The sequence below is a fragment of the Lampetra fluviatilis genome, chromosome 3, assembly GCF_964198595.1.
Source record: "Lampetra fluviatilis chromosome 3, kcLamFluv1.1, whole genome shotgun sequence".
NCBI lineage: Eukaryota > Metazoa > Chordata > Hyperoartia > Petromyzontiformes > Petromyzontidae > Lampetra > Lampetra fluviatilis.
Genome location: NC_136277.1, coordinates 1,319,060 through 1,391,148, shown reverse-complemented (window position 1 = coordinate 1,391,148; position 72,089 = coordinate 1,319,060). Strand labels below are relative to the sequence as shown.

General features: G+C 49.9%; 3 protein-coding genes across 4 annotated transcripts in view; 1 reads left to right on the top strand and 2 right to left on the bottom strand.

Annotated features, from left to right (window-relative positions):
• Positions 1-2,481, bottom strand: part of SMIM7 (small integral membrane protein 7) — an 8,116-nt gene extending 5,635 nt beyond the window's left edge. Inside the window, exons 1-2 of the mRNA XM_078881265.1 lie at positions 2,376-2,481; positions 2,221-2,262 (exon numbers count right to left, since the gene is read on the bottom strand). Coding sequence (XP_078737391.1) covers positions 2,221-2,262; positions 2,376-2,401 — 68 coding nt within the window. The 5' untranslated portion in view covers positions 2,402-2,481. The remainder of the gene's footprint in view (positions 1-2,220; positions 2,263-2,375) is intronic.
• A 28,494-nt stretch (positions 2,482-30,975) lies between these two features.
• Positions 30,976-52,151, bottom strand: GSR (glutathione-disulfide reductase). Of its 2 annotated transcripts, XM_078881246.1 has the most exons (11): positions 50,870-52,151; positions 45,621-45,647; positions 44,953-45,041; positions 44,186-44,255; positions 42,533-42,683; positions 41,281-41,335; positions 37,058-37,157; positions 35,531-35,617; positions 35,070-35,234; positions 32,256-32,633; positions 30,976-31,339 (listed from the first exon to the last, which is right to left on the bottom strand). In XM_078881246.1, exons 1-11 carry the CDS (start codon positions 51,143-51,145, stop codon positions 31,190-31,192), a joined length of 1,548 nt encoding a protein of 515 aa, XP_078737372.1. In that variant the 5' UTR covers positions 51,146-52,151; the 3' UTR covers positions 30,976-31,189. The 2 variants fall into 2 exon arrangements, with proteins under 2 accessions (XP_078737372.1, XP_078737377.1); XM_078881251.1 differs by lacking the exon at positions 41,281-41,335 and having other exon boundaries at positions 44,953-45,046; positions 45,622-45,647.
• Positions 51,672-62,801, top strand: LOC144947952 (HORMA domain-containing protein 1-like; the record flags this gene model as incomplete). The annotated part of the gene is made up of 10 exons (XM_078877391.1): positions 51,672-51,705; positions 52,631-52,647; positions 55,909-56,047; positions 57,388-57,451; positions 58,508-58,544; positions 58,715-58,735; positions 58,848-58,874; positions 59,676-59,743; positions 61,926-62,071; positions 62,611-62,801. Coding segments are annotated over exons 1-10 (744 nt in total), but the record flags the coding sequence as incomplete, so codon positions are not given.
• Positions 62,802-72,089: the final 9,288 nt, after the last annotated feature.

Here is a 72,089-nt window from a genome sequence, read left to right as displayed (position 1 = left end):
CTGTCATAGCGAGTAGCAGCTGTTATAGCGAGTAGCTGCAGCAGCACCTATGAAGGCCGGCACTGAGGCCCACGAGGGGGTGGGTGGCCAGCACCACGCCCGGCCGCCTTCGCCTCCCCTCGTGGTGGATGTTTTTCCACACCACACCACGTGCTCATTTGGGGCTGAGTCGACCTAGGGGAGGCACAGGATCATCACCGGCGTTGGTGGCCGTGAGCGGGAATCGAACTCGGGTCGCCCGGGGTTCGTAGCGCTAACCGCTGCGCCACCGCTCCCCACTCATCAACAACATCAATAACAGCACAAGAGGCTTTGTTTGTTAGATCGCGTTCATAAATGTGTCGTTAAACAGCCAACTAGTGAGGGGTGTCACTTACACAGAATGGGGCCAATTCGTCACTAGTACAGTACCAGTATGTAGTGTATAGTGTAGTGTATAGTGTAGTGTACTAGTACAGCACTAGTATGTAGTGTAGTGTATAGTGTAGTGTACTAGTACAGCACTAGTATGTAGTGTATAGTGTAGTGTATAGTGTAGTGTATAGTGTAGTGTATAGTGTAGTATACTAGTACAGCACTAGTATGTAGTGTATAGTGTAGTGTATAGTGTAGTGTATAGTGTAGTGTATAGTGTAGTGTACAGTGTAATGTATAGTGTAGTGTACTAGTACAGCACTAGTGTATAGTATAGTGTATAGTGTAGTGTATAATGTAGTGTATAGTGTAGTGTACAGTGTAGTGTATAGTGTAGTGTATAGTGTAGTATACTAGTACAGCACCAGTATGTAGTGTATAGTGTAGTGTACTAGTATGTAGTGTGTAGTGTAGTGTGTAGTGTAGTGTGTAGTGTAGTGTATAGTGTAGTATATAGTGTAGTGTATAGTGTAGTGTATAGTGTAGTGTATAGTGTAGTGTATAGTGTAGTATACTAGTACAGCACCACACCGGTGTGTTGGAGAGCCAAGCCACGACATTTACAATCTAAGTCCGACGTTTCGCCAGTAATCACAACCACCTTCACCAGGCGACAGCCAGACGCGTTACTAATCGGCCGTGTCGGGTGGTGACGGGATTAACGACACATTCGAAAATTTACGCGACCTAACCCCCCAACAACATAGAAAAAAAAACATTACGGATAATGTCGCTCGCGAAAGCCTGACTACGTGTTAAGCCAACAGCATCAACAACAACAACAACAGCCTCAACAACATCAACAACAACAACAACAGCATCAACAACAACAACAGCATCAACAACAACAACAGCATCAACAACAACAACAACAGCATCAACAACAACAACAACAGCCTCAACAACATCAACAACAACAACAACAGCATCAACAACAACAGCATCAACAACAACAGCATCAACAACAACAACAACAGCATCAACAACAACAACAACAGCATCAACAACAACAGCATCAACAACAACAACAGCATCAACAACAACAACAACAGCATCAACAACAACAACAACAGCATCAACAACAACAGCAACAACAACAACAGCATCAACAACAACAACAGCATCAACAACATCAACAACAACAACAGCATCAACAACAACAACAGCATCAACAACAACAACAACAGCATCAACAACAACAGCATCAACAACAACAACAGCATCAACAACAACAACAGCATCAACAACAACAACAACAGCATCAACAACAACAACAACAGCATCAACAACAACAACAACAGCATCAACAACAACAACAACAGCATCAACAACAACAGCATCAACAACAACAACAGCATCAACAACAACAACAGCATCAACAACAACAACAACAGCATCAACAACAACAACAACAGCATCAACAACATCAACAACAACAGCATCAACAGCAACAACAACAGCATCAACAGCAACAACAACAGCAGCATCAACAACAACAGCATCAACAACAACAGCATCAACAACAACAACAACAGCATCAACAGCAACAACAACAGCATCAACAACAACAGCATCAACAACAACAGCATCAACAACAACAGCATCAACAACAACAGCATCAACAACAACAACAACAGCATCAACAACAACAACAGCATCAACAGCAACAACAACAGCATCAACAACAACAGCATCAACAACAACAGCAGCATCAACAACAACAGCATCAACAACAACAGCATCAACAACAACAACAGCATCAACAACAACAACAACAAAATCGAGGCCTCCCCGTAGACGACTCACAGCTTGAAGTTGAGCACCGCTCCCGCGTTCACCAGCAGGGTCCTGGGGCAAACGAGAGAGGGGGGAGGGGGTGCGATTAGACGAGGTGGTGCGAGAAGATGGTGATGATGATGATGATGAGGGGGAGGAGGAAGAGTAGGCAGAGGGTTGTTTACCCAAAGAGGAGGAAGTCGGATATCATCGCGGAGCGAAACAGCGAGCCGAGCGAGCGAAACGGAAGTGGACGAGCGAGACCACGCCCACAGTGGCATAGACCACGCCCACAGTGGCATAGACCACGCCCACAGTGGCATAGACCACGCCCACAGTGGCATAGACCACGCCCACAGTGGCATAGACCACGCCCACAGTGGCATAGACCACGCCCACAGTGGCATAGACCACGCCCACAGTGGCATAGACCACGCCCACAGTGGCATAGACCACGCCCACGGTGGCATAGACCACGCCCACGGTGGCAGTGACCACGCCCACAGTGGCAGTGACCACGCCCACAGTGGCATAGTCCGCGCCCACGGTGGCATAGACCACGCCCACGGTGGCATAGAGCACGCCCACGGTGGCATAGACCACGCCCACGGTGGCATAGACCACGCCCACAGTGGCATAGAGCACGCCCACGGTGGCATAGACCACGCCCACGGTGGCAGTGACCACGCCCACAGTGGCATAGTCCACGCCCACGGTGGCATAGACCACGCCCACAGTGGCATAGAGCACGCCCACAGTGGCATAGACCACGCCCACGGTGGCATAGACCACGCCCACAGTGGCATAGACCACGCCCACGGTGGCATAGACCACGCCCACGGTGGCAGTGGCCACGCCCGCAGTGGCAGTGACCACGCCCACGAAGACAGCGACCACGTGGCATCTGCTTACGTTCTAACACTGAAAAACTCACGGATTTACATCGTTTAATAATATCAACAACAACAGCAATAAAACGTCTACAACGACTAGATTATCCCGCAGGTGAGGCCTCTGGAGAGCAGGAGAGAAGTCTCGTGGCTGGCTGAGATGGCGGGCAGAGTGGTTAGATTATTGAGTTGAGATTATGAGAAACTTCCACGTGCTGGATTATTTTGTGTTTAAGCCACGCGTGAGATAACGGCGGAGACACTGGGGTAGGAGGCTAATTCGCAAGAGTTGAGTCGGTTGACTTGAGTGAGATGGGTGGGTGAGTGAAGATGGTGAGGTGGGTGGGTGAATCAGACGGTGGGTGGGTGAATTAGTGAGTGGGTGAGCGAGAGGGTGAGTGGATGATTGAGACGGTGGGTGGATTAATGAGTGGGTGAGCGAGAGGGTGAGTGGATGATTGAGACGGTGGGTGGGTGAATTAATGAGTGGGTGAGCGAGAGGGTGAGTGGATGATTGAGACGGTGGGTGGGTGAATTAATGAGTGGGTGAGCGAGAGAGTGAGGGAATGATTGAGACAGTGGGTGGATTAATGAGTGGGTGAGCGAGAGGGTGAGTGGATGATTGAGACGGTGGGTGAATTAATGAGTGGGTGAGCGAGAGGGTGAGTGGATGATTGAGACGGTGGGTGGATTAATGAGTGGGTGAGCGAGAGGGTGAGTGGATGATTGAGACGGTGGGTGGGTGAATTAATGAGTGGGTGAGCGAGAGAGTGAGGGAATGATTGAGACGGTGGGTGGATTAATGAGTGGGTGAGCGAGAGGGTGAGTGGATGATTGAGACGGTGGGTGGGTGAATTAATGAGTGGGTGAGCGAGAGGGTGAGTGGATGATTGAGACGGTGGGTGGGTGAATTAATGAGTGGGTGAGCGAGAGGGTGAGTGGATGATTGAGACGGTGGGTGGGTGAATTAATGAGTGGTCGAGTGAAGATGGGTGAGCGAGTCGGTGGGTGGTGGATCGTGTAAAGATGGCGAATTTTAGAGGCACGTGGCGCAGACATTCTCCACAAGGTTTCGAGGGGGGGGGGGGGTTCAGGAGGAGGGGGGGAGGAGGCCATCATGAAAGGCCCTCAGCTGCCTGTGTGGCGGTGTCCAGGAGGTGGAATTAATTTGCGTCGACTGGATTGTTGAATGTTATCTGGTGGGGAACCTATCATGCACGCGATGGCTTCGTGGACGTCCTGGGAGTGCGTTTTGTCCATCTGTTCGCCACTCGTACGGCGGCACTTATTGAACCCCATGGACTAATCGGTGCCCTCTAAAACATTAATCGATGCCACCAAAGGGTAACGCGCAAACATAGAAAGGGAAGGACATTTCACGTGCGACGTTTCGGGCAATGGCCCTTGCGGCATTTGTGTGCGACCCAATTCTAGATTTGAAGTTTTCGTGACTGCAAGGATCCATACTCTGTTTTTTTCGGTAAAGTCACGAAAGGTAAAAAATAAATTAAAATGAAAACAAACACATTAAATCACGCATTATATATTTTTTTACACGAGAGGGCGCTAACACCGCACAGATGGATGCAATATCCACGGGCCCCAACTGCTGCCGAACGGCAAAAATCGCTGCAGCAGCGACAGAGTTGGATAATCAATTTACTTTAACGCAGAAGAGGAAGCCGGTAAAAGCGTGAAGAAGACGGCCTCCCCCGCCATCCACAACTCGTCTCTTTAGATCCGGAAATCACGTGGCAGGAATCACTTGGAACGTGCTCGAACGGGGGCCCCGTTTCATCGAGCTCGTTAAAAAAACACGCAGATTCCCGTCCCAGTATATTCCTTATATGGGCAAAGCCACGCTCAATTACACCATATATGGGCCTAAAACAACACAATTTAACACATTCCTGCGGAGGGAGCTGGTAGGAACGTTGGGTTGCTCGGTCAATGGCCAGGGTCAACGGCGGCGTGGTGTATTCCGCAAATATGCCCGACTGTGAGGGCGGGCACAAGCCGGCGTGAGTAGGTTAAACGTTGAGTTTTATAAGGGCACCACGGGGTGACCAGCCCCACCCCTCCCAGCCCCACCCCTCCCACTCCCCACCCAGCCCCTCCCCACCCAGCCCCACTCACATTTTTTGATGCACGACGGACGGACACAATAATCCCCTGTGGGCTGGTGTAACCAGGAGGTTCCTACCAGTTTCATTCAATCTGTCGCAGATTAATTTTATCCTGATAGGCGGTGGCGATATCACAGCCGTCAACCCAAACGGTTTAGCCGTATTCTTGTACAGGGAAATTGAGATTCCGGGTCCATACGGCGTACAGCCGTTTCAATCGGGCAAACAAAGTTGAGTTTTTGTCTATTTGTGTTTCTACCTTGTGATGGGACTTGTTAGGATGAACGTTGAGATTTAGAAGGGCACGGGGGTGACCAATGAGCTCTGAATTGGTCTGTCACATTTCGACTTGAAGCTTTCGTGACTGCAGAGATTCATTTTCTTGGTTCTTTCGGTAAAGTCATCGTAGAAGAGAAACAGTAAAATAATAAAAATAAAACAATACAATTCTCACGACGTTTCGATTGGTGGGGTGGCACGTGCCCCCCCCCCCCCAATGATCCGATCGAAATCCCTCATTTCGATCGGATCATTGGGGTTTATTAGTAATAAATCGACATTTTGCGACTGCCACTGTGTAGCATATTGGTACGTGCCAGGTACTCTATGAGATGATAGGACAAGTCCATAATTGGCAATAAGTAACGGCAAAGTGGTTATAAGTGACTCAGAATTGCGTATAAAGCCCACGACTTCCCTGAAGGCATTAGCAGCTCCAGCGAGCGCGATGCCGATCACACGACGCGGTTCGAATTTCACCCTCGATCGATGGCTGCGCCATCGCCGCACACGCGTCGAATGAAAATCAAGGGACAAGTCGTCACTTACTAACAACTTCTCCATCATTCCTCATTGCTGGAGGGGCTGTCCCCCCCCCTCTACCTGAAAATCCTGGCTCCGCTATTGCTGACGCCTGCTGTTTATTTTGAGTGAATCTCTCTGTGGTGATTTTTTCTCCAGGCTCCTCCGGTTTTTTCCCTGCACCTTTGGAATCAACATCACGAGTTTAGAGTATTGGGCTGTTATACGTTTCCGCGTGACGATAAGCCACTTCGTTGGGCTATCATTCGTGACAGCTTCTGAAAAAAATCACCGTCGAGCTCAGTGAGGCTTTACCTGGAAAAATGAAACGGGTAAAAATGTGTGGCTCTCTCTTTGTGGTGTAATGTGTCCCCCGGGGATGGGTCGATGGCGTTGGTGATTGCCACGGTGTGTGCTTGGCGTCAGGTGGTCTGTGCCTTGGGTGTGAATGGATCGGTGCACGGCGTGTTGTACGCGTGTTTAGACCATGCCATTGTGCTCCCACTCATGCCCTGATGTGTGTGTGTGTGTGGCTGATGTGGTGTGTCGGGTGGCTAAAGCACAGCAAGTTGGCACAGTAGGGGGCACAGGTGGTGCATCAGCCAGTCATCTCGGTCATCTCGGTCAGTCGACCCGTGGCACCTGGGTCTGCCCCGTGACCTCCTGCCAGCGGGCGTTCGACACTTCACGTGGCCTCAAGGTGCACATGGCCTGGCACAAGCGTCGTGGTGACATCACCGCCACTTAGTGGCGAATGGCGGTTGTTGTTGATGTGGTGTGGGGAGCGGTGGTGTTGCGGTTAACACGCACGCCACGAACCCGGCGACCCGAGTTCGATTCCCGCTCGCCGCCCACACCGCAGTGACGATTATCTGCACCGGTACTGGGGCTTCCCTAGGTCGACTCGGCCTCAAATGAGTGCCTGGTGCGGTGCGTCAAAATCATAACTTCCCACGGGCGTCTTCGAACGATCCGGAGAATACGGTGGTGGAAAAAAAAAAAGATTTACATTTTTTCTTGTTGCGTTGGCAAAATAACGCTGGCGGTGATTGCCGGAAATAATTGTTTCCCGGTAAAAATGACCACGAACACATTGCAGTTGTAAAGGGTGGCACTCGGTTACATTGCAAAGTTTGGTTTGACGTTTCCCCCCCCACCCCACGCCTACTCGGGAAAACGGCGTGTTTGCCGCAAATCGCTTTTGATTAAAGAAGCGTGCGGTGTGGTTTGCCGGGTTATTCTTTCGGTCGAGTTCCAATCTGACCCCCCTCCCTTCCTTGCCGCGCTGCCGCCATCGTCGTTGCGTTCCGGGCGCTCGTTCCGCTCCATGCGCCGCGACTCGCCATCTTTTGGCCGTCCGTGTTTTTACTTAGTAGGGATTTCGCGACCAATAGAGTTTTTTTTTTGTTGTTGGGTTAGATCCCGTAAATATCAATGTGTCGTTAAACCCGCCACCGCCCGACACGGCCAATTAGTAAGGGGATTGTCACGTTACTCAAAACGTGCCAATTGGTTACTAGTTCAGTAAAGCCACTGGAATGGTGTTAGTGCGTCACTTCACACATCCTGCAGATTGTATGGGGGCACTATTAACCCTTCCCTCCCCCCCGTAATTTCAAGCAAAAGTTGGGGATGCATCACATAATTAGAGTTTGATTCCCGCTCACGACCAACAGCAAAACCTGAACTGGTCCTGGGCATCCGCTAGGTCGACTCAGCCTAAAATGAGTGGTGTGTAAAACATCGGCACTGGGGGAGAATGGTAATGTGGTGGATTCACTCTCCCAACACTCGACCGGTGAGTGCTGAACTGGTCACTAATTGGCACGTCTTGTTTACGTTACAGACCCTTCCTAGTTGGCTGTGTCGGGTGGTGGCGGGGTTTAACGACACATTTATATCGACGAGTTCTAACCCAACAAAAAAACAAACCTCCATTACGTCTCCGCTTGCATCGGGCCGTTTGTTTCTTCCTGGGAACCTGCGTGGTTTTTTTGGGGTTGATGTTTCCCCTGCGAAGATTTTTACCGAGAAATGTTTTGAAATTCTAGATTTGAAGCTTTGGCGACTGCAAGGATTCATACTCTTCAGTTTTTTCGGTAAAGTCACGTAGGTAAAAATAATAATAAACTAATAATAAATGAAAATAACTCAATTAAATCACGATGTTTAGGAGGCAACACAAGTCTCCGTCTTCAGGTGGGACCGTCACAGCTAAATCTACTTGGGTTTCTCTTCACTTGATACAGTAAATTTAGCTGTGACGGTCCCACCTGATGACGGAAACTTGTGTTGCCTCCGAAACGTCGTGATTTAATTGAGTTTTTATTTATTTGACATACGTGACTTTACCGAACAAACCTAGGAGTTTTGAAATGCCTTGCGTTGGGGTTTTTTGTGTGGGGTGGGGGTTGTAGGGGAGACACAGGTGGGGAAAAAACATTGTCGATATCCCAACGATGGGAGTTTTTGTGTTGAAAAAAACCACGTTTGTGAAACAGGCTTGTTCGTTGGCTAATGCGTCACCCCGAGTGTGTTTGCGTCACTTAACGCACCCTGCGGATTGTATGGGGCGCTATTACCGCCACCCCATATTTTCTAAGCGAAAGTTTCGGGGTTACGTCAAATAACCCAAAGTTCCATTCCCAACACCGGTCCTGGGCCGACCCAGCGTCAAATGAGCGGCGTGTGAAAACATCGGCACCGGGGAGACAAAGGCGGCCGGCCGTGGTGCTGGCCACCCACCCCCCTCGTGTGCCGTGTCGGCCTTCGCAAGTTGCGTCCTCAGCACTTGCCCCAGCAGTCTGCTTGAGGCTACACGGGACATGTTTTGGGTGACCGGTTGGGTTTTGGTCCATGGATCCCAGGCCAGGGTTTCTTAATCGGTTTTTTTTGGGGGGTTTTACCCAGAGGTGGATTAATTTTCACGGTTCCCATTTATGTAAATTGGAATTAGATTAGATTTACGTGGCCGCTGCCAGCGAAGTGTGCCGAAATCTGTGTGAATCGCCTGTCATATCGTGGCAACTATTCTAGCAATAAGGACAATGAATGATTACGGTTGAAGGCCATTCATAAAAATTACAGTCGGGGTCAAATTTAATCTGACTTACAAATATTTCCATGAATGGGAATGGTTAAATGATTGAGGTGCTACCCGACCCGACGTGGCTTATTCACCTGGTAAGATAAAACAAATAATAGTTCGGTTTCATTTGTCGATATTTATTTTTAAATAATTCAACTTGGCTATAATTTGCACTCCTATCAGTTTTTTATTGTATTTTGTGTTGTAAGGATTTGACCCCGTGCCGCCTTACTGAACATCTGTGTGGGGGGGTGGAAAAAAAGAGCTTTATATCTCGTGGGTTAGTCTCCAGTATAAATAATAAAAGATTATTAACTTCTGCCGGGGCCTAGTTGCCCGGGTCAGCGCCTCTCGCTCGCCTGGCGGTCTCCATGGCGACGCCGGGCATCGTCACGCGGTGAGCGCGTGGCAGGCGGGGGGGGGAGGGGCGCGGGGGGTGTGGGGGGGGGCACCCGTGGACTTTGAGCCCCATTCGGATGACCGCTTCCATCGCCACAACCACCACAACCACCACAACATCCATTAACAACAATTATAAACATTTACAACGGTACCTTTAAAGAAAAAATCGCACCTATCAACTGCAATGGTTCTAACGATGAAAATAACCACACGCAAAAAAATATCAACCCACCATCGCCACAACAGAAATCGCAACAAACATGAATTTACTTTAAAAAAATATTATTTTTAGATTTTACCAGGTAAGTGCCACTGGACTACGGGCGTCTCTTTTCTCAGAAGCGATCTGCCCATCACAAGCGATAGCTCCAACCACGTGGGCTAATCACGTGGAAATTCAGATCGGACAAATTCAGGCATCGTCAGGGTTGGGATGGAACCCACGACCTGTACACCTGGCGAGGTAGTCAACATCTCCTAGCCACCGTGATGATGATGTTGATGATTGGAGACCCTGACTCATATACAGCAGCAGGCATCGTCAGGGTTGGGATGGAACCCACGACCTCCTGTAGACTAGGCGAGGTAGTCAACATCTCCGAGCCACCGTGATGATGATGTTGATGATTGGAGACCCTGACTCATATACAGCATCAGGCATCGTCAGGGTTGGGATGGAACCCACGACCTCCTGTAGACTAGGCGAGGTAGTCAACATCTCCGAGCCACCGTGATGATGATGTTGATGATTGGAGACCCTGACTCATATACAGCATCAGGCATCGTCAGGGTTGGGATGGAACCCACGACCTCCTGTAGACTAGGCGAGGTAGTCAACATCTCCGAGCCACCGTGATGATGATGTTGATGATTGGAGACCCTGACTCATATACAGCATCAGGCATCGTCAGGGTTGGGATGGAACCCACGACCTCCTGTAGACTAGGCGAGGTAGTCAACATCTCCGAGCCACCGTGATGATGATGTTGATGATTGGAGACCCTGACTCATATACAGCATCAGGCATCGTCAGGGTTGGGATGGAACCCACGACCTCCTGTAGACTAGGCGAGGTAGTCAACATCTCCGAGCCACCGTGATGATGATGTTGATGATTGGAGACCCTGACTCATATACAGCAGCAGGCATCGTCAGGGTTGGGATGGAACCCACGACCTCCTGTAGACTAGGCGAGGTAGTCAACATCTCCGAGCCACCGTGATGATGATGTTGATGATTGGAGACCCTGACTCATATACAGCAGCAGGCATCGTCAGGGTTGGGATGGAACCCACGACCTCCTGTAGACCAGGCGAGGTAGTCAACATCTCCGAGCCACCGTGATGATGATGTTGATGATTGGAGACCCTGACTCATATACAGCAGCAGGCATCGTCAGGGTTCGGGATGGAACCCACGACCTCCTGTAGACTAGGCGAGGTAGTCAACATCTCCGAGCCACCGTGATGATGATGTTGATGATTGGAGACCCTGACTCATATACAGCAGCAGGCATCGTCAGGGTTGGGATGGAACCCACGACCTCCTGTAGACCAGGCGAGGTAGTCAACATCTCCGAGCCACCGTGATGATGATGTTGATGATTGGAGACCCTGACTCATATACAGCATCAGGCATCGTCAGGGTTGGGATGGAACCCACGACCTCCTGTAGACCTGGCGAGGTAGTCAACATCTCCTAGCCACCGTGATGATGTTGATGAGAGATCCTGACTCATATACAGCAGCAGGCATCGTCAGGGTCGGGATGGAACCCACGACCTCCTGTAGACCTGGCGAGGTAGTCAACATCTCCTAGCCACCGTGATGATGTTGATGAGAGATCCTGACTCATATACAGCATCAGGCATCGTCAGGGTTGGGATGGAACCCACGACCTCCTGTAGACTAGGCGAGGTAGTCAACATCTCCGAGCCACCGTGATGATGATGTTGATGATTGGAGACCCTGACTCATATACAGCAGCAGGCATCGTCAGGGTTGGGATGGAACCCACGACCTCCTGTAGACTAGGCGAGGTAGTCAACATCTCCGAGCCACCGTGATGATGATGTTGATGATTGGAGACCCTGACTCATATACAGCAGCAGGCATCGTCAGGGTTGGGATGGAACCCACGACCTCCTGTAGACCAGGCGAGGTAGTCAACATCTCCGAGCCACCGTGATGATGATGTTGATGATTGGAGACCCTGACTCATATACAGCAGCAGGCATCGTCAGGGTTCGGGATGGAACCCACGACCTCCTGTAGACTAGGCGAGGTAGTCAACATCTCCGAGCCACCGTGATGATGATGTTGATGATTGGAGACCCTGACTCATATACAGCAGCAGGCATCGTCAGGGTTGGGATGGAACCCACGACCTCCTGTAGACCAGGCGAGGTAGTCAACATCTCCGAGCCACCGTGATGATGATGTTGATGATTGGAGACCCTGACTCATATACAGCATCAGGCATCGTCAGGGTTGGGATGGAACCCACGACCTCCTGTAGACCTGGCGAGGTAGTCAACATCTCCTAGCCACCGTGATGATGTTGATGAGAGATCCTGACTCATATACAGCAGCAGGCATCGTCAGGGTCGGGATGGAACCCACGACCTCCTGTAGACCTGGCGAGGTAGTCAACATCTCCTAGCCACCGTGATGATGTTGATGAGAGATCCTGACTCATATACAGCATCAGGCATCGTCAGGGTTGGGATGGAACCCACGACCTCCTGTAGACTAGGCGAGGTAGTCAACATCTCCGAGCCACCATGATGATGATGTTGATGATTGGAGACCCTGACTCATATACAGCAGCAGGCATCGTCAGGGTTGGGATGGAACCCACGACCTCCTGTAGACTAGGCGAGGTAGTCAACATCTCCGAGCCACCGTGATGATGATGTTGATGATTGGAGACCCTGACTCATATACAGCAGCAGGCATCGTCAGGGTTGGGATGGAACCCACGACCTCCTGTAGACCAGGCGAGGTAGTCAACATCTCCGAGCCACCGTGATGATGATGTTGATGATTGGAGACCCTGACTCATATACAGCAGCAGGCATCGTCAGGGTTCGGGATGGAACCCACGACCTCCTGTAGACTAGGCGAGGTAGTCAACATCTCCGAGCCACCGTGATGATGATGTTGATGATTGGAGACCCTGACTCATATACAGCAGCAGACATCGTCAGGGTTGGGATGGAACCCACGACCTCCTGTAGACCAGGCGAGGTAGTCAACATCTCCGAGCCACCGTGATGATGATGTTGATGATTGGAGACCCTGACTCATATACAGCATCAGGCATCGTCAGGGTTGGGATGGAACCCACGACCTCCTGTAGACCTGGCGAGGTAGTCAACATCTCCTAGCCACCGTGATGATGTTGATGAGAGATCCTGACTCATATACAGCAGCAGGCATCGTCAGGGTCGGGATGGAACCCACGACCTCCTGTAGACCTGGCGAGGTAGTCAACATCTCCTAGCCACCGTGATGATGTTGATGAGAGATCCTGACTCATATACAGCAGCAGGCATCGTCAGGGTTGGGATGGAACCCACGACCTCCTGTAGACCTGGCGAGGTAGTCAACATCTAGCCACCGTGATGATGTTGATGAGAGATCCTGACTCATATACAGCAGCAGGCATCGTCAGGGTTGGGATGGAACCCACGACCTCCTGTAGACCTGGCGAGGTAGTCAACATCTCCTAGCCACCGTGATGATGTTGATGAGAGATCCTGACTCATATACAGCAGCAGGCATCGTCAGGGTTGGGATGGAACCCACGACCTCCTGTACACCTGGCGAGGTAGTCAACATCTCCTAGCCACCGTGATGATGTTGATGAGAGATCCTGACTCATATACAGCAGCAGGCATCGTCAGGGTTGGGATGGAACCCACGACCTCCTGTAGACCTGGCGAGGTAGTCAACATCTCCTAGCCACCGTGATTATGTTGATGAGAGATCCTGACTCATATACAGCAGCAGGCATCGTCAGGGTTGGGATGGAACCCACGACCTCCTGTAGACCTGGCGAGGTAGTCAACATCTCCTAGCCACCGTGATGATGTTGATGAGAGATCCTGACTCATATACAGCAGCAGGCATCGTCAGGGTTGGGATGGAACCCACGACCTCCTGTACACCTGGCGAGGTAGTCAACATCTCTTAGCCACCGTGATGATGATGCTGATGGGAGACCCTGACTCATATACAGCAGCAGGCATCGTCAGGGTTGGGATGGAACCCACGACCTCCTGTACACCTGGCGAGGTAGTCAACATCTCCTAGCCACAGTGATGATGATGAGAGAGACACAGACTCCAAATATACAGCAGCAGCAGGCATTGTCAGGGTTGGGATGGAACCCAGGACCTCCTGTACACCAGGCGAGGTAGTTAACATCTCCTAGCCACCGTGATGATGATGCTGGTGGGAGACCCTGACTCATATACAGCAGCAGGCATCGTCAGGGTTGGGGATGGAACCCACGACCTCCTGTACACCAGGCGAGGTAGTCAACATCGGGTCAGCCTCAACACCTTACAACGACCCATCCCAACAACCAACATCCACCCCAAAGCTACCCACAGACACCCTCAACCACCCCTCCAAAACAACCACAACAACCACACCGTACACCCATCACGCAAGCGTCAACTCTGTGTTGTCTCTTGTACCTGAGCGTACACACACACATTTCAGTTTCATCCTGGAAAAAACAGCAAAGTCTTCCAGAAAAAGCCACCGTGGGATGCAAGTCAAACAATAAGAACCGTAAGACAATTTAGATTAAAGTTATCAGGCTAACTCTGTACTACAACAAACACACATGGCTACACCAAAACGTTTTAAAAATCACCAAAATAAAGGGATAGAAACAATGTAACGCTACGAACCCGGCGACCCGAGTTTGGTTTCAGCTCACGGCGAGTGTCTGCACCGGTTATGGGCCTCCCCTAGGTCGACTCGGCCCCAAATTAGAACCTAGTGCGGTGTGTGTGTAAAACATCGACCACTGGGGAGACAAAGCCGGCCGGGCGTGGTGCTGGCCACCCACCCCCTCGTGTGCCGTGCCGGCCTTCATAGGTGCTCGCTAACAGCACTTGTCCCAACAGTCTGTTAAGGCTACACTGGGGATCTTTGTTGTTGTTTGTAGTATACACACACATCCATAACATCCCCTGACCGCCCTAGAGATCTTGTCAGCTGCTCACACAGAGAGAGATAGCTGCACAGAGATATGGCTGCAATAGTAAAACTAAAATTTTAAAAAAAAGTCCTTTCTTTGCAGTCACCCAAGGTGTTTCATCGACAAGGAAACTAAACTTTTAATTGTACCACGTAAGGCCGCACTGAGCCACTTAATTTTTATTTATCAGAAGCGACCTGGAACATCGCAAATGATGTCTCAAACGAGTGGAATAATCATCAAGTGGAAAATTGACAGCAGCAGCAGCAAAATACTCGAAACGCGCGTGACGTTTAATTCTAAATGTGACAATGTGCTTTCGCCCGGTTAACATAAAGGCAACATCACGATCAACAACAGCAACAACAACAACCACAGCCACTATCACCAGGAGGTGTAGCAAGTTTAAAGTTGCATTGATTAGGTCTCGCCCTGTGACCAATGTGGCAACAACAAAATATGAACACAGGACATCCTAAAGCGACGACGCATAACAGAAACATCCTGGAATAAGCCAGCAAATATTCCGCTCAGCACTGGGGGATTGGATGGGCTCAGAGTGAGAGAGAGAAAGGGGTCATGGAGAGGGAGGGGAGAGGGGTCAGGGAAGGGAGGGATCCTCATGGAACAGCGAGAGAGTGAAGTGGAGGTTTGGCAGCTGGGAGCTGAGCCCATTCCGCCTCTGCTGCCCAGCCGAGCACCCAACCCTGGCCTGCCCTTCCCCGTCGCTGCCCCGTGGGAGAGATAATGGCTCAGCTGCTGCCCTTCCTCGTTGCCCTGTTCTTCAGGACGTGTGTGGCCGAACTTCAGAGGGGTAAGCAAGCGACAGCGTTCCGCACCTGCGAATGCCTCCCCCCCCCAAAAAAAAAAACTTACCGTACGTGGCCTTAATAGGTGCTCGCTAACATTCCCCCCACCTACACGCTACACTACTATACACTACACTATACACTACTATACACTACACTATACACTACTATACACTACACTATACACTACTATACACTACTATACACTACACTATACACTACTATACACTACACTATACACTACTATACACTACTATACACTACATTATACACTACTATACACTACACTATACACTACACTATACACTACTATATATTACACTATACACTACTATACACTACACTACTATACACTACACTATACACTACTATACACTAAATTTCGATTTAAAGCTTTCGTGACTGCAGGGATTCATCTTCTTGGTTCTTTCGGTAAAGTCACGTAGAAAGGAAATAATAAAATAATAAAAATTAAACATTAAATTGTATTTTATTATGTTTTACTTCTATTATTTTATTTATTATTATTATGTTTTATTTATATTATTTCATTATGTCCTTTCTACGTGACTTTACTATACACTACACTATACACTACTATACACTACTATACACTACACTATAACACTACACTATACACCAGAGGTGGGACAAAGTCATTGTTATGCAAGTCCAAGTCGAGTCGCAAGTCATCAAATTCATGACTCGAGTCTGACTCGAGTCCAAGTCACATGACTCGAGTCCACACCTCTGCTATACACTACACTATACACTACACACCACTACACTATACACTACACTATACACTACACCGCACCTCCGATTAGCGCGGTTGTCTACGTAGGGTGCGAAATAAATTAAAACAGACACACACACTTACGTCTTTGTTTTGTCCATTTGTGTTCATTGTTCTTCCTCCGTATGTCAAAGCAACATGTGTGGTGTGTGTGGGGGAGGGAGACGGTGCGTCTTATAATCCGGCATGTGCGCGTACTTGTGTGCGTGGCCAGATTTGCATTCAGTTATGATTCCAAACTCGATTCGGAGCTTTCGTGAACGCAGGAATTACTCTTTGGTTCCATTGGAACCTCATGCGCTGTCTTTGAGTTGTGCGCCTTTTGGCGTCATCTGGTCCAACACCGCGTGAGACTGGGCTCTAAGAAAAGCTGTCTCGGGTGTAGACCAATCAAGTTCAAGGACAGTGCATACATCATCAGAGTTATGTTTTTTGTTTGCATTATGACTGCAGGTATTGTGGTCTATGCAAACATGACTCCTTGTAAAAAAAGGTGTCAGTTTTGTTGCCAGATAAAAGGGTAAAACACCAATTATCATACTATTTGGTTCTTTCGGTTAAAGTCACGTAAAATAGTAAAATCAAATAATAATAGAGCACGACGTTTCGGTTGCAACACAAGCAGCCATCATCAGGTAAGGATGAATGATGAAACGCAGACACGGGGACAGCAAAGGCAGACGCATGTGCACAGAGAGACACACACAAAGACAAACACATCGAGACAATCGTGTTGGTTGGTGTGTGTCATGGGACCTCCTTTGCCAGTACCAAAATATACTAATAGGATTCATATTATTCGGTTTTTTCGGTAAAGTCACGTAGGTAAAAAACATAAAAAAGTAAAATTAAATGAAATAAAAAAAAATCACGACGTTTCGGAGGCAACACAAGCTTCCGTCTTCAGGTGGTACCGTCACAGCCACGAAAGCTGTATCAAGTAAATGAGAGATTGCAGCAGCTACCACTCCGTTCATATAATGGTTGGAGAAGGTGGTGGGGCAAGGGCCGCATACTTTTTATTAATATGGTAAGGTGAGGCTTACGACTAAGAATAGGCTGCATAACAAACGGAGCCTTTGTTTGGAGAGGCACGGCTTGTGACTCAACCTGTGACAGGGAGACACCACTAAACATGGTAAAACTGTAATAGTTGTCTGTTAAATAAGATTGGCAAATAAGTGTAGTTACATCTTTTTTGCATGGTTAATCACATCTTTCCAATGATTACTAAGTTTGTAACCGTCATCACGGTTGAAATTATGTCTGTGTTTGTATATTTGTATGGCTTCGTGTACAAACCTTTGATGGTAGCCAGGAGGTTTGCAGAGAACCTTGGTCTCGGAAAAGACAATTTCATGAGAGCCCACCGAGTTGTAGCAATGATCGGCCACGGCAGAAGAATCAGTTCTGCCGTGTTTCAGATGTGACTTGTGCTCGCGGACACGATCAGAAACATGACGTTTCGTTTCTCCAATGTAGCAATCACCACAAATGCAACTCAATTTGTAGACTCCAGGATACTGTAAGTCAGGAACGACATCCTTCACAGATGGAATCAAATTTCGATTTAAAGCTTTCGTGACTGCAGGGATTCATCTTCTTGGTTCTTTCGGTAAAGTCACGTAGAAGGGAAGTAATAAAATAATAAAAAAATAAAACATAATAACTTCCCTTCTACGTGACTTTACCGAAAGAACCAAGAAGATGGAATCAAATCACGGATTTTATGCACTGTACTGAATCGGACTTGGATCTTATGCTTGTTTAGAATTTTGGAGATCTTTTTGGTCACGCCTGCTACGTATGGCAACGTGATAGTTTTGGTCGGAGTTTCATGTGGCTGTTTCTGCAGTCACGAAAGCTTCAAATCTAGAATTATACTAATAGGGTTTTCCCCTTTTTTCTGGCAACAAACTGACACTTTTAGCAAGGAATCATGCTTACTACATTAACCACAATACTTGCAGTCAAATGCAAACAAAAGAAATACTCTGATAATTTATGCCTTTTGGCGTCATCTGGTCGAACACCATATGAGACTAGGCTCTAAAGAAAGCTGTCTCTGGTGTGGACCAATCAGTTTCAAGGACAATGCATAAATCATCAGAGTATTGTGTTTTTGTTTGCATTTGACTGCAAGTATTGTGGTTAATGTAGTAAGCATGATTCCTTGCTAAAGGTGTCAGTTTTGTTGCCAGATAAAAGGGGGAAACCCCTATTAGTGTTGGTGCGTGTCTCGCTCGTCTTTGTGTGTGTGTCTCCCTCTCTCTGCACGTGTCTCTGCTGTTCCACGCGTCTGTGTTTCATCATTCATTCTTACCTGATGATGGTTGCTTGTGTTGCCTCCGAAACGTCGTAATTTTTTTCATTCATTTATTTTTCACCTACGTTAATTTAGTTTTTTTTTCATTTATTTTTGTTTCACCTACGCGACTTTACCGATAAAACCAAAGAGGATGAATCCTTGCAGTCACGAAAACTTCAAATCTAGAATCGTCTAATTATGATTCGGAAAACGTGTTCACAAGCTACACACCTCGTGCAAATGGCCAAGCGATGATCCCCACGCTCCTTCTCTGACCACGATCGCAGTTTAGCAAACACGGGGAGAAGTTTAGCGAGGGGGTGTGATCTCAATCGAGTGCCGGGGAGCACACACAGAGCGAGCGAGCTGGGGGTAAACACTCTCCACTCAGCGCTGCAGCTGAAGCGTCGTGCACTCTGCGGATTTCATAGAAGCCCTTATAAAGGTGGCATAGCAATACACTTTGTAACACAGTTTTTTATTTGCTTATGCTTCAAAAGTACATCGAATGGATGTTATTCCCCACAAACTTTGCTTTTGTGACCAGGACTTTATGTGAACGAAAGACACGAATTCGCCCGTTTTCTCAGTGAAAATAAGTACATTTCAAAATGTCAATGTTCTGGTCACAAAAGCAAAGTTTGTGGGAAATAAGAGCCACTTTATGTACTTTTGAGGCAGAACCAATTAGGAAATAACACTTACTACCCAGGAACAAATCTATATTTTTTGTAACACAGTGTTATATAACCCAAAAGTATGGAGTCGGGCTGAATGATTAATCGATTTCAAATCGAAATCGCAATTTGAAACAAAGCGATTAGCAAATTGCAAAGGCTGTGATTCTTTTGCGATTTGAAAAGTCCTATTACTTTTTTATTGGAATTGTTTTATTTCTTTGCAATTATAACGTTATTTATTTAACTTAACAATCGTTATGCTTGATTGTTCTATTTCAATAAATAATTTTAATAAATACATGTTGGAAGCAATTCATGTATTTTAAGTTCTCATCCTTGCATTAGAATATATAGAGCAGTTCATATATTTGATGTTATCACGTGGTAATGCTCCATCAAATGTTCTAATTCTATTACACAGTGAATATTAAACTTAAGCTCGACTTAAACACATTTAATCGCGAATCAAACCGCTATCACAATATCTGTCAGAAAAATCGCAATTCGATATTTTCCCCAAATCGTTCAGCCCGAGTGGAGAGGCGTCAACAGCAGCAGCAGTAGAGAGGGTTGGTGAAGCACTTCACACACATGTTGTTGTGAAACTCCCATCCCGTGGGCGCCAAGAAGGAGCCGTGCCCTGGCTAGGAGATGTTAACTACCTCGCCTGGTGTACAGGAGGTCGTGGGTTCGATCCCGACCCTGACGCCTGCTGCTGCTGTATATTTGGAGTTTGCGTGTCTCTCTCATCATCATCATCACGGTGGCTAGGAGATGTTAACTACCTCGCCTGGTGCACAGGAGGTCGTGGGTTCGATCCCGACCCTGACGCCTGCTGCTGTATATTTGGAGTCTGCGTGTCTCTCTCATCATCATCACGGTGGCTAGGAGATGTTAACTACCTCGCCTGGTGCACAGGAGGTCGTGGGTTCGATCCCGACCCTGACGCCTGCTGCTGTATTTTTGGAGTCTGCGTGTCTCTCTCATCATCATCATCACGGTGGCTATGAGATGTTAACTACCTCGCCTGGTGTACAGGAGGTTCGTGGTTTCGATCCCGACCCTGACGCCTGCTGCTGTATTTTTGGAGTCTGCGTGTCTCTCTCATCATCATCATCACGGTGGCTATGAGATGTTAACTACCTCGCCTGGTGCACAGGAGGTCGTGGGTTCGATCCCGACCCTGACGCCTGCTGCTGTATTTTTGGAGTCTGCGTGTCTCTCTCATCATCATCATCACGGTGGCTATGATATGTTAACTACCTCGCCTGGTGTACAGGAGGTCGTGGGTTCGATCCCGACCCTGACGCCTGCTGCTGTATTTTTGGAGTCTGCGTGTCTCTCTCATCATCATCATCACGGTGGCTATGAGATGTTAACTACCTCGCCTGGTGTACAGGAGGTTCGTGGTTTCGATCCCGACCCTGACGCCTGCTGCTGTATTTTTGGAGTCTGCGTGTCTCTCTCATCATCATCATCACGGTGGCTAGGAGATGTTAACTACCTCGCCTGGTGCACAGGAGGTCGTGGGTTCGATCCCGACCCTGACGCCTGCTGCTGTATTTTTGGAGTCTGCGTGTCTCTCTCATCATCATCATCACGGTGGCTATGAGATGTTAACTACCTCGCCTGGTGTACAGGAGGTTCGTGGTTTCGATCCCGACCCTGACGCCTGCTGCTGTATATTTGGAGTCTGCGTGTCTCTCTCATCATCATCACGGTGGCTAGGAGATGTTAACTACCTCGCCTGGTGTACAGGAGGTTCGTGGTTTCGATCCCGACCCTGATACATGTTGTATATTTAGAATCAACTGTGCATTTGGTTACTGTTATAAATGTCCACGCAATGAGCTGTCGTTTGTGATGCTTCTGCAAAAAAAAAAGCTACATCGCTCAGTGGGCCTTCACCTGGTTAAAACATTTGTGTGTGTGTAGATATAGCTAGGCCGTAGCCATGAAGTCAACATCGGGGGGATCAAATCTTCCAAAAAAAAATCTGAATTTGAAAAACGAATTTCCTGACTAAAATATTTAAAAATTAACTAACACACGGGATGGACTTCTTATTTATTTTTTACAATAATGTCTAATAGTGGATTGTATTACATTGCTCTGTTTTTTCTTTTTTTACTTTGTCTTGCTTCATTGTAATGTAATGACAGAGATTAGGGATTAATAAAGTACAACCATAACCACAATCTCGATTTAAAGCTTTCGTGACTGCAGGGATTCATCTTCTTGGTTCTTTCGGTAAAGTCACGTAGAAGGGAAATAATAAAATAATAAAAATAAAACATAAAATAATTCTCACGACGTTTCGGCCACAACGCAAGCAGCCGTCCTCAGGTGAAGAACAGGTCTGTCGAGAAGACAGAGTCTGAATGGCTTCTCGACAGACCTGTTCTTCACCTGAGGACGGCTGCTTGCGTTGTGGCCGAAACGTCGTGAGAATTATTTTATTATGTTTTATTTGTATTCTTTCATTATTTCCCTTCTACTTGACTTTACCGAAAGAACCACGAAGACATAACCACAATCATATAAACACAAATCTATTTTATAGCGATATATTGAGGGGAGGGGGGTGGGAGACATTTTGAGCATATTTGAACATTGTGGGGGTGTATGTGTCCCCCCCAATAAACAGAGGTGTGGACTCGAGTCATGTGACTTGGACTCGAGTCAGACTCGAGTCATGAATTTGATGACTTGCGACTCGACTTGGACTTGCATAACAATGACTTTGTCCCACCTATGAGATGTGGACTCGAGTCATGTGACTTGGACTCGAGTCAGACTCGAGTCATGAATTTGATGACTTGCGACTCGACTTGGACTTGCATAACAATGACTTTGTCCCACCTATGAGATGTGGACTCGAGTCATGTGACTTGGACTCGAGTCAGACTCGAGTCATGAATTTGATGACTTGCGACTCGACTTGGACTTGCATAACAATGACTTTGTCCCACCTCTGCCAATAAATATTCTAATGACGACCTTGGTGTATAGACACTCAATATTTTTGCTTGACACGTCCCATCGTCTGCCCGGCCTCCCATGAGCAACAGGCGAGCCAACGAGCAAACACCGAACGAAGCGAAAACGAATTTGTTTGAATCTGCGCGCTCGTGAAACTTTCAGACGAGGCCGAGGAGACGGAGCCGCGTGCGCCGATCCGCGTGCTGCCGCCGTGGCTGCAAGGCCTCGTGGCAGTCATCGGCTTCCTCTTCCTCGTCTTCGTCATCTTCATCGTCAACAAAGTGTGGTGCGCAGACCACGGGTCAGTGACGCAAAGACGATGGCGCCCGCCATGAATGACGTCACGCGATTGACCCCTCCCCCCTCCCCCCCTCCTCAAATGTGACGTCACAAAGCTCTGCCCCCTCCCTCCCTCCCCCCCGAAACCATATTTCCATTTTGAAAATGAAACGCGCTTCGAATCGCTTTAAACTATTGCCATTGTCGTGCGTATTTAATGTGGCGCTGCACTCTGATGTTGTAGGAGTGTTGTTATAAACAATCAGTGTTGCTATAACTATTCTATATTTATTTGAAGTTGCGCATTTTGATGTGACGTCACATTTCTCAAACCGCCCCCCTCCTCGTCACACATCGTCACAAATGTCTGACCCCCCCCCCCCCCCCAGGTGCGTGACGTCATTTATGGACGGCCCCAAAGGTCCCCCCCCCTCGTGTAGCCTGTAACAGACTGCAGGGTCAAGTGCTGTTAGCGAGCAGCACCTATGAAGGCCAGAACGGTACACGAGGGGGTGGGTGGCCAGCCCCACGCCCGACCGCCTTTGTCTCCCTCGTGGCAATGTTTACTACACCCCACACAACACACACACACTCGCCCCCAAGGGTTCCTGTGGGTTTGATCCCGACCCCTGACGCCTGCTGCTGCTGTATATTTGGAGTTTGCGTCTCTCTCATCATCATCATCATCACGGTGACGAGGAGATGTTAACTACCTCGCCTGGTATACAGGAAGACGTGGGTTCGATCCCGACCCTGATGCCTGCCTGTTTGGAGTTTGCGTCTCTCTCATCATCATCATCATCACGGTGGCTAGGAGATGTTAACTACCTCGCCTGGTATGCAGGAGGTTCGTGGGTTCGATCCCGACCCTGATGCCTGCCTGTTTGGAGTTTGCGTCTCTCTCATCATCATCATCATCACGGTGGCTAGGAGATGTTAACTACCTCGCCTGGTATGCAGGAGGTTCGTGGGTTCGATCCCGACCCTGATGCCTGCCTGTTTGGAGTTTGCGTCTCTCTCATCATCATCATCATCACGGTGGCTAGGAGATGTTAACTACCTCGCCTGGTATGCAGGAGGTTCGTGGGTTCGATCCCGACCCTGATGCCTGCCTGTTTGGAGTTTGCGTCTCTCTCATCATCATCATCATCATCATCACGGTGGCTAGGAGATGTTAACTACCTCGCCTGGTATGCAGGAGGTTCGTGGGTTCGATCCCGACCCTGATGCCTGCCTGTTTGGAGATTGTGTGTTCTCCCTGCAGTGGAGTGCATCGTGTTTAACTACGGAGAAATGTGTCTTGTGCGACGGGACAATCCTGCCGATGAGACGCGCCGATTAAATTGTCGAATCTGGGGAATCGGTGCTCGGCACTGGTGGAGCCAGTGTGGGGGGGGGGGGGGTGGCACGCGCCCCTCCCCCCCCCCATTGATCGGATCATTGGGGTTTATTAGTAATACATCGGCATTTTGCGACCCCCACTGCCACTGTGTAGCATATTACGTGCCAGGGACTCTATGGGATGATGGGACAATAGTGTGAGTCCATAATTGTCAATAAGTAACGGCAAAGCAATTGTGCGCAGTTGCGTGTCTAGCCCACGACTTCCCTGAAGGCGTCAGCAGCTCCAGCGAGCGCGATGCCGATCACACGACGCGGTTCCAATTCGACCCTCGATCGATGGCCGCACCATCGCCGCACACGCGTCGAATAAAAATCAAGGGACAAGTCAATTACTAACAACTCCTCTTATCTTTACTCATTGCTGGAGGGGCTGTGCCCCCAATCCCCTTCCTGAAAATCCTGGCTCCGCCATGGGTGCTCAGTTTTTTTCAGTTTTCGTTTCATTTATTAGGTGTAGCCCTGTGAGCCATTCGGCTCTTGAATCGGGTGCAACCGCAACTAAAAAACACAAAAACAATAACGTGAAAACATCTTAAAGTGAATTTTGATTTAAAGCTTTCGTGACTGCAGGGATTCATATTCAGGGTTCTTTCGGTAAAGTCACGTAGAAGGGAAATAATAAAATAATACAAATCTAAAAAAATAAAATTCTCACGACGTTTCGACTGCAACACAAGCAATCATCATCAGGTGTGAAATCCACAGAAGAAAAAGAATTCTTTCTTTTTTCCAAATTTTCTGTCTGTGGATTTCACAGCCGATGATGATTGCTTGTGTTGCAGTCGAAATGTCGTGAGAATTTTTATTGTTTTATATTTATATTATTTTATTATTTCCCTTCTACGTGACTTCACCGAAAGAACCAAGAAAACATCTTAAAGTGACTATGCGCAAACAGAAAAATCGGGATCGTGACGCGAAACGGAAGCACGGACGGGTGACGAAGCAGCGGGGTTTTTGTTGTTCTGGTTGTTGTTGTTGCTGTTGTTGTTGCTATTGTTGTTGTTGTTGCCGCTGCAGGGATGATGTGTACGCGGACGTGGTGGCGGATGTGGCGGTGGAGGTGGCGGTGGAGGGGACGGCTCGCCGGCACGCTGAGCAACACAGCACCAGCAACGAGTAGGAAACGCGTAGACACCCAGAGACTCACGTAGCAACCCGTCGACTTGCATAGGGGCCCACCAACTCCCATATAAACCCATGGGATCACATAGAAACCCATAGACTTGGATAGGGGCCCACCAACTCACATATAAACCCATGGGATCATATAGAAACCCATAGACTTGGATAGGGGCCCACCAACTCACATATAAACCCATGGGCTCACATATAAACCCATAGATTTGGATAGGGGCCCACCAACTCACATATTAACCCATGGGCTCATATAGAAACCCATAGACTTGGATAGAGTTCCACTTTATAAAATATAAACCATGGGCTCATATAGAAACCCTTAGACTTGCATATAAACCAATTGATTTGCATAAAGGATCACGTATTTACATAACAACCCATAGGCTTGCATAGAAACTCTAAAACAAAAGGTTTATCTCGCATCAGCTATTGGGCTCGTGTTTTTCAGCAGAAATGTGAACCAGTTTCAACTTTTCGATTGAAAGCTTCTTTCGTGACTGCAGGGATTCATCTTCTTGGTTCTTTCGGTAAAGTCACGTAGAAGGGAAGTAATAAAATAATAAAAATAAAACATAATAAAATAATTTTCACGACGTTTCGGCCACAACGCAAGCAGCCGTCCTCAGACCTGGTTTTCACCTGAGGACGGCTGCTTGCGTTGTGGCCGAAACGTCGTGAGAATTATTTTATTATGTTTTATTTGTATTATTTTATTACTTCCCTTCTACGTGACTTTACCGAAGGAACCAAGAAGGCAGTTTCAACTTCTCTGAGACTCACCAAGCAGCAGTACGTACTTCTTGGTCCGCCCAGTGGTGCTCTTATAGGGAAATGAACCTCATGGCGGTACCCCGGCTCTCGCATAATGTCCGTGATGCAGTCACTGTCAGTCTGTTGATGGTCGGCGATGCGGCAATCGACTCATCTCGCCGAGCTGTGCACTACGATGCACCGCTACGGTGCCTACCAGCGAGCGTTCGTGGTCTCGGCGCAATCGTCCTCGCTGCGTGTCGACATTGCGCAGCGTGGCACCCATTTCGGGATTGATTCGTACCCCAGTCGCGGAGTTGAGTAACACCCCTGGGGAAAAAATGGTGTCCCAGAAATAAAAAACTATTTAATTGCCTCGGACATTTTGTATTGTGTGCATCAAATGCCGACCACAGAGGGCATCTGGCCCCTTCAGTGCAGGACAGCAACAAGGTTAAGTGTCGGTCCCAGCGCCGTCCCCTGGGTGATGTTTAACCCAGGATCACGACAAGAGGGCAGAGTCAACAAATGAATGATGGATTCCGCGTGGGCTCGCGATTAATGGTGAATAATTGTCCCACCTGTTGTTTGCCACGCAACATAATCATTAGCGGCACCGTGGGGAGTTTAAGCTACGAAATCAGGCACCTGGGGGGTGGGGTGGGGGGGGGTCAGACATTGGTGACGATGTGTGACGAGTGGGGGGGGGGGGTGAGAAATGTGACGTCACATCAAAATGCGCAACTTTAAATATAGACAACACGTTCTACTTAGTTAAATAGACTTTTTACTAAATGTTTTCTCCTACAACATCAGAGTGCAGCGCCACATTAAATACGCACTACAATGACAATAGTTTAAAGTGATTTGAAGCATGTTTTATATATATTTTTGGGGGGGGGGGGCAGAGCTTCGTTACGTCATATTTGAGGGGGGATCTGACTTTTTGTGATGCCGTGTGACGAGGGGGGGGGGGTCAAAAATCGTCCCAAATCGCGTGACGTCATTTATGGACGGCCCCCAACTCAACAGCCCCACGGCATTCTGGGAGTGCATCATTTTACCATTAAACGAGCACCCAGTGCGGTGTGGGAACATCAGTCAGGGTCAGGGGTCATTCACCTGCGGCTCTTCAAGGAACTGCTTGGTGACTTTATTAAGAATCGTCTCGAATTCTGATACATTGCGGCTCTTGAAATACAGATTTGTTTTTTATACCGAATTTGCTTGCTCAACCCCTGGTCTGGGGAGACAAAGGCGGCCGGGCGTGGCGCTGGCCACCCACCCCCTCGTGCGCCGTGCCGGCCTTCATAGGTGCTCGCGAACAACACTTGCCCTAGCAGTCCGTCACAGGCTACGCGGGGGATCTTTGTCTTTGTGTTCGCAGCGTCGGGCAGCACAAGGCTTTTGAGAACGCGACGCTGGAGAACGAGGAGGGATCAGCGGAGACTGCCAGCACGGCTTTCTAAAGACTCAACACACGCACCACACGCACCACACACACACCACACACACGCACATTGCATAGTTTCAACTTGCAGACGCATACAGGGATTCATTGAAGTTGGGTCTGTCCAGGTGTGTAATAAACCTGCGCTGTGCCCGGCACACAACGTCGAGTGTGCCGCTCGCTATGGCAGCAGCTACGAGACCGCTTACCGCTCACGCTGGGAAAACACCGAGTGAGAAACGAAGCCCTCTATGTATGCGCACGCACACAACACGTGAACCCTGACATGCGTGTGCACTTACACACGTGCGCACACACCACTAACACGCGTGTACACCTAGGCGCGCACACACACGCGTGCACATTCACACACGTCCACATGGCAAGCGCACACTTCGACTCGCCGTGGCCTGATTTTCACGCGTTCCCATCGTCCTCGGCTCGTCCGGGTCTACAAGACGCGGTCCTCAACCTGTGACCGCTGTCAACGAGGTCAAAGCTGCTGCTGCCACACGCAAAAGACAAAGATCCCCCCTGTAGCCTCTAACAGACTGATGGGGCAAGTGCTGCGAGCACCTACGAAGGCCGGCACGGTTACACGAGCGGGCGAGTTGCCAGCACCACGCCCGGCCGCCTTTGTCTCTCCGTTTAACACACCGCACCAGGGAGCTCGTTTGAGGCCGAGTCGACCTAGGGGAGGTCCAGGTCGGGTTCAAATATCCCACACCGTTGTTGGTCGCGAGCGGCGATCGAAGCCGGGTCGCCGGGTTCTTAGCGGGGTGCGCTAACCGCTGCACCACCGCTCCCCACCACTGTCCCTCGGATTATGAGAATGCTGGGAACGAGCACATCAATTGTGAGGGTCACGAGTAGCACGTGCTCCTTGCGTTCGTGCCTTAGGCCGATAATCACGACTCCAGGGGCAAGGGAAGCGGGCGGGCGCGTTTATTGTCACGGTGAGTACGCACGGCGGTATTAACCAGGGCGGCCACTTGATCCGAGCAGCGTGAGCGCGCTCGTCATTGGGGTAATGCCGATGTGCGCTCACGCGGTCCTTGAGAAAGGGGCCGTCCATAAATGACGTCACGCACCTGGGGGGGGGGGGCGGGTTTTTGTGACGATGTGTGACGAGTGGGGGAGGGGGTGAGAAATGTGACGTCACATGAAAATGCGCAACTTTAAATAAATATAGAATTGTTATAACGCTAATTGTTATAACGACACTCCTACAACATCAGAATGCAGCGCCACATGAAATACGCACTACAATGACAATAGTTCAAAGCGATTTGAAGCGTGTTTCATTTTCAAAATGGAAATATGGTTTTTGGGGGGGGGGGGGCAAGGCTTTGTGACGTCATATTTAAGGGGGGGGTCTGACTTTTTGTGACGCCGTGTGACGAAGGGGGGGGCAGGTAAAAAATCGTCCAAAATCTCGTGACGTCATTTATGTGCGGCCCCACAAGGAGGATGCCGACCTATCTGTAGGGCTTTTCGAGTGATGATGTTGATGTTGTTGTTGTTGTCCCGTCGTGCGTTGCCTCTTCTCCGCAAGCTCGCGTTGCCTTTCGCGAGAAAAAATTCGTCGAGGAATCGGTTGAAACGACCCCTCTTGAAAACAAAAGTAAATCGTCTTCACACTCGGTGAGGCTTTCCTGAATAAACGACTCTTGCGCTTTCTCCCGACTGGGTGTCGTGCAAGGCAGCACACGAACGTGTGCGTATGTTCAACTTCTTTCGCAAAGTACGTAGCATAGGTGGGACAAAGTCATTGTTATGCAAGTCCAAGTCGAGTCGCAAGTCATCAAATTCATGACTCGAGTCTGACTCGAGTCCAAGTCACATGACTCGAGTCCACATCTCATAGGTGGGACAAAGTCATTGTTATGCAAGTCCAAGTCGAGTCGCAAGTCATCAAATTCATGACTCGAGTCTGACTCGAGTCCAAGTCACATGACTCGAGTCCACACCTCTGGTACGTAGCCAACCGTGCGAGTCTTGCCGGTGGGCGCGTTGTGACGTTGCGTCGGGCGCACCAACAGACACGCACACGATGGACGCAAACGCGTTTGGCTTTTCGTACCGCGCGCCAACAACAACAACAACAACAACAAAAAACTTTGACGAGTCGTAAAAAAAAAATCCACTGCCAAATTTAATCCGGCCGGAGGAAATAAAGGCAACTCCCCAACAAAATGCGTTCTTTACAGCCGACTGCCGAAGGTGTCACCGATTGGAGGGCAGCACCATTCAGACAACAAACTCCAACGTGTTCTTCCAAAACACGATCACGCGTCTCCCGACCACGTGTCCCCCCGACCACGCGTCCCCCCGACCACGCGTCCCCCCGACCACGCGTCCCCCGACCACGCGTCCCCCGACCACGCGTCCCCCGACCACGCGTCCCCCGACCACGCGTCCCCCGACCACGTGTCCCCCGACCACGTGTCCCCCGACCACGTGTCCCCCGACCACGTGTATCCTGACCACGTGTCCCCCGACCACGTGTCCCCCGACCACGCGGCAGGAGAAACTGCCGCTTGGGCCATCGGCGTCGCGATGCTTGAGAACGTAAAATCGGATCTCCCGCGGCTATCACAGAGCTGCAACCGAGATCGCTCCTTGTTCACACACACAAACGGTAGATGCGTCAAACACTTTTAAGCACGGAGGCGATTTCTCCTGGGAGGAGAGGGGAAGGGTGGTTCTGCGGGTAACGGGCAAAATCGCAGATACCCGGACGGCGTACAACAGGAGGTGCGGGCCCACGTAGCAAAGCTGGGCCTTGTGCCGGAGCGATGGGGAATAGTGGATGCAGGACGAGGAGGATGCCACCCTCTCAAGCTTCAACCTCGAGTTGGAAAGAGTTAGAAAAAATATATAGAAAGACTTCTAAAAAGTTGCAGTCCGACGCCATCGTGGTCACACCCAGATGGCGTGGAAATCCCTTGAACGCGGCGCCGGCCGCAAGACTTTCCACCGGCGATTCGCGAGCCACTGCGGACGATTTCTGGGTAGTTATTGAGTTCAAGAAGCGGCTACGTTGCGTGCCGTCTTCACCACAGCACCGGTGTTGTCCGCTTCCGTTTGGCCCGGGCGTAACCGCGAGCGTAGGACCGGTTACAAACAGTTCGCACGAATCGTCCAAGATTGGTTTCGCGACACGCGCGCATTTCGGCACGCGTCTCACGAGCGCGAGCACCGAGGATTAGTCGGTGAAGCGATGACGCGTCGCGCCGAACCCGTGCGGCGGTGACGGTGGGAGCCTCAGACTGACGTCTTAAAGTCGTTTTCGTTTCTTATTTTACCGAACTTGAGGTTCGCGATGGGCAGCATGGGACACACAGCCTGAGTACGTAGGCCATTAACATGGGAGGCATGTGACTTCATTTCGAGTTGCATTTCCATTAATGTGCTATAGTAACCACTGTAAACTAAAAATTAACACTTTCCTGCGGAGGGAGCTGGTAGGAACGTTGATTTGCTTGGTCAATGGCCTGCAGGGTCAACGGCGGCGTGGTGTATTCCGCAAATATGCCCGACTGTGAGGGCGGGCACAAGCCGGCGTGAGTAGGTTAAACGTTGAGTTTTATAAGGGCACCACGGGGTGACCAGCCCCTCCCCACCCAGCCCCTCCCCACCCTCCCCTCCCCACCCAGCCCTTCCCTGCACGACGGACGGACGGACGGACACAATAATCCCCTGTGGGCTGGTGTAACCAGGAAGTTCCTACCAGTATAAAAAAAATATCACTTCAGGTATTTAAATTATGCTATCGGCCAAGATGCCCCATCGTGGAATTCCGTGTCAGAATTGTCCCTGCCGCGGAGCTCCGCGTCAGGGCGGTGTCCCCATGGCGGAGCTCCGTGGAGCATGCCTAGCGCATGGTGACGAGCTCCTCGGAGGAGGTGGGGTGGATGGCGACGGTGCGGTCGAAGTCGGCCTTGGTGGCGCCGCAGCGAAGGGCCACGGAGAAGCCCTGCAGCATCTCGTCGCAGCCGGCGCCCTGCATGTGAATCCCCACCACCTGCGCCGCACGCAAAGACAAAGATCACCCGTGTAGTCTTAACAGACTGTTGGGGCAAGTGCTGTTAGCGAGCACCTACGGAGGCCGGCACGGCACACAAGGGGGTGGGTGGTCAGTGCCGCGGCGACGTTTACACATCGCACCAGGTACTCGTTTGAGGCCGAGTCGACCTAGGGGAGGCGCAGGTCCGGTTCAGATAATCGTCACTGGTGTTGGTGGGCCATGCGAGTGGGAATCGAACTCGGGTCGCCTGGGTTCGTAGTGCAGCACCACGCTACTGATCGCTGTGCGACCGCTCTACCCAGGCCACTCGTACAACAACAACCACCACCACCACCACACTCTTTGGATCTTTCGGTAAAGTCTCGTAGGTAGAAAATAAAATAGATCACGACGCTTTAGGTGGGAAACGTCGTGATCTCTTTGATTTGATTTTCTACCCACGTCACTTTACCGAAAGAACCAAAGAGCATGGATTCCCGCAGTCACGAAAGCTTCAAATCAACAACAACAACAACAACCACCATTGGAACCTCATTTGCCAGTAAAAATATGATAATTGGTTTTTTACCCTTCCATCTGGCAACAAAACTGACACCTTTTTTACAAGGAGTCATGTTTGCATAGACCACAATACCTGCAGTCATAATGCAAACAAAAAACAACTCTGATAATGTGTGCACTGTCCTTGAAGTTGATTGGTCCACACCCGAGACAGCTTTCCTTAGAGCCCAGTCTCACATGGCTTGGACCAGATGCGCCTTTTGGCGTCTATGCAAACATGACTCCTTGTAAAAAAAGGTGTCAGTTTAGTTGCCAGATAGAAGGGTAAAAAAACAATGATCAACAACAACCACCACCGTTCACCCCTTCAGTGGCGGTGACGTCACCACGGCGCGTGCGCACGCACACCCACCCTCTCGTCGTCGTGCGCGCACACCAACTTCATGACGCACGTGCCCTTGCGCTCCGTCACCGCGTGGTACATGGGCGTGAACGTGGCGGTGTACACGCGCACCGCGCCGCGCCCAAACCGCTCTTCGGCCTCTCGCTGCGTGAGGCCGACGGCTCCGATTGGCGGGTGGCTGAACACCACCGAGGGGATGTTGTCGTAGTGCATCCGGGCGCCGGGCTCGCCGCCAAAGAGCCGCGCCGCCAGCTTCCTGCCGGCCATGATGGCGACGGGGGTGAGCAGCGCGCGCCCGCACACGTCGCCCAGCGCGTACACGCCGGCGCGGCTCGTGTTCTGGAACTCGTCCACGGTGACGTGGCCCTGCTGGTCAGTTTCGATCCCCTGCGACGGGAGACGAGAGGGAGGGAGGGAGGGAGTGTGACTTGTCACGGTTTTTTGTTTTACCGCCCCCCCCCCATCCGCATTTAGTTATTTAGATTGTGTGGCTGCTTTCGGTTGAGCTATGATTCGTGGCCGGGTTGCTTCTGCAAAAAAGAAGCTAATAACTCGGTGGGATTTACCTGGTGAAATAAAATAGTTAAAATTTTGATTTAAAGCTTTCGTGACTGCAGGGATTCAAATTCTTGGTTCTTTCGGTAAAGTCACGTAGAAGGAAAATAATAAAATAATAAAATGTTTAAACAATAAAATGCTCAGGACGTTTCGACTGCAACACAAGCAATCATCATCAGGAGTGAAAACCACAGTAAGAAAATGTTTGAAGAAAGTGGTGGTTTTTGGTGCTGACGTTAACAAAAAAACGCCACTTTTTTCAAATGTTTGCTTGCGTTGCAGTCGAAACGTAGTGAGAGTTTCATTGTTTTATATTTTTATCATTTTATTGTTTCCCTTCTACGTGACTTTACCGAAAGAAGCAAGAAGATAAAATAGTTTAGTTTCATTTGTACCAATTTTTGGTGAATTGCTTCCCTTCCCGTATACTTTTCACTCCAACCGAGTTGTTGTTTTGTTTGTTGTTGTAACAACGTTCTGACCTGCCCCTCCTCGACATTTGCCAACAAAAAGAGCTTTATAGATCATCGCATTCCTCCAGTACGAATATTCGTATTTTCATATCGCTGCTGTTACTGACTACGGGGCCTTAGGTCACACCCAGGAAGGCCTCGCCTCGTCTCACTCTTCGTCAACTTCTCCCATGGAGACAACGCGTTGTCGATGCAATCGGGAGGAGGTGGTCGTGATGGCTGGGACACACTGTGCAGTGTGGTGGAGGGAAGGTAACCTACTTGGGAGGGTGGCAGGCGGTCATCGTAGTAATGTTTGAACACGAAGGCTTTCGCGAGCAATTATCCGCGAGGTTTTTTGTATTTTCTTGGGTTAGAGATCGCGTAAATATCAATGTGTCGTGAAACCCGCCACCCCCCTACACAGCCAATTAGTGAGGTTTGTCACGTGAACGTAACGTGCCAATTATATTCTAGATTTGAAGCTTTCGTGACTGCAAGGAATCATCTTCTTAGGTTTTTTCGGTAAAGTCACGTAGAAAGTAAAATAAAATAAAAACAAAAAATCACGACGTTTCGGAGGCAACACAAGTCTCCGTCATTGATGACGGAGACTTGTGTTGCCTCCGAAACCGAAAAAACCTAAGAAGGTGCCAATTATAATTAGTTACTGGCTCTGCACACCGGAGTTTAAAACCGTAACATTTACAATTAGAGTACCGTGACATTTCGCCGGTAATAAGAAAATTAACATTTACGTGATCTAACCCAAGAAAGAGTAAAAGCTCGTTTATAGTTGGAATAATTGTTACGGTTGTTGTTGTTGTTGTTGTTTTCCCCAAGAAGTATCGCAGGGAGTCTCAAGAGCCGTCGCTCGGAGGGTCCTGTCAACTGTTCGCAGTTGGGACGCAATGTTTATTTCTACTGTGGGAGGAAACCGGATATCCTCGGAGGAAACCCACCAGCCCCCATGGAGAACAGGAGGAGAGAGAGAGGGAACGTGCAAACTCCACGCAGGAATCGAACAAAGACCCACCCCCCGTTTCTGAGAGGCGCAAACGTCACCGCGAATCGGCGCAGCAAGCGCCGTGTCGTCATCGTCGTCGTCGTCGTCATCGCTGCAGCCACCGTCGTGTCCCTGTCTGTGCCGTGCTCTTCATCCCTACCCTGCTGCTACTGCCACTTAACCAACTCTTACTGGTAGGAACCTCCTGGTTCCACCGGCCCACAGGGGATTATTGTGTCCGTCCGTCCGTCGTGCATGCAAAAATGGGAGGGGAGGGGCTGGGTGGAGAGGGGAGGGTGGAGAGGGGCTGGGTGGGGAGGGGCTTGTCACCCCGTGGTGCCCTTATAAAACTCAACGTTTAACCTACTCACGCCGGCTTGTGCCCGCCCTCACAGTCGGGCATATTTGCGGAATACACCACGCCGCCGTTGAGCCTGCAGGCCATTGACCGAGCAACCCAACGTTCCTACCAGCTCCCTCCGCAGGAATGTGTTAGCTGACCAGGTAAGGCCCCACCGAGGGACCCATCACAAATTAGAGCTCAAACGAGCGGCTTATCGTCACGTGGAATTGCATCGCGGCAGCCAAACACTCCGAACGCGTCGTGACGTGGAGGGGAAAACCGGAGGACCCGGAGAAAAATCCACGCGACCACGGGGAGAGAGAGAGAGAGAGACACGCAAACTCCAAATATACAGCAAGCGTCGTCAGGGTCGGGATGGAACGCGCGACCTTGCGGGGGTGTGTGTGTGTCCGTGTTGAATAGGAGGAGCGTTACAGCGCTGTGGCGCTGGCGCTGCGGCTCACCACTTTGTCGAGCCCCAGGTCGGCGGTGTTGGGCCCGCGGCCCACGGCCCAGATCAACGCCTCCACGCCGACCATCACCTCCGTCCGCTCCGCCTCGCCCGGCCCGTTAGTCGCCACGGCGACCTGCAGCGGCCCTCCCGGGGAGCCGCGGCTAACGGAGCGCACCTGGCGGCGGTGGGAGAAGCCGCAATTATGGTGGGGGGGAGTGGGGCGCCGAAGGGGAGGGGGAAGGGAGGATTTGGGGGCGGCATCTGGAAGAGGATAAAGTGGCGGTTCTAAATGCAGCCATTGGTGACCGGGCCGAGAGAGCGTCAAAGTGCGACGCTCGGAGTTCATTCTGCTTCACCTGCGGCTGAGAACTCATTGGCAAGAGCGGCCTGGGCCACCAACATTACAAACAGCGGCCCGCAGAGCTTGGGAAAACGTTAGAAGGCGATCACGGGCCGGCATCGCTCACTCGCCTGCGTGTACTTCCGCACGTCCACGCCCGATTTGAGCAGCTCCTGCGTGCAGTTCGTGCTGATCATCGCGTCGAAGTTACGCAGGACCTGGGCAGAGGGCGCATGTCAGATTCGCCGCGGGTCGAATTCAACGCTGGGTCCCTCGCCAGCCCTCCAACGTGCCGCTGTGGGTCGAACAAACCGGATCGGCACAATCCACGGAAGGTGGCGGACACCCACGGCACAAGTGGAGAAGAATCGACTCTCTCTCTCTGCTGTGTGCGACTTCGGCTACGAATACCAAACCGTGGAGAACAGAACTTCGCGCCGCCATGAATGTGCATGTGATGGCAGTGGGTGGGTGAATGGGTTGGTGAGTGAGTGGGTGAGATGATTGGGTGGGTGATTGGGTGGGTGATTGGGTGGGTAAGTGGATGGGGAGTGAATGGTTAGTATCTGTGATTCACCAATTCCAGCACAGAGCAACTGAACGGCGAAAATCGCATGGGACTTCGTTGGCTACGAACACAAATCCGTGCAGAACATAACTTCGCACTCTCCCAAATAGGCGGTGGGTGGGTGAATGTGTGAGTGAATGGGTGAGTGGATGAGCGAGTGGGTGAGCGAGTGGGTGAGTGAGTGGGTGAGTGAGTGGATGAGTGAGTGGGTGAGTGAGTGGGTGAGCTAGTAGATGAGTGGGTGAGCGAGTAGATGAGTGAGTGGGTGAGTGAGTGGGTGAGTGAGTAGATGAGCGAGTGGGTGAGCGAGTAGATGAGCGAGTGGGTGAGCGAGTGGGTGAGTGAGTGGGTAAGTGAGTGGGTGAGCGAGTAGATGAGTGAGTGGGTGGGTGAGTGGGTGAGTAAGTGGGTGAGCGAGTAGATGAGTGGGTGAGTGAGTGGGTGAGTGAGCGGGTGAGTGGATGAGTGAGTGGGTGAGCGAGTAAATGAGTGGGTGAGTCAGTGAGTGGGTGAGTGAGTGAGTGGATGGATGGGTGAGTGGGTGGGTGAGTGAGTGGATGAGTGAGTGGGTGAGTGGGTGGGTGAGTGGGTGAGTGAGTGGATGAGTGAGTGGGTGAGTGGGTGGGTGGGTGAGTGGGTGAGTGAGTGGGTGAGTGGGTGGGTGAGTGGGTGAGTGAGTGGATGAGTGAGTGGGTGAGTGAGTGGGTGAGTGAGTGGGTGAGTGAGTGGGTGAGTGAGTGGGTGAGCGAGTAGATGAGTTGGTGAGTGAGTGGGTGAGTGGATGAGTGAGTGGGTGGGTGAGTGGGTGAGTGAGTGGGTGAGTGGGTGGGTGAGTGAGTGGGTGAGTGAGTGGGTGAGTGAGTGGGTGAGCGAGTAGATGAGTTGGTGAGTGAGTGGGTGAGTGGGTGGGTGAGTGGGTGGGTGAGTGAGTGGGTGAGTGAGTGGGTGAGCGAGTAGATGCGAGTAGGTGAGTGAGTGGGTGAGTTGGTAGTATCTGTGCTTTACCAATTCTCATACAGAGCAACCCTCACGGCTAAAATCTCCTGGGACTTTATCGGCCGCGCGGCATCGTGAACAACGCTCCACTCACCTCGTTTTGCCGGATGAGCAGCGACGTTTGAGCTCCCAGTGCCGCAAAGATGCCGGCCAATTCCACGGCGATGTACCCAGCACCGACCAGCACCACGCGGCTGAACACCACACACACACACACAACGACACAACGACACAGATCCTCCTCCGCCTGCACGCCACACCGTGGGGGTGCGAGTACCGTTAGCGAGGAGCAGGACCTGTGAAGGCCGCGCCGTTACGGTGCACGAGGGAGGGGGGGGGGGTACGGTGAGCAGCGCGCCCAGCCGTCTTTGTCTTCCCAGTCTTGATGTTGACCAAAGCACATTTAGCTCTTGACCAGACACGACCAGCGACATGAAGAATGACGTGAACAGGCAGTGACGTGAACAGGCAGCGACGTGAACAGGCAGCGACGTGAACAGGCAGCGACGTGAACAGGCAGCGACGTGAACAGGCAGCGACGTGAACAGGCAGCAGTGTGAACAGGCAGCGACGTGAACAGGCAGCGACGTGAACAGGCAGCAGTGTGAACAGGCAGCAGTGTGAACAGGCAGCGATGTGAACAGGCAGCAGTGTGAACAGGCAGCAGTGTGAACAGGCAGCAGTGTGAACAGGCAGCAGTGTGAACAGGCAGCAGTGTTAACAGGCAGCGATGTGAACAGGCAGCAGTGTGAACAGGCAGCGATGTGAACAGGCAGCAGTGTGAACAGGCAGCAGTGTGAACAGGCAGCAGTGTGAACAGGCAGCAGTGTGAACAGGCAGCAGTGTGAACAGGCAGCAGCGTGAACAGGCAGCAGTGTGAACAGGCAGCAGTGTGAACAGGCAGCAGTGTGAACAGACAGCAGTGTGAACAGGCAGCGACGTGTACAGGCAGCAGTGTGAACAGGCAGCAGTGTGAACAGGCAGCAGTGTGAACAGGCAGCAGTGTGAACAGGCAGCAGTGTGAACAGGCAGCGACGTGAACAGGCAGCGATGTGAACAGGCAGCAGTGTGAACAGGCAGCAGTGTGAACAGGCAGCAATGTGAACAGGCAGCAGTGTGAACAGGCAGCGATGTGAACAGGCAGCGATGTGAACAGGCAGCGATGTGAACAGGCAGCAATGTGAACAGGCAGCAATGTGAACAGGCAGCAATGTGAACAGGCAGCGATGTGAACAGGCAGCGATGTGAACAGGCAGCAGTGTGAACAGGCAGCAATGTGAACAGGCAGCAGCGTGAACAGGCAGCAATGTTAACAGGCAGCGAGGTGAACAGGCAGCAGTGTGAACAGGCAGCAGCGTGAACAGGCAGCAGTGTGAACAGGCAGCAGTGTGAACAGGCAGCAATGTGAACAGGCAGCAGCGTGAACAGGCAGCAGCGTGAACAGGCAGCAGCGTGAACAGGCAGCAGTGTGAACAGGCAGCAGTGTGAACAGGCAGCAGTGTGAACAGGCAGCAGCGTGAACAGGCAACAGTGTGAACAGCCAGCAGTGTGAACAGGCAGCAGTGTGAACAGGCAGCAGTGTGAACAGGCAGCGACGTGAACAGGCAGCGGCGTGAACAGCCAGCAGTGTGAACAGGCAGCAGTGTGAACAGGCAGCAGTGTGAACAGGCAGCAGCGTGAACAGGCAGCAGCGTGAACAGGCAGCAGCGTGAACAGGCAGCAGTGTGAACAGGCAGCGACGTGACAGGCAGCAGTGTGAACAGGCAGCAGCGTGAACAGGCAGCAGTGTGAACAGGCAGCAGCGTGAACAGGCAGCAGCGTGAACAGGCAGCAGTGTGAACAGGCAGCAGATGTGAACAGGCAGCAGTGTGAACAGGCAGCAGTGTGGACAGGCAGCGAGGTGAACAGGCAGCAGTGTGAATAGGCAGCAGTGTGAACAGGCAGCAGTGTGAACAGGCAGCGACGTGAACAGGCAGCAGTGTGAACAGGCAGCAGTGTGAACAGGCAGCAGCGTGAACAGGCAACAGTGTGAACAGCCAGCAGTGTGAACAGGCAGCAGTGTGAACAGGCAGCAGTGTGAACAGGCAGCGACGTGAACAGGCAGAAGTGTGAACAGGCAGCAGTGTGAACAGGCAGCAGTGTGAACAGGCAGCAACGTGAACAGGCAGCAGCGTGAACAGGCAGCAGTGTGAACAGGCAGCAGTGTGAACAGGCAGCGACGTGAACAGGCAGCAGCGTGAACAGGCAGCAGTGTGAACAGGCAGCGACGTGAACAGGCAGCAGTGTGAACAGGCAGCAGTGTGAACAGGCAGCAGTGTGAACAGGCAGCGTCGTGAACAGGCAGCAGTGTGAACAGGCAGCGACGTGAACAGGCAGAAGTGTGAACAGGCAGCAGTGTGAACAGGCAGCAGTGTGAACAGGCAGCGATGTGAACAGGCAGCAGTGTGAACAGGCAGCAGTGTGAACAGGCAGCAGTGTGAACAGGCAGCGACGTGAACAGGCAGCGGTGTGAACAGGTAGCAGTGTGAACAGGCAGCAGTGTGAACAGGCAGCGACGTGAACAGGCAGCGGTGTGAACAGGTAGCAGTGTGAACAGGCAGCAGTGTGAACAGGCAGCGACGTGAACAGGCAGCAGTGTGAACAGGCAGCGATGTGAACAGGCAGCAGTGTGAACAGGTAGCAGTGTGAACAGGCAGCAGTGTGAACAGGCAGCAGTGTGAACAGGCAGCGATGTGAACAGGCAGCAGTGTGAACAGGCAGCAACGTGAACAGGCAGCGACGTGAACAGGCAGCGACGTGAACAGGCAGCGATGTGAACAGGCAGCAGTGTGAACAGGCAGCAGCGTGAACAGGCAGCGACGTGAACAGGCAGCGACGTGAACAGGCAGCAACGTGAACAGGCAGCGATGTGAACAGGCAGCGACGTGAACAGGCAGCGACGTGAACAGGCAGCGAAGTGAACAGGCAGCGATGTGAACAGGCAGCAGCGTGAACAGGCAGCGACGTGAACAGGCAGCGAAGTGAACAGGCAGCGATGTGAACAGGCAGCGAAGTGAACAGGCAGCGATGTGAACAGGCAGCAGTGTGAACAGGTAGCGATGTGAACAGGCAGCAGTGTGAACAGGCAGCAGTGTGAACAGGCAGGAGTGTGAACAGGCAGCAGTGTGAACAGGCAGCGACGTGAACAGGCAGCAGCGTGAACAGGCAGCGACGTGAACAGGCAACGACGTGAACAGGCAGCGATGTGAACAGGCAGCGATGTGAACAGGGAGCAGTGTGAACAGGCAGCAGCGTGAACAGGCAGCAGTGTGAACAGGCAGCAGCGTGAACAGGCAGCAGTGTGAACAGGCAGCAGCGTGAACAGGCAGCAGTGTGAACAGGCAGCAGTGTGAACAGGCAGCGATGTGAACAGGCAGCGATGTGAACAGGCAGCAGTGTGAACAGGCAGCAGCGTGAACAGGCAGCGATGTGAACAGGCAGCGATGTGAACAGGCAGCAGTGTGAACAGGCAGCAGTGTGAACAGGCAGCGATGTGAACAGGCAGCGATGTGAACAGGCAGCGATGTGAACAGGCAGCGATGTGAACAGGCAGCGATGTGAACAGGCAGCAGTGTGAACAGGCAGCAGCGTGAACAGGCAGCAGTGTGAACAGGCAGCAGCGTGAACAGGCAGCGAGGTGAACAGGCAGCAGTGTGAACAGGCAGCAGTGTGAACAGGCAGCGAGGTGAACAGGCAGCAGTGTGAACAGGCAGCAGTGTGAACAGGCAGCAGTGTGAACAGGCAGCAGTGTGAACAGGCAGCGACGTGAACAGGCAGCAGTGTGAACAGGCAGCGGCGTGAACAGGCAGCGACGTGAACAGGCAGCAGTGTGAACAGGCAGCAGTGTGAACAGGCAGCAGTGTGAACAGGCAGCAGTGTGAACAGGCAGCGACGTGAACAGGCAGCAGTGTGAACAGGCAGCGGCGTGAACAGGCAGCGACGTGAACAGGCAGCAGTGTGAACAGGCAGCAGTGTGAACAGGCAGCAGTGTGAACAGGCAGCAGCGTGAACAGGCAGCAGTGTGAACAGGCAGCAGTGTGAACAGGCAGCAGTGTGAACAGGCAGCAGTGTGGACAGGCAGCAGTGTGAACAGGCAGCAGCGTGAACAGGCAGCAGCGTGAACAGGCAGCAGCGTGAACAGGCAGCGAGGTGAACAGGCAGCAGTGTGAACAGGCAGCGAGGTGAACAGGCAGCAGTGTGAACAGGCAGCGAGGTGAACAGGCAGCAGCGTGAACAGGCAGCAGCGTGAACAGGCAGCGAGGTGAACAGGCAGCTCACTTGGGCAGCTCTTCCAGCTCGAAGAAGCCATCACTCGTCATTCCCAGACTGGCTCCTGCACACGCGGCGACCAAAGACAAAGGTCACCCACGTAGCCTTGAACAGACCGTTGGAGAAAGTGCTGTCAGCGAGCACCTTCGAAGGCCGGCCGGCACGGCACATGAGGCGGGTTTGGTGCTGATGCTTACACACTGCACCAGGTACTCATTTACGGCTGAGTCGACCAAGGAGAGGGGCCAGGACTGGTTCCAGAGGCGTGGAGCAAGAGCCAAGTGAGATCCACACCACTTGAACAATTTCAATGATAGATAGATTTTTTTTCCCGGGCAAAGTTTTCGTTCACTGTCAGTCAGAGAGGGGGGGTGGGGGGGGGGCGAATGATTCAGAAGCGTGGGGAACCACAGACGAGCAGCGGGGGGCAGCCAGAACCGGCGTCAACAATTGCCCAAGTTCTGCGATCCTACGCCAACTCCACCAACGAGTGATGATAAACACGCGCTCCTTTGTGTGTCTAGTTTGTCGTCCTTCCCCGAGTTCCTCCGATAAGCAAGGTGGGCTACATGAGCTGCAAACGAAGTTCAACACACAAAGATATGTGTACATAAGGGACGAACCGAAGCACCCGAAAAAGACCCACGCATGTGAGGCGGTGGGGGGCGTAACGCTGCATCTCCATGCAGGTGGACAAAGGTCAGTCCACCTGCCATCCACCACGACGCGAGTCATTGTCAAAGCGAGCGAGCGGGCGGACGTAGCGGGCGGGCGAGCGTCCTCTCTAATGCTGATACTCCGACTGATGCTCATGCTGTTGTGGAGTGACGCATGCAGCCAGCTGTGGCTGCAGAGTTTGGTGGTACATGTTGTTCACGTCGTTTATTGTGAAAGTTCGGTCACAGTTCCTATGATCACTGTTACATTGCTTTTATGGCTTTATTTTGGTGATTTTCGAAAAGTGTTTTGGTTGGCCATGTTTGTGTTGTTGTAGTACAGAGTTAGACTGATGGCCTTCATCTAAGTTGTCTTGTGGTTGTTGTTGGTTGTTTGACTTGCATCCCACTGGGATTTTTGCACAGGGTTGGTGTACGGTGATTTTTCCGCAATATTTTGCCGTCTTTTCTTGGATTTTCTGTTTGCACTCAGTCACTTTAAGATGTTTTCTTGTTCATGTTTTTGTTTGTCGCGGTTGCACCCGATTCAAGAGCCGAATGGCTCACAGGGCTCTATACCTAATACATGAACTTTGAACTCTCACCGGGTACGCTGCTGTCTGGCGGCATGCTGGGGTGCCCCCCCGTGGCGATGACGATGTGCGGCGCCGTGTAGACCCGGCCGTCCACCGTCACGGCCGGCTGGCCCTCCTCCAGCGTGAACATCGCTCCCCCACGCACCACCTCTACCTTGGACTGACGGGGGGGGGGGGCGAGCGAGAGAGAGAAGTTACTCGAAGCAGCACAGGTTTGTAGCGAGCGTAGATTTCCCCCCCCCCCCCCCCCCCCCCCGAGAGAGAATCATTCAAGGATCAGAGCGGTCCCGCGTTTGTTCAGGAGCGGCGGTTCGAGCCATCGGCCCGCCGCCGGTGAATGGGAATATTTATTGATGGCTGGAGGAAACTCATGGAGCTACAAAGGTTTTTTTTTTCCACAGATGTTCAGTCGGAGCAGAGGCAGAACTTTACAACAACAAACAAATAAAAAAAAATGATGAAATATAAAACTATACTCTTAGTTCTTTCGGTAAAGTCACGTAGGTAAAAAATGAAATTAAAATTAATAAAAACAATAAAATCACGACGTTTCGGAGGCAACACGAGCTTCTGTCTTCAAGTGAAACTGTCACAGAAAAAGAAATCACCTGAAGACGGAAGCTTGTGCTGCCTCCAAAACGTCGTGATTTTATTGTTTTTAATTTTTATTAATTTTAATTAAATTTTTTACCTACGTGACTTTACCGAAAGAACTAAGAGTATGAATCCTTGCAGTCACGAAAGCTTCAAATCTAGAAATATAAAACTATATATATACGTGGTGGTTTGGGCTGTTGCAGTTCTTTATTATTAAAATTTCCCTCCCTTTATTACTGCTAATCCTACATAACACACTAGCATAATGACTTTGAGACCCTCCCCACCGCCTAAACATTTCACAAGGAGTGACTAATCCCATATCTGCATTTGTCATCAATATTCTAAATTCCTCTGTTGATATGTAAACTCCTTTGTCAAGGCTCTCTCCTCCTCCCACCCAGCTTAAAATACGCTGCCAAGCTGAGCAGTGTTCATTAGGACGCTGTCTTTCCGACAGCTCTGTTTCTTCACCTGAGGAAGGCTGCTTGCGTTGTGGCCGAAACGTCGTGAGAATTTTATTAAATTTTTATTTTTATTATGTTATTTCCCTTCTACGTGACTTTACCGAAAGAACCAAGAATATGTAAACAAATCACTTAAAATGCTGCGGGTGCATCCATCGTACAGAGCGCCAGCCTGCTTCACAACGGACATTCGACGGCGAGTAAGAGCCATTGCGTGTGCCGGCGTCTTGGTACAACATTCCCAAATGACACAATTGGGATCTTACACAGCAACAGCAGCGATGGCCACCGACCTCGGCACTATGGCAGGCGAGGCTTTCCTGGCTAAACGGGCAGAGTCGTATTTGTGTTTTTTTTTGTCACGATACTGCGCTTGGCAGCCGGGTGCGGCGAGCACGAATACCGAAAACTCAACGCATCGGTCGACCAACGCCGTGTGGCCCTACGAGGCCGGGAAATGGACGCGCTGAAAGGCAACGTTTAGGCAACGTTTTGGCAACGGACCTTCTCCAGCGCACACACACACAGGTCGTTGCCTTCCGAGGGCAGCGCATGCGACGGATCTGTCGAGCGTCGCGTTTCCGCGAGGCGTACGCACGTTGTCCAGGTTCCTCTGATAGATGTCGTTCAGCCTCTTGATGTAGGCGTCCCGTTTCTCCTTGATGGTCCTGGGAGGAGCAGGGGGGTGCGTGGGGAGCGGTGGCGTAGTGGTTAGCGTGACGCGGTACGAACTCGGCTACCCGAGTTCGATTCCCGCTCGCGGCCGGTGACAGTGGCTGATATTTGTACGACTCCTGGGCCTCCCCTAGGTAGACTCGGCCTTAAAAAGGCATGGCAGCCTTGATAGGAGCTCGCAAACAGCACCTTCCCCTACACTTTATTGAGGCTATACGGCAGATCTTTATCTTTGTCTGGTGACACTGGGTTACAGTGAAAGGTTGCAGACAAAATGCAACCGAGACCTCACCTTGACCTCAAGTTTCACAGCGGCGACCGTCTGGTCCAGCGCGTGAAACATGGACCGTGTTTGCAATTTTCTATTGATCACGACCGTGACACGCGAGCCTCACAACACAACCCGGGTCTTTATCAGGGTCAAGCAGGCCCAGGGCCAGGGGCAGAGGGCCAGGGGTTAACGGCGTTCAACGCGCGTGGTGACGTCCGTCAGTACACGGGCTCACCGCATCAACCGGCACACGTCTCAAAACTCGTTCGACGACATCAGCGGCACAGCTCGGCAGCTGCGGTGGAAAAACAACGCTGCTGCCGCCGCCTCGTGGGACCGTGGCCCCGTGGGCTAAGAACAGCTTCAGCACGGCTCGGTTGTGCGGTGGAGAAAGGGGCGCTGGTGGTTGTGCTCCGGACCTCCAGCTGAAGTCGACGGAGCCGACGGTGAACCCGTAGTCGGCGTGGTCGTGGATGAGCTCGGCGTGCATCGCAGCGTTGTACATCACCTGACCGCAACGCAGGAACACCGCCATGTCATAAACCACAACGCCATGTCATAAACCACACCACATAAACCACATGGCTAAACCACTGCACATACACCACAACACAGCGAATAAACCACCCCACAGACGAACATTGGGCCCCATAGACTCCAAGACAGGCCCGTAAAGACCCCATAGCTCGACGCGGATCAACACAAGAGACCAATCCCAGCCGTGCGCAAGGCGCGTTGCCCAAAACGTCAGCCTAAACATACGTTGACGAATGTGGCGATGCATAGCAGGTAAGCGTCACCGCGAAGGGCCGGCGAATGGCCGACGGTCCCGATAAAAACGGGAGCGTCCGCCAAGGAACGGAGCGCGTTCCGCGAGGGCGGCTTCACCACCGTGGTGCAGACGGAGCGATGAAATCAGTTTGCGTGCACGGTGGACTGTGGCATGGCAGGGTGCGCGAGGGGCGGTGGTTGGCCGTCATCCAGCAGTGGACCGAGCGTGGCTGCCTCTGGAATTGGTGTTTGGGTTGGAGGGACGGTCAGAGGCACAGGGAGGGAGGAAAGGAGGCAATGGTGGATCATCGCTCACCTTCTTTGGAACGCAGCCCACGTTCACCTGCGGAATGCAAAACGGACAATGAGGGGTGGGTATCATGTGCACACAATCTCCACACTCTCTCTCACAACTCTCCCCTCACTCACTCACACTCTCTCCACACTCACACAACACTCACACAACACTCACACCTCTCCCCACTCTCTCCACACACAACACTCACACCTCTCCACACCCTCTCTCCACACTCACACAACACTCACACCTCCCTCCCCACTCTCTCCACACTCACACAACACTCACACCTCTCCCCTCACTCACTCACACTCTCTCCACACTCACACAACACTCACACAACACTCACACTCTCCCCACACTCACACGACACTCACACCTCTCTCCCCACCCTCTCCCCACACTCTCTCCACACTCACACAACACTCACACCTCTCTCCACACTCACACAACACTCACACCTCTCCCCAAACACTCTCCCCACACTCACACCTCTCCCCACTCTCACACAACACTCACACCTCTCCCCAAACACTCTCCCCACACTCACACCTCTCCCCACTCTCCCCACACTCACACCACACTCACACCTCTCCCCAAACACTCTCCCCACACTCACACCTCTCCCCACTCTCCCCACACTCACACAACACTCACACCTCTCCCCAAACACTCTCCCCACACTCACACCTCTCCCCACTCTCCCCACACTCACACAACACTCACACCTCTCCCCAAACACTCTCCCCACACTCACACCTCTCCCCACTCTCCCCACACTCACACAACACTCACACCTCTCCCCAAACACTCTCCCCACACTCACACCTCTCCCCACACTCTCCACACTCACACAACACTCACACCTCTCTCCCCACACTCTCCCCACACTCACACCTCTCCCCACTCTCTCCACACTCACACAACACTCACACCTCTCTCCCCACACTCTCTCCACACTCACACCTCTCCACCCTCTCTCCACACACAACACTCACACAACACTCACACCTCCCTCCCCACTCTCTCCACACTCACACAACACTCACACTCTCTCCACACTCACACTCTCTCCACACTCACACAACACTCACACTCTCTCCACACTCACACAACACTCACACCTCTCCCCAAACACTCTCCCCACACTCACACCTCTCCCCACTCTCCCCACACTCACACCACACTCACACCTCTCCCCAAACACTCTCCCCACACTCACACCTCTCCCCACTCTCTCCACACTCACACAACACTCACACCTCTCCCCAAACACTCTCCCCACACTCACACCTCTCCCCACTCTCCCCACACTCACACCACACTCACACCTCTCCCCAAACACTCTCCCCACACTCACACCTCTCTCCCCACACTCTCTCCACACTCACACCTCTCCCCACTCTCCCCACACTCACACAACACTCACACCTCTCCCCAAACACTCTCCCCACACTCACACCTCTCCCCACTCTCCCCACACTCACACAACACTCACACCTCTCCCCAAACACTCTCCCCACACTCACACCTCTCCCCACACTCTCCACACTCACACAACACTCACACCTCTCTCCCCACACTCTCCCCACACTCACACCTCTCCCCACACTCTCCACACTCACACAACACTCACACCTCTCTCCCCACACTCTCCCCACACTCACACCTCTCCCCACACTCTCCACACTCACACAACACTCACACCTCTCCCCAAACACTCTCCCCACACTCACACCTCTCCCCACTCTCCCCACACTCACACAACACTCACACCTCTCCCCAAACACTCTCCCCACACTCACACCTCTCCCCACTCTCCCCACACTCACACCACACTCACACCTCTCCCCAAACACTCTCCCCACACTCACACCTCTCTCCCCACACTCTCTCCACACTCACACCTCTCCCCACTCTCCCCACACTCACACAACACTCACACCTCTCACCAAACACTCTCCCCACACTCACACCTCTCCCCACTCTCCCCACACTCACACAACACTCACACCTCTCCCCAAACACTCTCCCCACACTCACACCTCTCCCCACACTCTCCACACTCACACAACACTCACACCTCTCTCCCCACACTCTCCCCACACTCACACCTCTCCCCACACTCTCCACACTCACACAACACTCACACCTCTCTCCCCACACTCTCCCCACACTCACACCTCTCCCCACACTCTCCACACTCACACAACACTCACACCTCTCCCCAAACACTCTCCCCACACTCACACCTCTCCCCACTCTCTCCACACTCACACAACACTCACACCTCTCCCCAAACACTCTCCCCACACTCACACAACACTCACACCTCTCTCCCCACACTCTCTCCACACTCACACAACACTCACACCTCTCCCCAAACACTCTCCCCACACTCACACCTCTCCCCACTCTCTCCACACTCACACAACACTCACACGACACTCACACCTCTCTCCACACTCACACGACACTCTCTCCACACTCACACAACACTCACACGACACTCACACCTCTCTCCACACTCACACAACACTCACACAACACTCACACCTCTCCACACACACACAGGTGCCCTGTAACACACACACATAAACACTGCATTGTCACTCACCACACATTTCTCTGCCCACAATCACCTCACCACACAAAGACCCCCCGTGTAGCCTACACAGGCTGTAGGGGCAAGTGCTGTTAGCGAGCACCACACCCAATCCTCACACACACCCCACTCACCACACGCACACACACACCCCACTCACCACACCCAACCCTCACACACACCCCACTCATCACACCCAACCCTCACACACACACCCCACTCTCCCCACCCAACCCTCACACACACACCCCACTCACCACACCCAACCCTCACACACACACCTCACTCACCACACACACACCTCACTCACCACCCAACCCTCACACCCCACTCACCACACCCAACCCTCACACACACACCCCACTCACCACACCCAACCCTCACACACACACACACCCCACTCACCACACCCAACGCTCACACACACCCCACTCACCACACGCACACACACACCCCACTCACCACACCCAACCCTCACACACACCCCACTCATCACACCCAACCCTCACACACACCCCACTCATCACACCCAACCCTCACACACACCCCACTCTCCCCACCCAACCCTCACACACACACCCCACTCACCTCACACTCACATACCCCACTCACCACCCAACCCTCACACACACACACCCAAGGAATCTTCATGTTTACCTCACCACACCAATCCCCTCAACTCACCACACGATTGGAGGTAGTTTCACAACACATGTATCCATTACCCCCACCTCACCACCCCTCTCCACTGACATCAGTCACTCTGCTTAATCTCTCTCCCCTCACACACGCACCCCCCACTCTCCCCACCCAACCCTCACACACACACCACTCCCCACCCAACCCTCACACACACACACCCCACTCACCACCCAACCCTCACACACACCCCCCACTCCCCACCCAACCCTCACACACACACCACTCTCCCCACCCAACCCTCACACACGCACCCCCCACTCTCCCCACCCAACCCTCACACACACACACCCCACTCACCACCCAACCCTCACACACGCACCCCCCACTCTCCCCACCCAACCCTCACACACACACACCCCACTCACCACCCAACCCTCACACACGCACCCCCCACTCTCCCCACCCAACCCTCACACACACACACCCCACTCACCACCCAACCCTCACACACACACACCCCACTCAACACCCAACCCTCACACACACACACCCCACTCCCCACCCAACCCTCACACACACACACCCCACTCTCCCCACCCAACCCTCACACACACACACACCCCACTCACCACACCCCCCCCACTCTCCCCACCCAACCCTCACACACACACACACCACTCACCACCCAACCCTCACACACGCACCCCCCACTCTCCCCACCCAACCCTCACACACACACACCCCACTCACCACGCCCAACAATCACACACACACGCCCCACTCACCACCCCAACCCTCACACACACACCTCACTCACCACACACACACCTCACTCACCACCCAACCCTCACACACACACACCCCACTCACCACACCCAACCCTCACACACACACCCCACTCACCACACCCAACCCTCACACACACACACACCCCACTCACCACACCCAACGCTCACACACACCCCACTCACCACACGCACACACACACCCCACTCACCACACCCAACCCTCACACACACCCCACTCATCACACCCAACCCTCACACACACCCCACTCATCACACCCAACCCTCACACACACCCCACTCTCCCCACCCAACCCTCACACACACACCCCACTCACCTCACACTCACATACCCCACTCACCACCCAACCCTCACACACACACACCCCACTCACAACCCTCACACACACACACCCCACTCACCACACCCAACCCTCACACACACACCACTCACCACCCAACCCTCACACACACCCGCCCCACTCTCCCTACCCAACCCTCACACACACACACACACCCCACTCACACACACAAACACCCCACTCACCACACACACCCCACTCACCACACCCAACCCTCACACACACACCCCACTCCCCACCCAACCCTCACACACCCCACTCTCCCCACCCAACCCTCACACACACCCCACTCACCCCACCCAACCCTCACACACCCCACTCTCCCCACCCAACCCTCACACACACCCCACTCACCACACCCAACCCTCACACACACCCCACTCACCCCACCCAACCCTCACACACACACCCCACTCACCACCCAACCCTCACACACACACACACCCCACTCACCACACAACCCTCACACACACACCCCACTCACCACCCAACCCTCACACACACACCCCACTCACCACACCCAACCCTCACACACACACCCCACTCACCACACCCAACCCTCACACACACACACCTCACTCTCCCCACACACACCCCACTCACCTGACCCCCCACTCACACAGGTGCCCCCCCCCCCCCACTCACACACGTGCCCCCCCCCCCCACTCACACAGGTGCCCCCCACTCACACTCACACACGTGCCCCCCCCCCCCCCCCACAGGTGCCCCCCACTCACACAGGTGCCCCCCACTCACACTCACACAGGTGCCCCCCACTCACACAGGTGCCCCCCCCCCCACTCACACAGGTGCCCCCCCCCCACTCACACAGGTGCCACCCCCCCCCCACTCACACACGTGCCCCCCACTCACACAGGTGCCCCCCAGCCTGCCGCTCTCCACCAGGCAGGCGCTGGCTCCCAGCTCGGCAGCGCGTCTCGCAGCCGCCAGCCCCCCCGAGCCGCCCCCCAGAACCACGAGGTCGAAGTGGTGACGGCGACCTCCCCCAGCCCCCTCTGCTGCTGCCGCTGCCCGCGTTGTCATCGTCGCTGCCCTTGCTGATGCTGCTGCCCTTGCTGCAGATGCTGCTGATGATGATGCTGCTGCTGCCCTTACTGCCAAAGTCCGAGTCAGCAGGCTGCTGTGCATGGCGCCTTCAAGGAGGAGGGAGGATGATGATGATGGTGGTGGGAGTGGTTCCGATGTTCCGCACTGGCCGCCTTCTTGCCCGCCCCCCCCCCCCCTTGATTGCCGAGACCTGTCCCTCGACGTTACGGGGGTTGTTGTTGTTGTTGTTGCTGCTGTTGTTGCTGTTGCTGCTGTTGTTGTTCTCCGCACTGCAATCGTCTTCTCCCGATGACAAGACCCCCTCCTCCTCCAAAAACAACAACCACCACCACCACCGTGTTAGTGCCACCCGGTGTTTTATAACAGCAAGAAGCTGGCAACAACTCAAGCCTATCGCGTTCTTAAGACGCACCAGCAAACCCCATGACTTGTATCTATATAGTGAACAGTGCTAGACTACACAGATAGGTGTGTGGGGGGGGGGTAATCCAGCAGCAGCAGAGGAGTTTCGCAACAGCCGTGGGTTGATTGCGAAGGTAAACCCGATTCAAGTGGCGGTGTTTTGCCAAGTCACGGTGACTGGAGTGATCGTGTGGGGTTATTGTTAATGACACGAACTATCGCGGGCTGCCTCGTAGCATGTGAGCAACGAAGCCGTTCGAAACGTGGGGTTTTAACCAGGCGAGGAAATAAGCGGCAATTAGCCCCAGGCAATTGAGCAGCCCGGAAATTAAGTCGTCTTAAAGTCGACTTGAACCAAACAAATTGACCAGGCCACGCAAAGCAAAGCAAGTAAGCGCTTAAAACAGGGCCCGGATCTACGCGTTACTTAATCTTTGTTGACACTGTGGGAGCGAATCCGACCTTCGCCTCTCGATACGTTAGATCAGCCACAGATGACAATGAAACCCCCTTGTACCCACACGCACGCACGTTAAGACTGCCCACAGATGGCAATGAAACCCCCTTGTACACACGCGCCCCACAGCAGCGTCTCTGCGGGTTGCAAGAGGCACAGTGCACATTGAGAAACTCGCGGCACGTACAGTAGCGTCTGTTTCCGCGACCACGTGTGGCAGACCCAGTGCCCCGGCAGCGTCGTTACGTCATCACGCACACAACACCTCGGTGGGGCTGGAGCGTGGTGACGTCATTACGCACACGCAACACCTCCCGGGGTGTGGAGCGTGGTGACGTCATCACGCACGCTACACCTCCCGGGGTGTGGAGCGTGGTGACGTCATCACGCACGCTACACCTCCCGGGGTGTGGAGCGCGGTGACGTTATCACGCACACGCAACACCTCGGCGGGGTGGAGCGTGGTGACGTCATCACGCACGCTACACCTCCCGGGGTGTGGAGCGCGGTGACGTCATCACGCACACAACACCTCCCGGGGAGTAGGGCGCCTTAACGTCATCACGCACAACATTTCGAGGGGGGTGTGCAGCGCGGTGACGTCAACACGCACACAACACCTCCCGGGGTGTGGAGCGCGGTGACGTCATCACGCACACAACACCTCCCGGGGTGTGGAGCGCGTTGACGTCATCACGCACACATAGACACCTCGGAGTGGAGCGTGGTGACGTCATCACGTCGGGCACTCTTCGCGGGAAAAGCGCAGCGCACGAACGTCTCGTTTTGGACGCCGATTTCTCAGATTTATGATTATTTGAAGAGTTAAATTTATCAAATCGTGGGATTTTACATTCTCACCGTTACTTTCGCCACTTACATTTTGCGATATCAATTGCCTCAAACATAGTAAGTGAAAATGTGTCACTTTGCACGATTTTGTATTTGTGGTCAATTGTGCGTCATGTGTGACCTTTTTATTAAAATAAAATTAAATAAGCTATTACACTGTTTAAAATATATTCTTCATGGCAATGTTTAACGAAAGCAATGTATCAATAGACATTATCAAAGGAAATATTTAACTTAATAAACAGTTAACATTTTTTCCTGAGGTGAATACATCGTTTAATTTCCCCTCAGAGGGGACATTAAAAAAACAATTAAAAAGAAAATCTACTTCAATGTTTACGTCATTTTAGTTTGCATTTAAGAAACACAGTCTGGTTATTTAAACAAGGTTAACTATTGACAGATTGTTGCGTGAAATATTGACCGTATCCCTGATTATAAGACGCACTCCCAACGAGAGGAAATCGCGTCTTGTAGAAGTTAGTAGTGAAACACAATCACTTGTAATGTCTAACTCTTTGTTTTCTTTATTGCAGTAAGGAGATCATGGCCACGGCTCAGATGATCCGACCGACACAATCGCAACGAATGGTGCACAATTTTGTTTTTTTTATCACTTAAAACAAACACAGACACGCTTCAAACTTGGCTATGAGATGTTAACTACCTCGCCTGGTCTACAGGAGGTCGTGGGTTCAATCCAGACCCTGACAACGCCTGCTGCTGCTGTATATTTGGACTTTGCGTCTCTCTCATCATCATCACGGTGGCTATGAGATGTTAACTACCTCGCCTGGTCTACAGGAGGTCGTGGGTTCAATCCAGACCCTGACAACGCCTGCTGCTGCTGTATATTTGGACTTTGCGTCTCTCTCATCATCATCACGGTGGCTAAGAGATGTTAACTACCTCGCCTGGTCTACAGGAGGTCGTGGGTTCGATCCCGACCCTGACGACTCCTGCTGCTGCTGTAGATTTGGAGTTTGCGTCTCTCTCTCTCATCATCATCACGGTGGCTATGAGATGTTAACTACTTCTCCTAGTGTACAGGAGGTCGTGGGTTCACTCCAGACCCTGACAATTACTGCTGCTGCTGTGTATTTGGAGTTTGCGTCTCTCTCGCCATGGTCGCGTGGATTTTTCTCCGGGTACTCCGGTTTTCCCCTCAACATTTAGAATCAACATCACCACGTGTTTAGAGTATTTGGCCGCTGTTATACATCTCCACGCAATGAGACACTTCTTTGAGGTCGCAAAGAGCTACATAGCTCAGTGGACCTAACCTGTGATAATAAAACAAAATAGTTTTGTTAAGTGTGTACGCCTTTTGGCGTCCTCTTGTCTAACACCGTTTGAGACGAGGCTCAAAAGAAAGCTGTCTCTGGTGTGGACCAATCAGTTTAAAAGATAATGCATTTATTGTCAGAGTATGTCACTGGTAGGAACCTCCTGGTTACACCAGCCCACATGGGATTATTGTGTCCGTCGTGCATGGAGGGGCTGGGTGGGGAGGGGCTGCTCACCCCGTGGTGCCCTTATAAAACTCAACGTTTAACCTACTCACGCCGGCTTGTGCCCGCCCTCATAGTCGGGCATATTTGCGGAATACACCACGCCGCCGTTGACCCTGCAGGCCATTGACCGAGCAACCCAACGTTCCTACCAGCTCCCTCCGCAGGAATGTGTTTTTTGTTTGCATTTTGATCACAAGTATCGTGGTTAATGCAGACATGATTCCTTGTAAAAGGTTTCAGTTTGGTGTTTTAACAACTTAACGCCTGTTTTGTTGCCAGATAAAAGGGAAAGAAAGCTATTCTCACAAGTTTGAACAATTTTACGTATTTTATTATTTCAAAAAAATTTTCCACGACAATCCCCTTAGATGGTAACGGTTGAAAGGTTAGTAAATTAACCAGCTCGCCCCACGTCAATTATTCAAACAACCCTCAATTAAACATCTCGTGATAATTAGCCAATCTCGCATCAAACATTCCCCCACGTCATTTGATCCGTCACAATTAGCTACGGTCAGTCCACTGCCACTGCTTGATGAAGGCCTCACCAAGCATGCCCCCCCCCCTCCCGACCACCTCACGATCCTGCGATGTCACGATCCACCCAGCACAAGTGAAAAAGAGCTTTATAGCCCATCGGATTTCTCCAGTATAAATAAATATTCTGATTCTGACCTACACGCGAACTGATTGCATCGCTCCATATCATCGGTGGACGTCAGCTCAGATGCGTCCAGTCCATGGCTCCCACTCCGCCAATAATTACTTCATGTATCACACATCCTTACCATTGCATTGTCTATTAAACTGCAGTTACAGGGATTAAAACACGAATGTGCTTTCTTAATGCAATTGTTGTAATCAATAAGTAAGTATAATTTACTTATCTAGGAGAGCCACTCTGAGCTGTAGGACACTTTGCAGGAGGGTCCTGTGTTGGGTATTTAGTCTAACATGCTTCCAGACAACTAATGAAAGTTTTCACGTGGGAGGAAACGGGATCTTTCGAGAAGGGGCAACACTACACCGTACAGATGGAAACAGATACCGATTAGTCCACTTGCTGCCCTGCCTTCTGGCGAGCCAGTGCATGGCTCTACAACGCCCAAGGGGAGAGAGTTTTGCATTATTTGTGTGATCCACCAACCATCGCCTCCACAGTGCTGGATTACAGACGTGCGCTACCACCGCCAGTCTATTACCAACTCGTGTGAGAGGGGGTCATAGTACTGAGCAGACACTTCTGAGGTGTTGGGTTCGAATCCAGGCAGCTGCCTGCAATTAAACCGGCACCAGAACAAATGGGTATTTGAGATGATTGGTAAGAAAATAATTCTAGATGAAATTAGAAAATAAAAAACAATTAAAGCTGTGTTTGGGACTTATCCAGTTTGTACAAATCGACTGCCCTGACCGATATGGTGTGGAGGGCCTTTTATTCCAGAAGTGGCTTGATAAGTACTATATAGACCTCATTCCTCACCACTCATGCCAACCCAAGTTCTGCCAGGGAAACATGGTAATCCGAACCGTGTGTGTGTGTCTGTGTGCATTTGAGACTTGAGAATTCTGATGCTATGCCCACCAGACAGCTCCATAATGTGTGTTTTGGTTTTCAGAGCATAATACCTGAAAAGATAGATACGGTGCAGCAGTCTGTGGTTTTCATCAAGCGCCTCATAGCCATAGCCATCTCCAACATCACCTACCTGCGTGGCATCTTGCCAGAGAAAGCCTACACCACATGCTACATTGACGGTACTGAATGGGACAAGGCGTTCGACTCGTTGACATTAAAAGTTCATTGCCTTATCACCTCCCTCGTGACATGCATCTGTCTCTCGGCATGACATCTGTTTTGGACCGTTGAACCATTTGGTCTTCTGTACCAACATTAATTTCCAGCAGATATTGAATGATGATGACTTACCCTTTCTGGCATAAATGCACACGTATGTGTGGTTACGTAGACATGATGCTTTCGAATTGGTGTCTGCTTTGTATTTGAACATTTTAATATTTATTTTTACCCCATATAATATCTTGTTGCTGGAAAACATTTTCTATAATTATTCAGCAATATTTTTAAATGAACAAATTCGGTATCAGATTCGACCTTCTGGGTCTCATTACATTTCTTGGCTGCCACATCAAGAATGGAAAGTGGCTGAGAGGATGCTCACTGAGGAGATGCAGTGATAACATCGTATTCAGATGATAGTTGGATTACACTGGTCAACACTTTTTCTGGCATCAGGTATTCCAAAGGTTTTAAGGTAATTGTGGGGTGCTGATTCCAAATCTGGCATCAGTTTTTGTCTATCACATCAGGTTTTTGAGATATCAAATATTGCATGTTCAATAAAACTGCAGAAGAAAAATATTAAATGAATGTGGATATCTACATAAAATGATATTATAAACACATTATCCTAAAAATACAGCACCATATTTTAACACTAAAGCAGTCACTTACTCGCAACAACTTGCAATCATAAGTGACAGAGTTAATTTCGGGTAAAATCAATGAAAATGGGGTATGCCGATAGCATAAAAATGAGATGTGATAGAGCAAATCTGAGATCAGATTAGGAATCAGCACCATGAAATTAGTCTAAAACAGCTGCAAAATTCCAGGCAAGAATTTTTTTTGTTGACCAGTGTTATTACATCAAAGTATCGTGAGACATAGTGGTCCCTTGGGGATGCGTTCTTTCATTGATTTAACCATGGCTGATGATGAGTTTAATCTAGGCTATGATAGCAATCGTGATATTCGAAACGACGATATCTCATCGGTGATCATAAAGAACGTAGTTTAGTGTTATGTAACTCGGCAATATATAAATATGTTGGTATGTAGGCACGGCAACTTTGACTACCCTTGGGAATTTGTATGAAGACATTAAAAGACAGTGAATTCACAATTCAATAGCCTCTTCATTTACCAGGCAGTAGCTCATTGAAGCAAGCCGACTTTACGAGGAACATCTGGACAAAAGGCAATACAGTAACAGAGGTGCTTACGTGTAACCGTGCAATCTTAATCATCACAGTCTTTGGCTTCACCCATGGCGCATATTTCATATCCACTGCAGATCTTACCCTGAAGATCATCTGTGGACAAACCTCCCTCCCTGGCGCCTGTCAGATTGTGGAATGGTAGGCTCGTTGATCTACATTGTTTCAAGTTATACGCAATACCCCCAAAAATACTGTATGGTTTACCTAGGCTGTCATAAGCTGCCCACCACTACTCTATGAATGAATAATGAAGCAGTTATCTCTGACATGATCACTTTATGAGATCTCCTTTACCAGTGGCAAAATATAGTAATAGGTTTTTACCCTTTTAACTGGTACAAAAATCTGACACCTTTATACAAGGCATCATGTTTGCAATAACCTCAACACAAGAAGTCAAAATGCAAACAAAAAGAAACAACTCTGATGATGATAATGATATGCACTGTCCTTGAAGTTGATTGGTCCACACCCGAGACAGCTTTCTTTAGAGCCTAGTCTCCATTGGTGTTGGACCAGATGACGCCAAAAGGCGCACAACTCAAAGACAGCGCACTATCAGAGTATTGAGAGCTCGGGGTAAGCATTTAAATGCTGTTGGAGTTGTTTCTTTTTGTTTGCATTTTGACTTCTTGTGTTGAGGTTATTGCAAACATGATGCCTTGTATAAAGGTGTCAGATTTTTGTACCAGTGTAAAGGGTAAAAACCTATTACTAGGATCACTTTAATGGCATAATTACAGTGACACTTCCAAGCTTAGTTCTTTACTGCAATGACCGTAACTTTAAAGTGTTTTTTTCCATCAGACAGTATAGGTTTAGTCAAGTGTTCCCATATGTTGATTCATCCGAAAATTTCGGCCGAGGTACAAACTTTTAGATTTATCTGAGAATACGGCATCAGAAGAAGTGACGTCCCTCAAAAAGTGGTCTCACATGGCATCGGGTGACATGACGTTTGTTTTAACAAATACACGTGAACTTATTACCAAATATAAATGGTCTGAGAATATGGAGAGAAAAAAAAATTGTCCTTAAAATTCTGAAAATCCTATTTAGTTTTTATCCGAAAGTCCTTCCTAGCACATATGCAAGAATTAAATTGCCTTTGCTTCTTTAAAAAATGCAAACAAATGTAAACTTTTTGTAAAAATATTAATGCATTTTATCAAAATGTGCACATTTCCCTTTCAGGATGAAAGGATGTTATGATGCCCTTGAAAAGAATTACGTAAGCGACTGTCCACAGTAAATCTCGTTTTAACACCAGATGGCAGTGTTTCTCACATCACACACACTTGGAAACTATTTGCAAACTGCATAATATTGAATTAAATTGCCCTTTTGTGTTTTTCACCTCGATAACGAATGTAAGCTCATTAACTGTTTTCGTTTTTACAGCTGAGGATGATGGTTATCGCTGTAAGTAGTTTCTTGATAAACACACATATTGTTCTGAGTGTGTTAAGTTATTTGCTTTCCATAAAGGAGTTGTGTCATCTTCATCAGCTTAAAATGTGTTTTATTTTGACAGGTGTATCGTGATCCGCAAGACCCAAGCGTAAGTGTTTTTGTACATCCCATAAAACCACACTATTTTACGTGAACGTATAAGCATGCCTATGATCCCATAGAATTAGTGGTGGTGGTGCTTGCGCATATGGGACCCTAAAAATACAGCATTCTTGGTGGGTCCCCATTTCGATGACAAACTCCTAGTGACATGACAAAAGAGATGGAAAAAGTATAGATGTAGCAAGACGTCAGAAGGGAGGGACAGATGAAGCAGATGTAGTGAAATAAGGCAGATGTGTGGGATGACAAGAGCTAGAAATGTAATGAGATAAAAGATTAGGGATACAGATGAGACAGATGCAGTGCAGTACGAGATGAAGACGAGAGAGAAAGTTGGAGTTCTGAGAATATAGTTACAACCTTGATTTGAAGCTTTCGTGACTGCAGCAATCCATACGCTTTGGCTCTTTCGGTAAAGTCACGTGGGTAGAAAAATCATAGATCACGACGTTTCGATAGCAACACAAGCAATCGTCCTCAGGCAGTCCGCCTGCTGTATTGTTTCACCTGAGGACGATGGCTTGTGTTGCTATCGAAACGTCGTGGTCCTGTATTTTTCTACCTACGTGACTTTACCGAAAGAACCAAAGAGTAATATAGTTACAGGCAATTAACGATAGATTAATCAGTTTTTTAATGGTAAATTAAAAAAATTTTGGTTAGCCCCTATTTTTTCATGAATATCGGACCCCTTGTTTGCTTACGCTTACCGCCACCACTGGCTTGAGCACTAAAGGTCTCTGTGTTGATGAGACATCACAGCGTATTGAAATGTATCTCTCCACAGACAATCTTTGAGACCTACACCTTCAAGTTCGCATACACAGATCTTGGGCCAACAATGAACTTTTGCAGGTAATTGTAGCCCATTTTCTATCTCTTGAAATGCAACACTAAACAATTTAACAGTTTATGCAAAACCTTTAAAGCAGAAGGCAGCGCACATATCGATTGGCCCATAATCAACCGCACGGTCATGTAATCACCATGACCCACACGGTGTGGGGAGGCCCTCGTTCTGCAGTGGATTGATTAAAGCGCTGTGCATGTGTAGTGGGTTCCATTGAGACGCACGGAGATGTTAACTACATCGCCTGGTAGACAGAAGGTCGTGGATTCGAACCCGACCCTGACGACACCTGCTGCTGTATATTTTGAGTTTGCGTTTCTCATCATCATCATCATCACGGTGGCTATGATATGTTAACTACTTCTCCTAGTATACAGGAGGTCGTGGGTTCAATCTTGACCCTGACAATGCCTGCTGCTGCTGTATATTTGGAGTTTGTGTCTCTCATCATCATAATCATCACGGTGGCTAAGAGATGTTAACTACATCGCCTGGTAGACAGGAGGTCGTGGATTCGAACCCGACCCTGACAACACCTGCCCTCGTTCTGCCGTGGATTGATAAAAGCGCTGTGCATGTGTAGTTGGTTCTATTGAGACACACTCTCGAGTATGGAGGCAACACATTTAATTCACTAACACAGCAGGTAAGTCGACACTCAACGGGAACACTGTATAATCGGCCGGGTCAGCTGACACGCTGCCCGGCTCTCGACGACTTGTCGCGAAGAGCGAGGATCGAAGACCTGGCTGGCGGATTCCATTTGCCTCGGACAGCACGACGACGACGGCGACCCCGCCGGCTTCTCCGCACCGGTTTATATCCGCCCCTAGCGTGGTATAGCTTTTACGGGGTTCTGGTTCCCCATCACGTGTCCCTCTCGGCCCCCTTTGGGGGGTACCCCTTCCAGCTCGTCCCGTCACATGTCCTCCTGGGTTCACCCAAAGGCCATGTCCGCACGCGCACTCTCTCTCACCGTTGCCAGGGCTATTGCCCCTACAACACCCCCGTCACTGGGTACTGTGGCTGTCCTCTAGTGACATTAGTATGTCACTACACACGTCCTGTGGTACCCCGGAGATCGAACTTAATTCGTTCCAGAAGGCCATTCGAACACCGATTTGTTCGAACACCGAATTAATTTCCCCCATAAGAATGAATGTAAATGACATTAATTGGTTCCAGACACAAGACATCTCATTGTAAAGCATTTTTACACGGACTTTACAGTAATTACATGCATAAAAACATACAAATAAACAAGAAACACAATAAATAAATGGAGACGTTGTGTATGGATAAACACCAAAAAACACGAAAATAAAGGAAATTAACGAAAAAGTTCAGGAACGATGTTTTGCGGGTCTGCACTGGGTGAGAGCTACGTGTTAACTGAGCCTCTCATACGGTAAAACCTTTGTCTGGGCAAGCGTCATGCACGCTGTCTATACGCGTCTCAGCCGTACAGGTTCTTTCAAGTCGCGATTGCCCGTTCGACCTCCGGATTTCGTTCGGTTTCCGGGGCAAAAAATGTTGGGAAATATCGTTCGAACACCGATTTGTTCGAGTTCTGGTGCGTTCGATCTCCGAGGTTCTACTGTATATGTACGAAAGACTCAGCCCATGTTCAATACAGTTAGCTTCTGTATAAGAATGTTGATCTCTATGTACTTTGTGTGTTCCATTCTCATGGTTATTTCACTGCCTCGTGGTTATGCCTATTTTTATTACAGGTTTATTAAGTGGGCACCTCTAAAGTCTGATAATAATAACTTGGAATATTTTTCACAATTTTCGTTTAATTTAAGCGTGAATGATTGATAGGCGCTGGGAAATACAGATAGGCGGCAAGGCAACCACAACCAGTGGCAACAATTGCCCAAGCTCTTGTCCTATATCGTGATGTTTGGCCAACTCTATTCGTAAATGTTTATACATGTTGGAGTGAACCAGGGTACTCAGAGAAAACCCATATGCATGAAGGGGGTAACACTCGATCCCCATACAGACAGAAATGAATTATCTTGTACTGCCAGATGCTGGCATGCCAGGATACGGTGACCTCAACGCCCAGGGGTAGGGGAAGGAGTTTCACAGATTTGTGTGATCAACTATCCCTCACTTCCACTGCGCTGGATATCAGGCATGCTCATAGGTAATTGATATTCTATTTTTCTGTGCCAACAGTAGCAAGAAAAACATTACCTTCTCTATTGAAGAAACCAAGCGTGCCACGGTATTGCTCATCCGCAAGTTGTTTGTGCTCATGCAGCACCTGGAGGGAATGCCGCCGGATGTGTCGCTCACAATGAAACTATTTTACTACGACGAGGGTGAGCAGAGCAGTCCCGTCAGAACGCAGACACTCGCGAAGACAAAGATCCCCCACGTTGCTTTTAATGGGCGGTTGATGCAAGTGCTGTTAGCAAACACCTCTAAAGACCGGCAAGATGTTCACAAACTGCACCAGGTACTCATTTAAGAATGAGTGGACTTAGGGAAGACCCAGTATTTATCACATGCTGATCGTGAATAGGAATTGATCCCTGGTCGCCGGGTTCGGAGTGCAGTGTGCTGATCACAGCATCACCGCTCCCCTTAAAACACAATAACAATTCGCCATGCACCACTAAGTGATGGTGACATCTCCAGAGGACATGTGCCAGGTTGGGTGCACTTTGCGGCCACTTGAAGTGTCGAATGGTTCACTGGCAGATCACGGGACAGACCCGAGTGTTACGAGACGGGAAAGTTAGGAGAATGCTTTGAGGGGAGCGGAGTGAGATGAGTGGAGAGCGAGGAGAATGTGTTTGCAATAAACTGGCACACTGATGTTGAGCGGCTCTATCCTGTGCCGTGTAATCTCTGACAGTGACCCCAGAGGACTACCAACCACCGGGTTTCAGAGCGAGTAGCACAGAGCCCTTGCATTTCCATGGCGATCCAACGACTCTGCGTGTGGGGCACGTGGCCTCGGCCTTCCACTCGGTGAGATTGCGCATCACCGTGGACCGCAGACAGCTGGACGATTATAACCCGGAGGAGGAGACGGGAAAAACGGTGGTGGGAAAACAGAGGGGGGATAAGGACTTGCTGGAGCAGCGCTGCATGGAAGAGGAAGATAGTGACATCATGCAGGTGAGAACCGGCCGCAAGGACGTCACAGTGACAATCCGTTGCGCAACTTTGTTGCATGCAACTGATAGCTGATGCCAGTTGTAAGCAGTTGTGCAATTGGTTGCTACAACCCTGATATGGGTGGGAGAGGTGCGGTCATCCAGAAACATGTTCTCGGGTGAGCATATGGGAGAATATAGCTGACACTTATTTTTTATTGCTTTGATTTAATCGTTAAAAATGTTCTCCAATTTTTTCCTGATTGTGCGCTTGATGCCATGTCGCAAGACCAAACATCCTTTTGAACTTCTCAGAGAGCAAACACTGAGGTCACTTCAAGCGACCTCTGGTCTTACATATACTAAAGGGCAACACTTGCCACTGATTATAAAAGTAATGTTCGTCAGATGATAGTCAAACTCATATTTGATTTCTCAGCGCTGAAATTTAACCAAATTAAGTGTAGAACAAAATGTAATGTGATGGGTTTTTCTGTGCAGTCATTGGTAAGCATACTAAGACCATGCACTCATTACGCTTGAAGAAGTGGTTTAATCACAGGCCTGTATTCGAACCTCGGTCTTCAGAGGAGCCACCTCCTTTGCCCACATTGTATGATATGAGCTACACTTCCCACGTGTAAGGCATGAACATTTTTCAACAAAGCAACAGTCTCTATGTGATAGTAAAAGTAGATAGAAATGATCACTTAATTAAAACTCTGACAATGGTCTTGCACACTGCTAGGTGGTCCCACAGCTCAAGACTCCAGAGTTAAGGAAACTTACCAGCGGCGTATCCTTTGACCGGCCACAGAAGCAGGCTTCAAGTAAGCATTGTGCCTTACATCAGCATCTGCCTTCACAACTATAACGGCACAGAGGGTGACAATTGTGGGTGCGGGTCAGGGACAGGGGAACTCCACTTGTTTATAATGTTTCTATTATTGTATTTGAATGGCGAGTTATCGCCCATCTGCTTTTGCGTATCCCAGAGTGCAAACTCAGGGCTGCCAAACTCAGTCCTCCCAGTTTTTCGCGTGTGAGTATTTAACGCCTAGTGGGGGGGGGGGGGGCTGTTGTGAATGTCACCCTTAAACAATGCCCTATTCATTTTAATAATGTGTAATACTGCCGCATGCTGAAATAGAATATGTTTTTTGTGTTGCAGCCAACACTGCTTAGCTTCCAGCTGGTGTCCGTGCTGGAGTCGCGCTTGCAGAAACTCAACACTCATTACGAATTAGAATATATTAAACAGTCGATAGCAAAATAACAGCCAGTCTATTTACTGTTTAGCGTGGTGTCCAAATCCATTTTCCAACATCAATATCTCAATGACATGAAGCCAAGAAAGGGCTATTTTATGCTGACTTCTCTGCCACGTGCACCACGTGCTATACATTAATACGCGCTGATGGTGCACTTGTTGTTTCTGTGCGAAGTGGAAGCAGGTCCTACAAATGCAGTCCGTGATCGAGATGGTGGAAGCGAGGAAAATCGCCATGAGGTAGGGCGCCTAGACTAACAATGAGACAGACGCAGAGCTAAGTCGTACAGATGTTGCACCTTTCTGTGTGCAACATTGAAAACAAATTAACTGTCAATTCCCAGAAGCTTATGTGATGAAACATGTACGAATTAAGTGGTGATTTTATGAACTCCCCTAATATATTTCACCTTCAAACTGCAAATGATTCAAAACTCCACTGCCAGCCTCTGCACCCATTCTGATAAACGAGGCCACATCATCAAAGTCCTCAGATTCCTCCACTTGTTCTCAATCCAGTCCCAGATCAACTTCAAGATCGCACTCACCACCGTCTTCAAGATTCCTCTCCACTCCCCTCCACGTGCTCTCCTACCTCTCACCATCTCACTCTACTCTGCCCACTCTCCGACCTCTCTTCTCACTACTACACTCCACGGGCTGTCTGCTCCACTAAATATTTTACATCTTCCAGTCAACTTTCACTCAGTGGGAGGTCACGATTTCTCCTCTGCTGCCCCCACAGTCTGGAACTCCCTACCCTCACACATCCATGGTTCCAACTCCCATATCCCTCTTTAAGTCCAGGCTCAAGACCATCCTTTTCTCGTTTGCCGATAACAGAATTCCTGATCTCTTAAAAATAATACAGTATCCATTTATATTTTTCCTTTTCTCCATGATGAAAATGTCTCACTGCTTTTGTACAATATCTTCAAATGTGTTTGCATGTAGACACCATATAAACCCAACGTGTATGGAATGGTGGATTGTAAGTGGATGCCTGTGTGGTATGAAGGACAACCCACTGGTTTCCAAAGCCGCAGCACTCTCCCTGGGCCACGACAGCAAGAGCCGCTCTGGACTCAGCCTCAGCAACAGAAAAAAGAGCCACAAGACCGATGTAAATGCTCAGAACTGCACCAAACAGTAAATTATCCGGTCAACCATTATCCCCTTCATGAATACACGCATTGTCAGATGCCTGCTGCCTTGTGTCACTGCTTCCTGAAAGGACAGCCATATTCACAAATCGTTCTAAGTTGGTCTACGCAATAATACAGACGTACATTCAGCTCTTCCGAGCTGGTGGTCTTGACAAGAACTGAGAGCATTGTTCAAGCAACATTGTGTGACATGCAATGCATGATTAGAGTTGAGCTTTACTGCTGTGTGAGCGCCACACACCTTTGTGTGTTGATTCTAGGTGCGTCTAGCCTTCATTTCCTCTTGTGTTGGGGTTTCTCATCATTTACAGAAATTATTCTTTGGTTCTTTTCGGTTAAGTCACGTCTAAAAATAAAATAATAAATCAAAATAAAACAACGCATTACGACGTTTCGATTGCAACACAAGCAATCATCATCAGGCATAAAAGAAATAGCAACAAAAATCTAACTAGAAAACTATAGACCGACATACAAGCAGACAGACATCACAACGGCACACATAGAGAGGAGTGTACAGGCACACGAAAATTAAATAACCTAGTAAAATATTGAAATGTGATGTAATACAACACAGAGAGTCGGTTAACACACAATTCACGCATGGCCTGGTTGACTACGTGTTTCAAAATTTGCTAAGTTAGAATTTTAACTGTGTTGTATTACATCACATTTCAATATTTTACTAGGTTATTTAATTTTCGTGTGCCTGTACACTCCTCTCTATGTGTGCCGTTGTGATGTCTGTCTGCTTGTATGTCGGTCTATAGTTTTCTAGTTAGATTTTTGTTGCTATTTCTTTTATGCCTGATGATGATTGCTTGTGTTGCAATCGAAACGTCGTAATGTGTTGTTTTATTTTGATTTATTATTTTATTTTTAGACGTGACTTAACCGAAAAGAACCAAAGAATAATTCCTGCAGTCACGAAAGCTCCCAAATTAAGATTTACAGAAATTCCCACCTCCGCCGTTTGAGCTTTATACCCAGCAAGACTCTGAACTTTCATGACTTTTACCGACGAGTGATCCAATTGGAATGTTTTGCTTGAGTTTCCTGCCAAAGGGCAGGTATCTGGATCAACTTCCATTAATCCTATTGGACCTCGCAACCTTTTGCACAGACCCCCCGCCACCACCACCCTCGTTATTGTGCGCTCCGCTGTAAGCAAGGTCAACGCTACAGAGGGCTTGCCTCTGCACCTTGCAGCGCCACTGATTGACTAGGTTTCTTGAGCCAGCAGACAACTCATGATTGCCATTAAGAGCTTTGTTTGACAATCAGCAATCAGCAAAGTTAGCCGTTGGCAAGTGTTGTGAATGGCGAACCCTCTTCACGACGTTTAAGGTCCGTTGTCAATTACCCGCTGTCCTCTTCACTCAACGCGTCGGCCTGCACGACGGCGTTGCAGCCCAGCATTGTGTTAGAGCCCGTCTACGTGGGTCGTTGTGAGACGGCTAAGTTATAGCGCATTTACTGGTTGTCGCAGTGGTTTGCATTGTAATTATCGGGATGATGCGTCATGCGAGGCGCCTTGAGATACTGGGGCATTAAACACCCAATAAGTGCAAATCCTTGTGAGTCCAACTCCTTTCACACCGTACGTAGCCAACCGTGCTGGTGTAACAGTTGCGAGAGCCCCCGGCTATTCCCAACCTCGGTAAAGCCCCCTCATGCGTTGCGCACAGACCACGACGACTGCAATGAAAAATCCGACCCTGACGATGCCAGACAAAACAATCCAGGAGGAGATCGGGGAAAGCAACCAGGGCGGCGTGCGGCGTAACCCGGCTCGTGCGGCTAAGAAGAGAGAATGCTTCCAGCTAGAGAACGTAAGTTAAGCGCATTACGTTGGTATTCGAACCTTTTGTTGTTTCAGGGTTACCGTATTTTCGAGTTTGAGGTCGCTTTTGAAAGAAAAAAAACCGAAGTAATATGTTTTTACCCTTTCAACTGGTACAAAAACTGACACCTTTGTACAAGGGATCATGTTTCCAATAACCACAACACAAGCAGTCAAAATGCAAACAAACATAAACAACTCTGATAATGATAATGATATGCACTGTCCTTGAAGTTGATTGGTCCACACCCGAGACAGCTTTTCTTAGAGCCTAGTCTCACATGGTGTTGTCTCGGGTGTGGACCAATCAACTTCAAGGACAGTGCATATCATTATCAGAGTTGTATTTTTTGGTTTGCATTTGGACTGCTTGCGTTGTGGTTATTGCAAACATGATCCCTTGTACAAAGGTGTCAGTTTTTGTACCAGTTGAAAGGGTAAAAACATATTACTATATTTTGCTACTGGTAAAGGAGGTCTCATAGTGTAAAAAAACGTGTTTTGTCGTCGGGGCAACACGATGTTTTTCTCAACAGCCGTCACCCAGAAGTTGAATATGAATACCTTTCTTCACAATGGGAAGCAATGATTATTGTGAACGTCTGTTGGTGTCTTATGACCTCTTATGTGGTCATGTATTTCGATTTAAAGCTTTCGTGACTGCAGGGATTCATCTTCTTGGTTCTTTCGGTAAAGTCACGTAGAAGGGAAGTAATAAAAGACGCTTCGGCCACAACGCAAGCAGCCGTCCTCAGGTGACCTTCTACGTGACTTTACCGAAAGAACCAAGAAGATGGTCATGTATTGCTATGGAGTTAGTGTCTTTTCGGAAGATGATTCTGACAACTCGGTTAAAACACGTCTCCTGGAAGAGAACGAAATGTAAAACTCACCACGCACACGATGGGATAACACTCAAAGGTTCACACAGATGGATTTACGAGCCTACTTGCTAAGATAGCATCGTCTTGCCACCTCACAGTGACCCGGTGGGTGAGGGAGTTTCATAATTATGTGTGTGGTCCACCAACCCTCACTTCCAAAGCGCTGCATCACAAGCATTTGACACTATACCTGGCACCAATTGTCCGCTGTGCCATGGCCCAAATGCCATTCCCACACCACCATTGTTGGAGAAAGGCATTAATCCGCTGCCCTTGGAGTGAACCGAGTCATTTAATCAGCTCAATTGGGCTGCGTTTAGTGTAAGTGGTTGCTGCCGGTGGTCTTTAGCGCGCACCTCAAGCGGCTTCTTGCTAACAAGTCGAGCAGCCGGGGCCAGGGTTCCGTGCGTAACCAATCTGCGCGTCCATAATTATTAGACGTGCTTACCTTGAGCAGAAGAATTGATTTTAATGAACAAATCTGTGCATCGTTCATCATCATAACCCATTGTCTACTGCTGGATGAAGGCCTCTCCCCGCTATCACTAATGGCCGAGTGCTACTACCATCCATCTCCTGCAGCCGATCGTGTCGCTCCAAAGCCGTGGCGGTCATCCTTCTGGACATGTTTTCTCCTTGGATTTCCGTTCTGTCACCAGTTTCGTCCATGGACCATCATCCCGTCTGACAATGATGTGTCACTCTCCAAACCTATTTACTTTCCTTAACAGCCAATACGTCTCCGATTTGCGTGATTTTCACCTCTTGGGGACGTCATTGGCGGTTGTCCAATCGGCCTACTCTTCCCCGTCATCGGGGCGAGAAATGTCTACCACGAGCTCAGGGCTGTCATTCGATCAGGACATTGTACTTTGACTAAACTCTCTGGTTCTTTCGGTAAAGTCACGTCGGTGAAAATAAAAATAATAATAATAACTAAATTTCGATTTAAAGCTTTCGTGACTGCAGGGATTCATCTTCTTGGTTCTTTCGGTAAAGTCACGTAGAAGGGAAGTAATAAAATAATAAAAATAAAAATAAAACATCATAAAACAATTCTCATTATTATGTTTTATTTTTATTATTTTATTACTTCCCTTCTACGTGACTTTACCGAAAGAACCAAGAAGAATAATAACTAAATTAAATCACGACGTTTCGGAAGCAACACAAGCCTCCGTCATCATGTAGGACAACCACAGCAAGGAATTAAATTATTTCTAGAAATTAAATTATCTAATTTAGTTATTTTTTAACACGTAGGCTTTCGCGACCAATATTATTCAATTAGTTATTTTTATCATTATTTTTATTTTCACCTACGTGACTTTACCGAAAGATCCAAAGAGTATAAATCCTTGCAGTCACGAAAACTTAAAATCTGTACCTTGACTGTTTTTATCATTTCTTTTTGCTTCAAATCCATATGCTCCATTGTGTGTCTCTGTGTAATTCCAAGCATTGTGCTCTCACTCATCACGGTGCGTGGAAACTTCTCGCAGGGCTACATCTTCAACGTAGCTTGCAGCCAGGATGAAGAACCTCGCAGCAAGCTCAGCAGGAACAGCGAGCCCGACAAACGCTTCAGGCATAGCAGCTTCGACTAAAGGCAGCGCGCATCACAAACGCCTGGACCTGGGGCGGCCCTTTTAGACATGTCTATGCCTCTTTTACACTTGCACATGTTGAGCCGTGGTGGAACCGTGCCGCGTTGCCTCAACACGGCCGGGTCGAGCCAAGCACGGGTTGTTGTTGTTGTTTTTTCCACCGCGTAAGCCGAGCCGAGCCGCTGTGACGGAACGCGCAATCCGCACGTGGAGGCTAGCGTAGCACGGCTCAGTTCGGTAATATACCAGTGGAGAACCACCCATACCGTGTTGGCGCAGCTCGGGTGTGGAAGTGTAAGACGGGTATTTTGAAAGGAAAATAAGAACGATGTTATCGGTGGTGACGGGGCCGAGTATTGCATCACTTTGTTCATGTGAATTTAAATTGGTTATCTTCTTGGTTCTTTCGGTAAAGTCACGTAGAATGGAAATAATAAAATAGTAAAAATAAAACATAATAAAATAATTCTCACGACGTTTCGGCCACAACGCAAGCAGCCGTCCTCAGGGGAAGAACAGGTCTGTCGAGAAGCCATTCAGACTCTGTCTTCTCGACAGACCTGTTCTTCAACTGAGGACGGCTGCTTGCGTTGTGGCCGAAACGTGAGAATAATTTTATTATGTTTTATTTGTATTATTTTATTATTTCCCTTCTACGTGACTTTACCGAAAGAACCAAGAAGATGAATCCCTGCAGTCACGAAAGCTTTAAATCGAAATTTAAAATGGTTAATTACACCGATTTTAATTGTTCTTTGTTGGTAGTTCGAGGTCACTCCCACTAGGTGGCGGGAGAGACCTACGCGTGGTACAGCGTGATCCATTTACAGACACCCCGGTGAATAGAAATTCTAAAGCGCAGCCTCTCAATGGCTCCCAATGCTGCTGGCGGAAGGACCTCCTCTCGATGGGGCTTTCGAGAGCTCCTCTAGAGATTCGTTTTGACCTGTTCTTCCACCCTGGCTGGACATCCCGGAAGAGGTGCGAATTTGCCCACACTTTATCACATCACCTAATTACTAAGCGACTGATTGACGATGTGCCCGTTTATGCTGCTGGTTGCAGAGATGCACTGGGTGAATTTAAGAAACTTGCAACATGTTGTTTCAACTGCCGGGCTTGGAATATGTAATCGAACCGGCGGCGACCTATGGATTTCAGGTTCAATTTGCTATCCATTCTACCACCGCATCATCCTATTCGCAGATTGTTATTATTATTGAAACTAATACATTTGATTGCAATGCCTCTTCCACGTCTCGCCAATCTCAATCAACGTGTTAAATTGTTTCGCGCTGTTCTGATACACTCTGCCCAACATAGCCGGTGTGATGCGTTCACAATCTACAATGAAGCGTCAGCCGAGGTCATTCACGGGGCTTTTTTCTCACAATTTCCACCTCAAACCCAACTCCAACTCTCAAATGTTTGTTGTGGCCAGTTCTGTACTGAACGAGGCTGGGGTGACGAGATGCCAGTGGAGTGTCTGTACGTGAATCATAATCCCTTTGGCTTTACTGCTACTTTCTAAACAATTTTCGTTTCTATATTGTCACAATGCAATTTGAACCATTTCCATTGTTAACGATGCTTGGTGTCTCAGCGGTCGAGTGAGTGAGTGGTGAGTCCAAATCTTAACTCAGCTCATCATCTCTTCGGGGTAGATACAACTGTGGGCGGTTGTCGTGTGGGTAGGGTTAGGGTTCCCCTCCGCCACATCAAAATGATTTTTCCACCACTGGCCTAGAGGGGCGGTAAACCTGAGGCGATGCTCACCCGGCCAGGAAACACTTTGACTGTTTTGAGTATCATTATTGAGCAGCAGTTATGAGCGTTCGGAGTTTCTTGGTGTTGATTAGAAGGCGTTATGTTTTAAAGTTGCTGTAAGTGAGAAAGTTGTTTTTGTCGGTGGGCGAGTTGGCAGTCAGGGCTGTTTTCCGATTGGCGAAGCCGAAACTCTTTTTTATCAGATGTGATGGTATCGACAGCGGAGTGGATTAATAGGGGAGGGGGAGGAAAAACCATCGCAAGAAAGTTGTTTACTGCATGATAAAATTGAGTGATGGTAATTTTATCAAAACGATTACCGTATTCTCCGCATTATAAATTGCAATATTTCCCTTTGCATTTTAATACAATAGTTGTGGCTGAGTCTTGCGAACTGACATTAGTGTAGTAAGTCGTCGGTGTGTGGGCCACGTTTGTATGAAGTCATTGACACCGGGCACACGTCTTTCTTTGGGGGGATGAGTCTTACAATGTGGAGAACACGGAATATTGTTTTTGTTAATACCACGAACTTCATTGTTACCCGTCTTGTTATTCCATGAAACCAGGGCCGCCTATTATTTCCCCGGCAAAATGGGAGTGCCTCTTAATCCTGTTTACAATTCCGACTGATGTTCGTGTGTATGACAAAGGGGCTGTGAATTTGATGGATTTGCCAAGCGGCGAGTCGTCGGGAT

Excerpts from the sequence above, each read along its gene's own strand:
- GSR (XM_078881246.1), bottom strand. The coding sequence starts at position 51,145 with ATGCACAGCAGCCTGCTGACTCGGACTTTGGCAGTAAGGGCAGCAGCA. Across the intron at positions 45,648-50,869 it reads GCAGGCTGGGGGGCACCTGT|GTGAACGTGGGCTGCGTTCC; the intron begins GTGAGTGGGGGG and ends TGCATTCCGCAG. Across the intron at positions 44,256-44,952 it reads TCCGTCGACTTCAGCTGGAG|GACCATCAAGGAGAAACGGG; the intron begins GTCCGGAGCACA and ends TGCTCCTCCCAG.